The sequence below is a fragment of the Tyto alba genome, unplaced genomic scaffold (genome assembly GCF_018691265.1).
Source record: "Tyto alba isolate M040663 unplaced genomic scaffold, T.alba_DEE_v4.0 Super-Scaffold_6, whole genome shotgun sequence".
Taxonomy (NCBI): Eukaryota; Metazoa; Chordata; class Aves; order Strigiformes; family Tytonidae; genus Tyto; species Tyto alba.
The window spans coordinates 17098814-17169081 of NW_024881327.1; the positions used below are offsets into that span (position 1 = coordinate 17098814).

The 70268-nt window shown below is 36.7% G+C and overlaps 1 protein-coding gene across 3 annotated transcripts; it reads left to right on the forward strand.

The window, feature by feature from the left end:
- The first annotated feature begins 29478 nt into the window (after positions 1-29478).
- NEIL3 (nei like DNA glycosylase 3) lies at positions 29479-56418 on the forward strand. 3 transcript variants are annotated; one of them, XM_042808449.1, is made up of 10 exons: positions 29479-29542; positions 36930-37045; positions 41385-41519; positions 42585-42798; positions 44007-44081; positions 46645-46811; positions 49801-49970; positions 52625-53027; positions 54881-55055; positions 55877-56418. In XM_042808449.1, exons 2-10 carry the CDS (start codon positions 37020-37022, stop codon positions 56051-56053), a joined length of 1542 nt encoding a protein of 513 aa, XP_042664383.1. In that variant the 5' UTR covers positions 29479-29542; positions 36930-37019; the 3' UTR covers positions 56054-56418. The 3 variants fall into 3 exon arrangements, with proteins under 3 accessions (XP_042664383.1, XP_042664381.1, XP_042664382.1); XM_042808447.1 differs by lacking the exon at positions 29479-29542 and adding an exon at positions 33468-33711; XM_042808448.1 differs by lacking the exon at positions 29479-29542 and adding an exon at positions 33468-33645.
- Positions 56419-70268: the final 13850 nt, after the last annotated feature.

The window sequence follows — 70268 nt, forward strand, 5'->3', positions numbered from 1 at the left end:
GCAGTTTCACAACTCCTCTGTGTTCACAGACTGAAACATGAAGGGTTCATGAGTCTCAGAGCCAGCATGAAATCACTGTTGTACTCTGACATCTTTTGTATTGAAAATGTTAGTATGCAGCTCATAATACTAAATCATTTTATCTCTGTGTCAGAGTAAATAAAAGTATCTATAACTTCTGAATGTGTGAATGTTCATTTTCTTAAATTATTTCACCTAATAAAATACATTTCTTTTGTACCAGTTTTGAATTCTGCAGTACACTCTCTCCTAGATTTCATGCACAGAAAAACATCCTGTTTAGCAATATAATTCATATTATTTTATATAATAGAAAAATTAAGTTAAAACACGATAAAGTTCTTACCAGTCAAATATGATGTAATATTTTTCAACCATATTTTCCTACATATATATAAATCTGAAAAAGGCATGATGTTTTTATACTGGTTAACACTTCTCCCATTATTCCTTTGTTTGACTGAATTTTACACTTTATATTCAGTCTATTTACTTTATATTACATGAAATAAAATTATCAGGCAGTATATTAGAAACCTAGGTATGAATCTGCCATGTAAACAAAGGAACATCTAGGAATTTAAAGTCCTATCAAGTTTCTTACCAAGTGAGATGGTTGAAGCTATTTTATTTGGAAAATATTTCTACTGTGACCTTCTGACTAGTTGTTTTCCCATTAGTATCTTGTGTTTTGGATGAATTTTAGTCAGTTACAATAATTTACTTTTTTGTGTTCACTTTCAGAGAAGATTTGCATAAACAATCTCTTAGGTAGAAAGCAGTTTCATGGAGCTATCACCACTATTTCTATCAGAAAATATTAAATGAATATGCACAGCATCAAGGGTGACAATACCCGAGCATTTATCAAGTAAGGAAACCAAGCTAGCTCCAATAGTTTAATAATATTCAATATTTGCAAAGCTTCATGATCTTTAAGTAAATGGAATAAATCAATAGAAAAGTACCATAAATTGTTTTTAAATATAATATGATAAATAAGAGTTTACATTTCTATATATTTAATTACAGTTAGATCTACATATAAATTTACTATCTTGTTTTTAAAAAACTGTTTCTCTATTTTTTTAAAGAAAGGTAAGTTTCAAATTAAAATAGAGATATATATGAATACAAGGAACAGAATTAACCTTATTTGGGACATGACTCAACGCCTCTGTTTGCTAGGAAATGAGCAAGAGAACCTGAAGATTTATTACTCTATTGTCCAAATGAAGGTGCCTGTGCACTATTAACAATCTCTGCCATTCAGTCTCCAAACACTTTGGGGACATATGCTTTTATGTGTAGCATGTATATGAGCATGCATATGAGAACTTAGTACAAACTTGCTGTTAAAAAAGTGAATGTACAAAGCTATTTCTGGCTAAAACTAGTCTATCATGATGAGAAAGTAACAATCCTACAAAAAATATTTTTCTTCTGATGTTTCAGAACACCATACTTCATTGTTGATAAAATGTATGCAACAGCAAAATATTTTTTGGTTTATCACAATTTTTAAAATGGAAAGATAAATACTTATATTACTACCAACTCCTTCTCTCCAGTCATTCTTTCACCCTTAGTTTAATGTATGTTTTTCCTTCTAGCATGGATTTCAATCACTCTTAGAAATAATCCAGAGGTATCCTCTGAATGAAAATTCTGCCTCAGACTACATAACCAGTCAGTATATGTGTATACAAATGAGTCTCAGACATGAAAGCTATGGAGAGGGCTGTTACATTATTAATTTAATTTTTCAACTACAAAGATGATGCTTTGAAGAAAACTATGTGGATGCTGAGAGTGTGCAAACTACTATGCACAGTAACATGCTGTCCTGAGTCCAATAAAACGTTATTGGTCAAGTTAAGATGGACTGTTAGTTTAAGTGCTTTTTATAGTGTAAAGTCTATTTTTCACAATATAAAAAATGCTTCTTGGAATAAACCTTCCAGGAGAAAGGGAGTTTTTATAAGCAAATGTTTACATCAGGAATATGCATACTGTCAAAGAGGAATAGTGAGATGCAAGCCTCCATGCAGGGAGTCTTGTTTGCCTATGAGTTCTCTGAAGAGCTGCAACAGAATCTGTTGTCTCTTCTGAGAGCTTCTCCCACCCTGAAGAATGCAAAGAAAAAACAAAACTACTGACCCTTCTGTGGGAGCAGCTGCTCAGAAGTCCAGTTATGCTCTCATCACCTACAACAATCAAGCTCACAGGAACACTGGCAATCACACACTTCTCTGTATTTAATATTGGCCTCCCTTTGTTCGGTTAATTCAGTTCTCTTCTTCCATCTGAGCTTCAAACAAAGGTTTGGGAAACAAGAGCAAAAGCCAAAACCAAACAGTCCAAAGAGATAATAATCTCTCTTTCTTCATGTTAACTCTGATGGATGTGACAAAGTTCATTTCTCAGCCCTCTCAAAGTCAATAAAAGATTCCACTGACTAGAACTAATCAAGCTTTACTAAAAATCAGCAGTTAATTAGACGCTGAGTTTTTCTTCTAGTTCAGACTGGTTTTGCATTTTATTACAAAAAAGTCAGAAGATACAAGGCCAATTGTGCTTAATCGCTGAAAGAAGGAAGAGGCTGATGTATCACTTCATGTCAATATGTTTCTTTGCTACTGAGTGATTAAAACCCCTGAAATGTGGTATTATGACACTTTCTACTCAGTTTATCAGCTCTTACACATACAATGGGTAATCAGCTCTGAATTAGTACTTCCTTGTAATTCTCAAAAATTTATCTGGCATTGGATATGCAGACTGCATCTCTGAATGCATGCACACTGCATAAGTAGTGATCTTGACCTCTTGATTTGGGGTAATACTAGTCATATAAAGCTGAGACTGCTTACATATTTTTTCTGTAAAGGGGAAAAAATGGCATTTTCCTTCCATGGAAATCAATCAGATTGCTTTCTGTTGCAAAGTAGCACATGTAGGCCAGGATCTGAATACAGATAAACAAACGTGTGTAAATCTATGCCTAGACTTCTATAGCATGCACAATATTTCCTAGAAGAAAAATTCTGTGTATCCAGAAAAAACATATTTTACTATTGACCTTCTATTTTATATTGTTTTGTGTTTAGGAAGGCCCAACTGTGCCTATAAAATAATGTAACTCATACAGACCTTAGCTGTAGTTGCAGCACATTTATTGGTAGAATGGAAAGTTTTCTACCTGCTTCAATGTATATTTTGCTAAATCTTTAGAGGTCACCTTTAGGATAATCTTTTAACAAAGTCCAGCAGCTGAAAATCAGCTGTTCCCTTTTAAGATGCTTATTTTTCTGGATCAAGCATGATTTTCATGTCAAGTACAATGTGACCATTCACCAAGGAAGAAGGCTGAAGGTATTCACATTGGCTTAATGCTTTCCAACATGTAACAAAGCAAAAAAAGGACTATCTAATTTCACTTAATTTTGAAATATGGCCTTTGAATACAGAGATTAATCTGGATTTTTTTTTAACCTGTTGCCCAGCCTAGGTTGGCAGCAGTAACTGTCAAAAAATGAAGGTTGCCTTCTACAGAATGTACTCTTTTGCTACTTTGGTTCTGGAATGTTTTTTCCTTGTACTATTGGAGAAATGCATGCATTGCTATGACTTTTTATTGGCTGCGCTTATGGAGATAAGGAGAATCTTAAGGTAAGGAGATATGCTTATAGAGATAAGTTGAATGCTTAAGGAGATGTATGAAATTGTTAGTTCTCACATTTAATTTTATTACGAAGAAAGTAATGTATTGTTCAGAACCAAAACTGACATGACATGTTAGATAGTAAGATACTGTATCCAGTAAATTTAGCTCCTAGACATGAAGAAATAATTTCAAGAGAAATGTTTTTCATGTTTGAGCTGCAGTCTTTGAAAATAAAGAATACCTTGATTGGAATATTCTATCACTGCAATGACAGTATGGAATATCAGATCAAAGGCAGGCTCTGTTACTATCAGTAAGTAACCATACTTTTCAGATAATCTTAATGCCTCCACAAACAAAATACTACTCTGCATGAATAAATTTATTAGCATTATGATCTTTCATCAAGTTGAATATTCATTATGCTTCTTCCTCTGTCTGCCCATATACATGCTTGAGGGTGAAGTTTTGATACTTCCTAGCCAAAGTACTTGTCCATTTAAACAACAGAGAGTAATCCGCTCCATACAAACCAGTGGGGTAGTCCCACAGTCCCACACAACAGGAAGGGAAAAGCACAAGAGAAATTGTGATTCTGAGTCATGATTCATTTCCTGGTGTGCTCATGGACTACACAGCTTCTTATTACCCCCTTGAACAGAGTGGATCAGAGAAATACAATTTATACAACAAATATGAGATCTTAAAATGTGATCAAACGAGTACAGTGGGAGTCAGCTCTAACTGAAACAAATACAGCCTTCTGCATACAAATTTAAAGTGCAGTCTTTGAACTTGACAGAAGAAAATCCTACTAACATTTGCTTTAGATTTTTCTAAATCATCAAATTAAAAACACCTGGTGGCAGCACTTGACAAGCTTCTGACAGAACCATGCTTTTTCAGACACCTCTGGTTCCTAATCAAAGTCATACAACTTGTCTGTTAGCCCTCAGCACAAAAATCCCTAGGTTTCCTAAATCCATGGATTCAGAGAAGTCCATTGGTGGACTATATAGGAGGACAAAATTGAGGTCTTTCAGGGTCCTGAAGAATTTGCAGAAGCACACAATTTGAATTAATTGTCAGAACATTCGGGATTTTTGGTCCTGTATTTCTTAAATTTGACTCTTGGAACTCTAACAGGACTGATTTTTTTGTCTCAGAGGCAAGGTCTGAGTTTTTTCACTAATAATTTAGATAGTATCATCTAGGACTAGAAGGATATAAAATTTTGAAAACTCAAGCAAGTGGAATTACCTTTCTCTAAACAAAACAAAAAAAAATCCTATTTTAGAAAGACTTTTTATATTAGTTGGTAGTGAGTAGTTATGAATCTGCATACCCTGCTGATGTGTTTCTAATAAGGGATTATGTACTTCAGTTTAAAGCAGATAATTGCTAGATTGAAAGTGGCTTACAAGGATGAGACATACTAGCTGGTATTAAATCTGTTCCAAACTATTATTAATTTTTTAAAAAGGAAAATTTTCAGTAAGTAGTCTTAAAGGTTTCATAATAAATTAATCTATCAAGTGTCTTTCATTTTACCTAGTGTTCTGTCACAGATGATTGTATCTGGAAGGTATTATGACCTATTAAGTTGTGAATGAGACTTTACTACAAAATTCTGAGCAAGGAGGAAGTACAGGTGTTAATTAAAGAGAACCAGCATGTGTTTTTTTACAATTATTAAGTGAAGGCCAAATTAAAATAGTTTGGTTGTTAGAGAACAGTATGTAAGATAAAATAATCAAAGCAGAATTCTACTCAAAATTCAGCATTATTAGGATATAATAAAAATTAACTCATCTGGATTTTTTATGTCATCACTGTATCCTAATGTAGAAAGGATCCCAGAAGACAGTTGTCATAGTAAAATAGTACATATGAAAAGACAAGATCTGGCCAGACAAGAAAACTCATCAGACAAACAAAGGTGTAAAGTCATGTTGGACATGGTACATTTTTAACTCTACAAGTTCTAGGAAACTGCTATGGGATTCCAGATAGTAGAGGCCAGACTGCCAATCTTCCCAAAGGACACAGGATATCTTATTTTTGCACTGAGTGAGATTCTAAAAAACTTGCAGCGTTAAATGCAAGATACCATATTCTAATGCAGGAACAGGCAAAAAAGAGAAGACTTATGCAGCATATTCTTACATAGGATTAGCATCACTTATGTAAAGGAGCAAGGCCGCATCAGCTCTATCTTCGGAGTTCTCCCCTGTTTGTTGCTCCAGTTCTTCATGTCAGTTGATGCTGTAGTTCCTCGCCAGATACTGTCACATGAAATAGATGACAAACTAAGACAGCTTGGATTGAAAACTCTATTTGCCATACAATAGTGAAATGCTTGTCATCTTGTGAAAGATTTTCCTATATTCGACTCATGTTTATATGTGTTTAGGTTTGAGGATGCTTTAAAGGCTATGTTACTTTTTGACTAGAATCTTGATTTAATTTATGCTCTTGATGAGTAAAATCCAGGTCTTTGTGAACTGCATTAGAAGTTCCATTTCAGTCCTGGATATCTCTACAATACACATAGTATTTATACTCTAAAAAGAGAAGTCTCAAAACAAAGGAATGCTGTCAGGTAGAAGATTAATGAAATACTTCTTTCCTGGCAATAGAATTCTTTGTTTTGCTAAAAATATTTTAAATTATTAATGCATTTTCTATGCATTCATATAATTTTCTATAGAGAAGAGAAAACAGAAAAGTCAATGAACAGGAATTAGTCATACTGAATAAATATATCATAAAAAAAAATACAGAAATCAAATGGACATACACATGTGATTCAGATCAGTCCACAAAATGTGTTTTCAAATATGTTAGTCCTAAACCTCATGTAATAAATCTGTTTAAATGTATTTTTTAAATAACAATTTAACAAAAAAAGCCAGCATTTCTCATTTTTAAAGAGATTTACAAAATTTGTAGGAAGCATTTGAAAGAGAAACAAAAAAAGTAATTAAAAAAAAAAAAGTCTAAAGAAAAAATTATCCTGATATGATAAAATAATAGGTTCTGCTTCCAGTTAGAGTCACTAGAGCAATATTGAATTTGGTGATCTATGAATGATACGGCACTCAGGAACAAAGTTGTTATGCTCAGTAATAAGTCAATTTTTGCCTTACACATGGTTTTTGGAAAAAAGATTTACATGTTCTCATTATCTCTGAACACTCATGAGAAAGTAGAGAGCAAACAGACTGTCCCCACAGTTTATATGAGGAAAAGTTTTCTGTTTATTATAATGATCTCTTGAATCTTTTTAATCCTCTGTTAAAAAGAGCAAGACAGCTGCATTTGAAGCCCTTCTTCCAGCTGTGTATTGCTCAGTTGTTGCTTTTTCACAGAATTTGGGGATTGGTGTAATTAGACCGAAGGGAGTTGGGTCATGCTTAACAATTAACTCTGCTAATATAGCTGATGTGTCCAAATGTTCCTTTTGGGTATCTGTGTAAACATTTTCTCTTGATAATTCTCTACTCTCCACTTCTTACAATAATGAATTGGCAGCTCCTTCCACCACCTACAGTCCATACTTATCAACTTTAAATATACGAAAAAATAATTTCTTTATTAATAACACAGCAAATAATGATATTACAAGAGATGGATAAGGCGACCTCAGAAAGCAGATTATGAATTCACATTAGAGCAGACTGGACATCATCATTTATAATAACTAATCAAAAAATATAAGGAATTCTACACTGCTGAATACTTCTACAATTGCAACTTGTTTGACTTGTCAGTGAAATGTAATTCAACCATTTACAGTCTTTAATTTGGATCATTTATGTTGCAGTTAGAAAAGGTTTGATCCTGGGAGGGGCTAAGGCTTGAGTTAGTAGAGTTAACAGAACTCACTACTTTACAGAATCAGGCCAGAGACAGCAAATTTTGTAGTTGCCAAACAGGTAAGCACAAGAAAAAAAAAAAAAAAAAAAAAAAAAAACAAAAAACCAAGGCACCAGTAAAATGCTCTTGCTCTGCTAAAACAAAATCTTACAATTCATCTCTATCAATGAATGCAGTTGTACTTATTAAGGACAAAAAATCCTTTCCCGCTATTAGCTCATAATGAAGGAGGCCTTGCCCATCCACAGTGTTCTCACAGTGCATGGGATTTTATTCAACTCCTGAATCTTTCTAGACATGCTGTGAATAGCTCTTTGTCTTCATGAACTAGAGGACAGAACTGTGACATGGAAGAGTAAGATAAGGCTCCTCTGGAATAGCTCAGATTCTGTCTGTCTGGCCCATAAAAGTATAGGAACATTTGTACTTCCTTTCCCATGGTCATAAACTCTGGAGAGAATGTGGAACTTGTGTCAAAGGGGAAGACTACTTATTTAATGAGTTATGTTGCTTATCCTTGTCCTTATTTAAGAATTTGTCTGAATCAGACGATTGCTATCAGAAACATCCTCCTCAGCAAAGAACCGTGGGGGTATTTTTGTCTTGTAGGCCTTGCTTGAGATGGGGAAAATCCTAATTTAAGACTTCCTGGACTCTTTTTCTTCTTTGTCTCCTATATACGATCTTGGCTCTTGGACAGTTGTGGTAAGGGCTCATATTTTAGTGCTCAAAAGAACCAAATTCAAACTGAGCTGTGTAATGATATTCTAAATAAGTTGCTAAAGAGTTGTAAGTTACAGCAAAATCAAATGAACAATGAGAAACTCACTGCTGGATGTAAAGGACAATAAAAAAGCAAACTAGAAAATAAGGTAGCGTAACAGATGAGTAGAGAGTTAACACTTCCTCTGACTGATTCTTCTGCCTCTGCCTCTGAAATGTCAATTAGCAAGACAGTCCTCTCTCCGGGTCCATTGATTGCCACTAAACCACAATAAAATATGAAGAAAAAGCAATCCAACTTACCAAAGTTGGTTGTACAAACATTCTCTTCCCTTCTGTTCCTGGGAAAGCAGCTATTATGGATGGCAATGTACGGGTCACTACTCCCTTAGGGACACTGAATACTAGCAAGAGAGACTGGTTTTATACTGGCAGTATACTGGCAGTATTCAGCATTTGTCTGCATTTGGATAGATTCCAGTCATTGTTCAGTTTTGAATAAATAAGTGATAGGGCATGGGATATGTGACAGATTATTTTTATAATCTCTTTTATGAATATGAGCCTACTTTTTTTGGATTGATATATATTTTAATTTTTTACTGACTGTAAAAGTTGCACCAATTTACAAAATGTACATAAATGAAAATTAAATTCATAATGTAAAACAAGATTATACAAAGTATTACAATTAGGTTTACTAAATCCAAGCATAGTGACAATATTTTCATGTGACTTTGTAAACTTGTCGTTATCAGCTATACAAAAGTAGCTCAAACTATCACTCTTTTTAATCTGCAACAAGTTTGCATGACATAATTCATTGGCTATTCTGAATGAATGTCATAAGAAATGCCTGCTTCATGCCAAGAACTCTCATGAAAGTGTGATTTGACATCAGCTATTTCTGATCTTTTCAAGACCCAATGTTGCAGTGCAAGTTGATCAACAGTGATTAAAAGTTATGCTTCAAAAGCGGCATTTCTCTAGCATGATCCTTTCTAGCCCTTTTCTAGACCCAGGAACATTCCTTTTTAATTTGCAACTCCCAGAATTAATTTCTGTTTCAAATCTTTTGGCCTTTGATACTCTGAGGAGTACATATGCACCAAATAAGACAGCATTTACCAAAATATTCTGTATACATAACTGGAATTTTAAACAAAGGAAAGCAATACCTTGGAATAATCAGAAATATCTCAATCCAGCCTTTTGTACTATATTCTTTATGCAAACTAGTAAATTCAAGAGAGAACACTAAAAAGCTGAAACAAAAACCAAGTCAAGTTGGAGTTAAGACTCATGGTATACACAATGACTATTGTAATTATCTCCAAAACAGACACTGTAACTACAATCATTTAAAAGGTTACACTGTTAATGCAGAAACATTGTAGCACATACATATATATGTGTATATTCAAGACACAATTATCAGTAAGCATATGTAGAAAAACATGAGTTTTCTCTCATCTGGGATCAAATACTGTGGATTGCATGATTATAAAATATCATTACTATAGGACAGATCTGCAGTTTTTTTGGGTTGCTTAGACAGAAAAATCAGTGACAATTGGTCAAGGAATATAAACTCTTAGATTTTGAAGCTCAAGAAAACATCTCTTTTTTCATCCAGGAATAATGTCATTGTTATTACTAGCCTCTACAAACTATTATTATTTTCCTACAGTAATAGATAAAGGCTGCACTCAGGGAAACTTGATTTACAGTTTACAGTAACAAAAATGAAGGACAGACTGTAATATTAATAATAATTACTAGATAATAAATATGAAAAACAAATCAAAAGACAACCTTGTACTTTTTTCAGAAGTAAAAGAATTTTAGTACTGACACTCCAGAAATTTACCCATGTTGATGACAAGTATCTATGCATATCATCTTATGGCTGTAAAATATATTGGCTACAGTTATTTAATTTTTCTTTTAGTGGTATTTTGATACAGGTGTTTTTTGGTTTTGGGTTTTTTTTTGACAGATCACTCAGCCCACAATAATAAAAAAGCTTAGTGCAAGCTCACTGCAAAATGTAAAGACCGTTTGGAGAACAGCAAATTTGGACTCAGCTAAACCCAGAAATTTTGTAGCATTTGTTGAAATGTTGCTAAACTTTTTACCAACTGGAAATCTCTTTGTCACAAAAAAGAAAAATTACAAGAAAGCATTCATTTTTTATTACTGTTTTTGCCTTCCATTTTTGCAATTTACCAAAAAAGAAATCTCATATTTTCAAATACCATTTAACAGATTTCTTACAATATTTTGCAGAGATAATACAATATAGAAAAAATACTATAATTTTATCCCCAGTATTCTTCCTTTTAGTTTGTGATAAAGATTATGTCCACACCATTCCTGAGGGTCATTCTAGTACAGGCATCCCTATAAGCACCTCTCCATAAAGTATCCTTCCTGCATTCACACAGCAGACCTTCTAGGATTTGTTCCAGCTCCAGCCTTTCTACATCACAGCTGTTCTACAACCTCACTGTGCAGCACTACATAAGGAGCTCTACTTTACCCGACCAGTGTCTCGTAGGAACAGTGGTGGAAATCTTGGGCCAGGGCAGTACTTCTGCATTAGCAGCCACCTGTATTGTCCTCCCAGGGCCCTTCTACATTCTGCAATCTAACAGCCTCCATTAGATAGAGTGCCCTGTATATGTCTTCATAGGGCTGGCTTGCTGAAATATCTACATCTAACAGGACAGCGTTACCTGTCTCCATCCCAAGCTGACCTGTGTCCTGCAGAGGTCAGGCATGCCAGAATGCCTCACATGCAGGCTCTCTTCATCACCTGGCAGGTTGTATGAGCCTGTGCCTTAAAGAGAATCTACAGCCCTAAGCTGGACTCCACAGAGCTTAAGACCACAGGAGTACAGAGCAGGCCACCTGCAAGTAACAAGTAGGAAGAAATCTTTATTTAGTTTATGAGGGGAAGAGCAGTAGAATTTGGGGAGTGAGTCAGGAGACACACGTTTTATTCCTGCTAAAAGCCAGAAATATGCTTTACTGTCTCCCAGGCCAAATCATTCTTCCTCAGAGCTTACAAAGAACAGGACCTTATAACCAGCCTCCAAAGAATTGCTTTCCAAGGGCCACATTATACTACAGTCCTCAAAAAAAAAAAAAAAAAAAAAAAAACAAAAAAAAAACAAACAAGGAACTGGACAAGGTGGCTCTGTCTCCCTGTCCTGGGACACTCTGATATTAGGTGGCCCAGGAGTATTGGGCTCTTTCCAAAAGATGATGACACTTTCTCACAAAGCAACATCAAAACATCAAAGCAACGTCAACAGGACTCTCTTTGGCACTTGGCTATCGGTGAACAGTATTTGACCTTCAACAATATTTATTTCTACCACTGATTCCACTTAACTGATGCTGCTGGAACAGTTAAAGCTTCAGATTGTGTCTATTACAGTAAATAATACCTACATGCAGACCCATAAGATATTTTAAAGAGATATGCAAGTGCAGACACCTTTACGGTAAACTTCTGTAAAGTAGTGAATATGCTTCCTAGGAGTTCTAAAACCATTAACATGACAAAAAATTCTGCTCTCTAAGGTATTTCAAAAGATTTTGCAACAGACTTCCCCATCTATATACAAGAGCTTCACTGACCTTACTGAAATGATATTCATTTATTCCAGATGTGTGTTATATCCTTCACGCTCTACAGATTTATTGGAATAACTCAGACAGGGAGAATGGCGATGTGAGAGAACTTTATGCACCTGCACCTCGAAACACAGCTAGCAGAACTTACTAGAGCATCCTGTCTCAGCAGCCAGCTGATTTAGCCCTTCATGATAGACAGTCAGCCAGTTCATATAGCTATTCTAGTTTATCAAACATAAAAACCAGCACACTGAAATGTAAAGAATGTCAAAGCTTGTAGATATTACACAACATTATTTCATAAGCTATGATGTATTTGGCAGGTGTCATTTTCTTAAAAAACTGCTGTGTAACTAACCACTTTTAAAAATACTTCTTTGTCTAGCTTGTAGATTGTAAACAACTATAAGATGAATACAATGTCAGGTAGAAAATTGGTGCATAGTGAGGTCAGTCACTTTCAGAAAATCACACTCATAAGACTATTTGTTTTGTTAGTACATGCAATCTAAGATTCTGGTTCAAGTTTATCTTTTTCCTTGCACAGAACTCTGTCTGCTACCCTAAGGGCCTACAAAGCATGTTCTCCCCTCTGATTTCCTACAAAAGAAAATGCTTTCACATATCTGTGATAAAAAATTAATTTTAAAGTTCCCATATAAGTAACGGGGAAGGAAACCTCATTCTTACTAGTGTTTGTTTAGCAGCTAGACTTCAAACATTCTCTGAAAAGCAAACAACTCCAGGAAAAGGAAAATTGAAACACAACGAGCACACTGAACAGATGAAAGGTTTTGAACTGCATCTGCAGATTAAATAACAGGTTAACAATGATGGGAACCAAATACAGAGTTAGAAATCCAAGATAAAGGGAGGAACCAACCTACACAGGGTTAATGACAAGTATTAATTCTTCTACAGATAATTTTGTAGGGTTACTGTTCTTATTCTATACACCCTAGAATAAGAAATTTCTTCTTTGAGCAATGGGGGATCATGAAGGTTCAATGTCACACAGAGTTTATTCTTTTAACTTCTGTATATGAAACAAATAGCAGCTGAAAACATCTGCATTTTAAGGAAAACAAATTATTCTGTATCAGATAAATGAGAGTCAGCAAATGCCACGATATTGTTGGGTGCTGTTCCTTTAGCCTATGGCAAATAGTCTTCATCCTGACTCAACATGTGTCATTGCCCAGAAATATTTATTGCATTACTGCATTGGAAAAACGAAGCAAGAGCTCCCTCTATGTAACTCTGGACACATTACTTTTTTGACTGTGTTATAGATATATTCACTTTATATTTTACTAATCTTACTGCAAATGTGAATGTTGCATATAACAAATCGACCAAATCATTCAAGAAATCAGAGTTCTCAGCACTAGACTGCAATAGTTTCTTTCAGTAATGTTATAAAGCATAATTACAGGCTAAAAAATATAAGATTTTTATACTAAATGAGTTGGTAGTAAAGGCCTATTGAAGGTACAGGGCAAGAATTTCAGATGAAGCATGCCTAGTTTCTGACACACAAATACTTTTGCTTGAAATTAAATTAAACCAAACTAATATGAAACATCTGAGGAGGCTCATTATTATTGCTACAGTCAGATGACAGTAGAATTTACCATTCTCAGCTGTCTTCCCTGCCTCTCTGTTGAAAGCTTCTGCTCCCACAGCAGGAAAATCTCCTGAACCATCACAGATGGTTCACCATCTCACCCAGATCACCATATCAAATTATACTGATGCTACTTAGGGTTACTTTAGTATCCTGGGTAGTAAATGGCAGTTGTTCAGAACTTGTTTCATGTGTGGTTGCTCCTGCTGCAGAAGCAATAATCTCCAAGAGAATGCCAGGCAGACAAACAGTAATTGCTTCAGCCAAATGAAGTGTAATCATTTGTGTTTGTAAATTAAAATTCTGAACACAAAGATGATTCTTTAGTGATGCATTGTAGAAATGGGAACGGTTACATTTCCAGCCTATCTCTGCAAGGATACTCCTGCCTTATGTAAACAATTCCTAGAGCTATTTGTAATTTTTCACAGAATGTTGGCAGACATCTCTACAACGAAGGGAGAAAAAAATTGTTTTCTTCATGAAAAAGAATCAATAATGCATGATGGTAGTGAGCACTGTTAACATGCAGTTACTTACTGCCTTGAAGCTGTATAAAATGATTGCGAATTTCATTGCTCTTTCTAAAGAAGACAAAGCCATCCCTTACTCATCCTTTCCTTTTGGAAATAAACTTTTGACAGCACAACTCAAAGTTAAGGTGGAAAATTACCTTTTATTTTGAAGTTTGTGTCAGTTCTATTTTAAATTGTACAGGCCCTGGGACTGATGTGATTAACGTTATAGGTACCTAACATGTTAACAGTATGAAATTCTTATGGTTTATTTTGAGGTTTACTCCCCTTTTCCTCAGTGGCTAGGCTGACAAGCATTTTCCACAGAGAAAGGAGAACAATGAATGCTAGTAGCACACTGACTTCACCAATTCCTTCTTCATATCCTGAGGAAAGAACAGGTTTTCCTTAACTTCAGAATCACCAGTTATCTAGCAGAAATACTTTATTGCCACTACATCAAAACTTCCATCCAAATGCATCGCTTTGACCAGGGTACTGTTTTCTTGTCAACCTGTGCTGTTGAGATAATTGCAACCTAATTGCTGAAGAGATCCTCCAATACTACTCTAAGGACTTTCAGACGTGGGGCATCCTAAGAAGGCTGCTTCAGGAGTCTTAGGATTTAATCATAAGAATTATGGTAACCATCTTGGATCATTTGATTACAGACTTTTGCCATGCATTTTGTACAGAATATTCCTCTCCCAAATAACAGACTGTGAGAGGCTTGGTGCTTTTAGAATTAACAAACATCCCATCCAGATCTTCAGAGCAGCAGCTATTGCTGGGGTATTAATATGTCTCTGGTTTATACTCTAGCTTTGTGGAGCTCTTGTATTGACATATCCCCGGCACTGAATGTTGGTTCAATATCTGCTCATCTGAATAACCCACTGTAAACCACCGATGTAGTGGGTAGGTTTTCTGGACAGCTAGACATTATGGCATGGAAGATACTTCTCTAGACAGTGCTGTTGACTCTCGAGTTGTAACACTAATAAATTAGATTACAAATATAGAGTCGTAAGGCATGATCCAGCTATGATTACAAGACAGGTGGGCATGCTTCTGATAACCATAATCTTCCCAGTTTTAGTAATTTGCTGGCAAACACAATATCAGACCTCTGGCAATTCTGTGCATGTTTTCTGACTGCTTGAGCCTGTGCAGTACTATCTTCACCACGTTTGTGAGACTTACTAATTACACTAAATTTACCTGTGATGTGATCACACAGTTATTTGGGCTGACAGGCCTAACAAAATGATATCAATCTTCCCAACCAATGGCAGAAGCAGTGTGGGGAGGGACAGCCAACATAGTTGAATCTTCCTTGGCTGCCAGAATGGTGGGAGGTAGACCACTGGCACCTGCTGCCTGTTAGAGGAAGTAGCCTTTCATTTTGGGTAAAAGATTAAGTAGTTAATCCAGGATCTAAAAGTGTATACTGAGAAATTCTATTCAGTAATGAAACTTTTAGAAGAAGTATATTAAGTTGATTTGTCTCTACTGAAATAGGACATCTTAATACTGAATTGTACCTTTTGTTAATATTTAATTATGGGCCAGGCAACACCAGTGTGAATTTGCATTCATAATTCCTTTCTGAAAAGATAATTTGACATGCTCTCCTTTTTCACTTTGCTGTGTATTCAGCTTCAGTTGCAAAGATCATTTACTGTGCTAATGCCTTTCCCCTTCAAAAATGCCTGTGCATGCCATGTCTCATGATGAATACCCATTTGTAAACAAAGTAGTGATTCATTATTATAGCTGAAGGGCATCGTTTTACCTGGATGTAAATTCATCATTTTTTAATGCCTCACAGCTTGATGCTTGAAATCTCATCAAGCGCTCTGAAAGCTTCGTTGACACAGATTGATGAACCAAACAATTAACTTAATAATGGCATCAGCAACTGGAGGTTAGTATCAACCAGAGAAAGAGTGAGCCAAGTTCATCCCTAGTGTATGCCTAATAAAGTCAAAGGAGGTACGCTTGGGATCTATTTATTGCAAACAGTATATTTGACCCCTTTTTTCCTTTTCTGAACTAATTTTATGAGTCTAACTATAGTTCATTAAGTACTCTGTGGACAACAAATTGAAGAATTCTTTTTTAATAGGTTAGGTACTGTTAAACACTATAAACAACACTCCTTTCTCAGAATGGTTTGTGAAAAGCTAATAATCTGTGAACATTCTGTTAGAGCTCAGCTGGAGATAGTTACTTCTCAGCTGTTAATTACTACACTTCACCTGAGATATGGAGATGTGATAACTGCCCATGTACCTACTTCTGGTCTGCTCTAATGCATAGTAAAATACCATTCAGTAAAACCCCCACTCTGTTGTTTTCCTATCTTGTCTAGCAAGAAAAGCTTTCCTGTTTTTCTAACATTGTCTATCTCAATGCATCTCTACATGATCCAGGAATCCACTGATGAACGTATGGCATCATTTGAATTCAAGCTGAACAAATCATAATTGCCTTGAGGAAGATCTGCTATGGGCTTTGATGGATTCTAGAAGATTGCAGCCATTACAAACACCTCATTATTATATCCTTTGCTATCAATCTTTCTGCAATATTAACCTCAGAATTTAAAGAAAACCAAAGTACTAACTTAAAACTAGGGAACTTAGTTCTTCCCTAGAACTCTGTGATGGCTTAACAGTGAGCCTAATGTCTTGTGCCAACTGACGTAATTGCACCTGGCAAACAGTGCCTGGGAACTGCCAGTTGCAAGCTGAAGACTGCCAGATGAATAGCTTTTCTTTCTGAGGAGAGCCAGGTGCTTGGAGTTAGATGTAAAGGGCTTAGGTATTGCCTTGAAGCTAAGCTATTTCATCCTCTCTTTGACAGTAATAAATGGAAGAAATTCACGAGTCAGATGACTATAATACTACTCCAGATCCAAAGATGACACCTGCCACTGTCTGTCTGCCTCTTTTTTCTTTTTTTTTGAAGTTTTTGTCATTTTTATAATATTGATAATTTCTACAGTCTTGTCATTCCCTTCCTCTACCAGAGTTATTTTAACTCATATTTGAAACAAATTATTCAGATATTTCACAGCAGTTGATATGTCTTTAATAGTACAGTTAGGGTTCCCATGTTAATACTAAGCTTCTTCCACTTGTATGTCTGGCACTACAGAAAAAGCATGAGTGCTTAGATAAGTAATTTTCCTACCTGTAAGAATTTAGGCACAACTACACACAGACTGCTACTTGTATTTGCCAGGTCCATTGCATGCATCAATGACCTGGCAGTTGCAATTTAATTGCAGGAACAACACTTATCTGTTAGATATGAAGATACTATTCACTACTTTAGGAATACTGATTTTAGTACAGTTATTAACAAAGACAAGCACTGTGTAACTGTACTGAACTTTCTTGTATTAAGATGCTGGATTTTTTCAATGTGGTTTGTGTTTTGTTTTTTGGGGGTTTTTTTGGTTTTTTTTTTTTTTTTTTTTGAGAGAGGCAAAAGTTAGATTAAAGTCATTCTGAAAAAACAGACTATTACAGACAACACAGCATACCAGTAAAGGTCATGATACTCTATACATTGACAAAAGTAAGTATTTGTTTGCTAAAGTCTAATGCATAAAAAAGAATTACTGAGAATGGAGGATGGTGACTGGTAGAAAGCAGGGACACAAAGAAGAAGAAGTATCAGGGAGTTATGTACAGCCAGGTCAACTGGAGGTCTAATCATGCTCCAAAAGTACAGTAAGCTGTAGGGAACACAAGAATGTATACATATGCATATATTTTAAATTAATTTCTCAAAAAATCTTTCAGTTTTATATTAAATTCTTTGCTAATTTCTAAAAAGCAATGACTCTAAGTTGAATCTGAACAAGTAAATGTGAACATCTACTTATCCTCTTCCATAATGTAAGAGCAAGGAGCCATTCAAGAAAATTGAAAGACAGGCTTGAAGTTAAAAGCGAATATTATTGTAAAGCACATAATGGAGGTGTTGAACTCTCCACCACAAGATAACAATAATGTGATAGCAGCAGACAGAAAAAGCATACATTTAATGAAAATACTGTTACACCAGACAGAATATTAAAATACACTTTCATAGATGTAAAGCAATTAGAGTATTGCTAGATGTACCAGATGTTACGACAAACCAATAAAAGCATGGAAATGAAAACAAAATAATACTATATATCCCTTTATTCAAACTTCACTGTTATCACAACTGTTACACAAAACAGACCATGCACCATGACTCAAATTCTGATGACTTTAACTTTTATCACGCATCTGTTAGTCAAGATCTCCCCTGCCTCTCAACCCTATTCATTTTATAAGAAAAATGTATACCTTTGGGGTTTTTTTCATTCAGTTCTGCTGTGTATATTAGTCTGGTGAAGATTTGTAAATAGAGAATGGATAAGAAAGTGGTGACAGGCAAGATTAATGTTGTGGTGCATGGTCTGTAGTGTATGTTCTAAATGTTCTAAACATAAAGTATTTTCTTCAAGCACTGCTTAAATTGGATGAAATAGAAGCATAGTGGCTAAATATTTTGTCCACCAGCATCTGCACACAAATCTTTCCCTTTTGTCTGATGAAATTACATAGTTCTTTATAAAGACTAAGTGTGTATGTACGTGTGCTCAGCCCTCATTCAGCAGATTGGCACAGCCCAAGCACCACCAGTTAGGAGGGTATGCTTACAGGCTTTACTGTAGCATTCTCTTCTAAGATTAGTGTACATGTGATTACCAGGTTCTTAATAGACGGACATTAGGCAACCTGTTTTTTCTGTGTACAGAATAAAGACAAGTGAGTACATGTGATGTTTAGATGAAGACAGTAAAGGACATAGCTACTTTTCATTTCCAAAGTAACTAAATCTTAATTTTAAAACAGAGCTAGACGTGTAGCTCATGGATTAGATATAGGTTATTTTCATACTCAGTGATTTACATTAGCACAGAAATTGAAATTTCCAGTATAGGACTATGTAGATGAAAAGCACTAAATTATTTTATTTTATATATTGTTCCAACTTCTTGTTAGAAGTTAGAATTAAAATACCTGCTATTAGTTTGCACTGAGAATACAGAAAAGACCAGTAGTACAAAACATATTATGCCATTTTATAGACACAGCAATAATGAAAACATTGCTAAAGCAATGAGACTTGCCAACTACTGATGAGACTCGGGAGAAATTCTTTAACAGATGTTTCCTATATCAAATAGATACTTAGCTCTCTCTGGTTACCATGATCTTGAGAATTCATGACTTGATTCAATGATCAACACCTCTTCAGTAGTCCCATAAAAAACAAATTCTTGCAGAAGGTTTTCCTTCCACACAGCAGAGGGTAAAATATATTTATGGCCTTGAGTCCCTTATGGAAGTTGTATTACAGCATTCTTGTGTTCATGACATAATTAGGGTTCTGTCAGCACATCAGTCATACACTGATGAATGCACATCCTGTTTTCTTTGCCATTTTAAAAGCTACTATCCTCACAGTGACCAGTGAGTACTGTACTACAAGCTGACCTGACCACTTGGTTACTTATCGAAAATTTCAACTGCTGTGCTCCAAGATCATTTATTATTATTTACTGCAAATTTACTTCAACAAGCTTCCTTTGACAGCTGTCATTTATTATTTTTAAATGCCCCCTAATCTACAAGGCACTGAATACTATTCCCTCTGGATAACTTCTTTCTTTAGCTTCACGTTTCATCATTGAACATTGTTTAGGCACCTTTCAAGAAGAGATACAAAACTCATTCTAGAGTAAGACGTCAGCACCTAAAGTGAGAACCTTAGCAGTTTATACCTAGGATTGTGATTAGCAAGAAAATAATTGTTTGAGATACTAGATAAGCGTGGAAATATGAATGGTCAAATGAGTATTGTTTTAACACAATACCTAGATCTATTTGGCTTATATTCTTTAATTTATTTTTAGAAGTCTTCAAATCTAGGTCATGCTAATAATATTTTGTACCTATAAAATACACTTAATCTCAACAACACTTGCTCAGCTCACAAAATATACATTGCAGATATAACAGCAATGAAGTACACTAATTTTTGCAAAAAAAAACTACTTGAAACAAAGTGTAGCAAACAGACACTGAAAAGAAATTGTTGCCAAGGAAATGTGAGAAGCCCCCTGATTTTTCACATTAAAAGATTTTTAGACTTATATTGTAGCTTTTTGTCAGAGTTTATACATCTTCGATTTTCATAAAGAAAATACCACAGCTTAATATAAGTTTTCTGCTGTTTTTCATTTCCTTTAGTATTTTTCCTGTTAGTATAAATAATAAGTCAGGTACCTGGAATGGCATGATTTAGTTTCTTATGAGTGGGATGAAAACAACAGCCATCTTGGGCAAGGAGAAATTACTTATTTTTAAAATATATAATAAGTATTTTTACTTCAGTTAAACTTTTTTACTTTTAATAGGGTAAGTCAGGAGTAATAATTCAATTGAAATGAATGGACCTTTTTTAGCATATAACTGGCATAAGAAAAACAAAACCTTTGATTCTCATTATTTCTTAACAGCAAGTTATCTCATTTGGACTGGAACACAAGACAGCAAGTCACTGAATAACCGTTTTTTATAACTGAATAACACAGTTTTTATAACTATATCCTGAAAAACAGTGAAATTGAACATCTGAACTTAGCCTAGCAGCTTAAAACATACACTTCAAAAAATATCACCTTGCCTACTTCTTTCACATAAATCATAGAGTGCCACCTTGCCTTTGCAGCCCTTAGTTTCTCAACTGCTAAAAATTGCTGGCATCATTAACTCACTTCATATTATGCTATTTCTCTTTCTGCCCAACCTGTCACCACCTCATTTTCTCCTGCATCCCCTGGTTTGACAGATGTACTTGCAGTAATACTTTTCTAGTTTTTTACTTACTCGGATTCTGCTATCTTGCCAGCTTCCTCCTGAGAGCGCTGCTGTATCAGGAGCCTGCTTCCTGTGCTTGCAAGTAGAATTAAAGTAGATTTCCAAGCACAAGAGCTGCAATAGTGTGTCCTACAGATATGCTGCTTAATTCCAACTTAACCCATGCTGTGCAGATTTATCCACAATTTACAGAAATAACTGGCTTTTCCAAGGGAAATGCATGCAGCCCACATTACTGTGGCCAAGACAGCTCTGTCTCACTGACACTGGTAGGGAACACATTCTATCTGTACACAGTCTATACAGAACATTACACATGAAATACTTTCATAACTTCTGAAAAATCAAGCAGATTTGTATTCTGTATTGTTTGATTGTATGTGCCTGATTTTTAGAGCTGCTAATCACAGCTATTCTTTTGTGTACTTTACAAGGCCTTGTATAAAATTGCCATATAACAAATAACGAGTTTCATTTTTCTTTTAAATTTTCCAAGGGAAGCTAGGTTATAGTGGTGATTGCAGCATGGATAGATAGATATGGAAGCCTATCAAAATCATGAAACTGCTGGTACAACATGAATTCAGTAAGGAATTAAAGGAAAATTAATTCCCCAGAAACATTATTTTTAAAAAATCTTATAATCAAACAAGTTTGGTGACATTATTAGACCACATGCAGTTCTGATTACAAGCTACTTGTACAAATATAAAGTAAATCAAACCACCCAAAAGATCCAAAAAAGTAGTTACAAGTATCAAGTTGGGGCAACTGTAGAGGGGTACCTCTCAAGTGTTACTTTTAGCCCTGTTCACTTCAATGTTTTAGGAATGGACAAAAATTAATATATTGTTAAAAGGTATACTTATATTGACAGGTAAACATGCAGTGTAGACAGGATGACTTAAACTTTGTCTAAAGATATGCTGTAGTGGACTCTTCTGATCAAGCAAGAAACTAAAACATACTGTTTCTACTACCTTACCCCCTTATCCCTGCTAAAAACAAGGAAACCCTTTATCTTATGCAGCTGTTATTTCTGCCAAGTGTTTAATTGTAAAATAAATAGAGTTTAAATGGGTAGATTATACAAATGTACACGCAACCATAATCGGTAAAATGACCCTGATATGGCTGCAGGCAAAGAGAATGTGTATTCCCAAATTACTCTTATTTTCTTAATACCTGTCTTTAGTCTGCCTTTGCTGCTAGTATAGCTAGGATCTTAGAATTATTTCTGTGTAATATGTGCCAATTTAATTTATGGTCTGCTTACTCCCTCTTCCAGATCATTAATGAAGATGTTAAATAAGACCAGTTCTAACAGTAATCCCATGGTGCCTTGGCAGACACCTCTCCTCACAACATAATTCATCATACCCTTTGTTTGGAGATTGTTTGGATGATACAGCTGATGTAAAAGGAGGCTGCCCACCTGCTTGGCTATGTTAACCACAGGGAACATATTACATCAATTACTGAAAAACTTCACTGACTTTATTTGCTTCTTGCTTCAAGTCAGAAAATTAAGTGTGTTGGCAAGGTTCTAGCGTAGAGCTCTAAACCTTTTGGTTCCTGACATCTAAGAGACAGTTCACAACCAGATCACTGTAAATGCTCTAGACAGACAATTCATAGAATCAAATCCTTACTTTTTGAAAAGAAGCCCTACTGAAGTAACTGAGATAGAGAGATATAAACTCTCAGGGTTTGTTTGTTTTTTGTTTTTTGTTTGTTTTTTTTTTTGTTTTTTTTTTTTAAAAAAAAAAAAGAAAATTACTCAAAAACTTCAACTCCTAGAGGAAAGTAACCTATTTTTCTTAAAGTGCTCCCAAGCTAGAGCATATTAGGCTGAAAATGACTTATGAGAAGTCAGCTTCCTCTGTATCTTTGAGGGCAAAATCTATTTATCAGTAGAACTGTATTTAACTTACTTTGGACAGAGACTTCTACAGATGGAGGATTCTCAAGATAATTTTTCCCCAGACTATGATCTAGGTAATGCTGTTCTCACCTGCATCGTGTCACTGACTCTTTTTCAGTGGTTTGCATCCCTTCTTCTGTCATAGCTTGTTGGTATAGATTTCCTTTCTGGTAAATCAGCCTACAGATGGTCGAAGCAAGGCCTTTCCCCCTTTGAAAAAAACAAATATAAAATAAGACATTTAGCAGTCACTGTGAGTCTCAACAGTTTTTATTCTATTTGTGTAAATATTTTATATAATCTCTTGTAAGCCATAGTGGAATCTTGCCACTGTTACAAAAAGAGTCCAGGGGCCCTTCTTTTCAAGACAGCAGTCTGCTCAAATGCAAGACTACTGTAGTTAGTTATGTCTTTGGACAGCTTCTTACTGTGTACTGTCATGATTCAGATATTATTCATGTTGTTTGTAGATATAAATCCTATAAAACCTCATCCAGTGTGCTTCTGAAGTCCAGTTAAAGGCCATCTGGTTTATTTGATGCAGTTCTTTCAGGTTCTTATTTTCTTCACCAGATTGTACTTAGTGGTAACCAGCATTAATTTTCCCCTAGTTACTCCAGTGTCTAAAACTTTTTACACTGCCGACATTTTTATTCACTGTTTTACATAGCTTCTCTTTTCCTCAGCTCTGATTTAAGATGGGTAGTAGAACAGGCATGGTTCACAACTACTTTCTCAACAACCCTCCTTAGCCTGTGATGGGCCATACTCTATTAATACAAAATTCTCACCATTTATGAAGTCTGCATGAGGGAACTGAAGGCAAAGGTTGAAATACAGTAAAGAGAGTTCAGAATATCCAAAGGCAAAAGGAATAAATCATTCCTAGTACTGCAGTGTTTCCAATCCTTAAATTGAAAAAGTGCATCCAAAAGCAAGGTTTTGACCTTTTTGAACTTTCCAGTACTCCTGGCAAACATCTTCCTCATCAGCTTCTTTCAGGTAATAGCCTGCCAAATAACCTTGCTGACAAATCAACATTCTCCTCACTTCACAAGTCATGAGAAACTTTATTGCACAGAAGCCCACCTCTTACTTCTATAGCAGTTTAATCAGCAACCTTTTATTGACAGACCTCTGCCAATACATCTTAGATACAGTACTTCATTATCAGAAGGGAAAAAATATAAAATACAATGAGAAATTTGTTTAAGTAATATGAAGAATTTCACACAGAATTCAAAAACTTAGTGAGAAAAATCTGGCTGATGAACAGTATGAATCCTAGACTCACTGAAACATGCAGATTGGAAGAGACCTCTGCTGTTCATGTAGTCCCACACAAAGCAAGGCAATATTCAAAGTGAGACCAGGTTGCCCAGGGTTTTCCCCAGGAGTATTCTCCAAGGATGGAGATTTCACAGGTACCCTGGACAACCTACTCCTGTGCGTAACCTCTCTTAATGAATTTTTGTTTTTCTTACATAGTAAAAATTGCTTTTCCTGAATGTGTTGCATTGCCTCTTGTCATTTTGTTGTGTGCCTCTGAGAAGAGCCTCTGCATCCTTAACAATTTCCCCTTTCCTTAAGCAAGACAGCTCTCAGAAGTGTAGAAAGCTTTGCCCTTCCCTGATAAGCAAACACCGCTCTGTCAGCTTCTTGCTGTTCATCAGGCGCTCCAGCCCCCTAAGCATATTGGCGGAGCTCAACCGGACAATATCTTCCTGTGCTGAGGAATCCAAAACTACACCTAGGACTCTGGATGTGGCTTCACATGTGCTAACTGAACAGAAATAATCGCTTCCCTGGGCAAGCGGGCTAGGTACCCTCTGCAGGAGCACTGAATGCGGTTAGCCGTCGTTGCCACAAGGGGGCACTGCTGGCCCATTTTCCATTTGCCCAACGTGCCGCCAGCAGATCGCCCCGCAGCGCGGCTCCTCCGCCACTCAGTCCCCAGGCCGGCAGGGGTTGCGTGGGGTTATTCAACCCCAGTAGCCGGACTCGGCGAAAAAAGCATCTTCTTGCTTCTGTACAAGGCCAGGCTTCTTTGTTTCCGTGTTCCTTCACATCTACAAAATACACTACATCTATACACTCTGAAACCTAGCAAGTCATTTGCCAATTCCAGTCTTTGAGGCACACATTTGGTTTCTTTTTTGCTTCCTTCTGCTCCCTAGTACTTCTTACCCCTTGAGGGAAAAAAAAAAAAAAAAAAAAAAAAAAAAAAAAAAAAAATGTATATATATCTTGGCTAGTCCTTCTCCCCTTTCCAAAGCTCTCCCTGGCTCGAAAACCAGGAATGAAATGAAAACCTGAGCTGCAGTAAAGTTACGCTGCTTCCTTTCAGCCAGGAGGAAAAATCTTTCCACAAGGAAAGGCAGAAATTCATAAAGAGCTGAAGCTTTTTATCCTACTTCAAAATGGTCTCTAGCCTTTACCAGACTCAGCAAGGTCTATCCTTTCCTTCCAATCTGTTACCCTTGACTGACGTTCAAGAATAAAGTAGCGACTGTAAGCTCTTTGGGCCAGTGCTTGTATGGCTTCATCAGGAAGCTGGACAGCACTTTTGGGCAAAATTAGTATTTTAGAAAACGAGAATAGAAATAAAGTTCATAAAAAGGAACACTCACACAAACTTCACCAGCCGATTTGGGTTCTGTTATTGCTTTCTTATATGACTTGCTGATAGGGGTGCAAGTAATAAATATATGTATGGAAGGCATCCAGATTTGTTTAATTTACTGGCATTGTTTGAAGAGCTATGAATCATGTCAGAGATTTAAAGGGATTACTGATAGAGAAGAGTGTAACCTTTCTTCCAGTACAACAGCTGTTCTGAAAAATTTCCATAACAGTTGCTTTTAATTATATAAAGAATTGCAAAGCCTTTTTAGCTTCATATCAATAATGCAGCTTTGATTCAAAAGTTGCTAAAGAGATAATCCTCAGCCTTTTTTTGTCAAGGCCAGTTTGTGAATAGAAATGATTTAAATCCCAATGTCATAAGTTTTTTCAAGGGAACGAAAGAATAGACTTTATCTTCCTGGAACTTGGACTGAAAAATTATAAACAATGCCTGGAAAATATTATTCTCCTAAGAGTCCTTCAAGAAATGCTACTGAAGTCTAAACAAATACATTTAAAATAAAAATATCAGAAATATGGCACAGACACAAGAAAAAAATTATCCTAAAATATCTAGTCCAACACTACTGATAAGAATAAAACAAAAATCTCTATGTCTAGAATTGGTGTGTTTTACTAAAGAAGGATTATTTTTAGTAATTTTCAAAGCCCAGACAAGTCAGTGAAAATTGCATTTCTTTATCTTCCACTCTTCCTGCTTCTCTCTGTGACTGAATACTGGCCTCTGACTGCTTAATGCTTATTCATTCTTCATTTTCTGGGCAGATCACTAGTTTCTGAAGATAATTAGAGACCCCTGCTATTCCTTCTAAGCCTTGAATCTTTAGGCTAATTAAAATGGAGTGCCACATATACATGTGCAGCTGATAAAGGTTTTCAGCAAGGTACTTGGAATCATACTATTTGTGTTACAGAGAAGTAAAAACTGGTTGCATCTGTTAGGGCGGTTTTTGCTATGGCCCTCATTGTATTTTGCCCAGCAAATCTCACTTATTTCTGTCTATTATTAGAGCTTCGTGGATCTTATAATATTATCTATGCTTTTAAACAAACTTTATTATAATATTTTTCAGGAGAGCATTAAAGTACAACATCTAAACCTGAAGGAAAGGAAGTTCTTCATCCCAAGATCATCTTCTAAATCCTCTTATTTTTCCTGGAGGTGTTAATCCTAAATGTAAAACATCTGGGGTAAGAGAACACACCTCAGAGCACCATACGTCTAAATGCAATGTTGGCAAGAAGGTGACAAAGAATGTTTCTGCCTCTCTCCAGGTACCAATTTTCTCCTTTTCCTTTAATCTATTTTAGTGTGCAGATAGCCTAGAGGCACTGCTGGACACTTTTTTGTAAATTTCTTCAAGGCTTTACCCTTTGAATAAACTACTGCAAGTTTTAAATGTTTTCTTTTCTCCTCCAGACAAATGTAGTAACTTTTACTTAGTTTGGGAGGAGTCAATACCCATCAACAAAACAAGGCAAACTACTGGAACAGAACTGTGTCAAGTTATGAGTGCTGTTCATCAGTTTCTAGGAAAGTTGTCTGTACTTATCCATGAATACTCAGCTTCAGTAAGATCTGCTGTTCCCACCCTGAGGCAGTTGCACATCGCTGTCAAACTTGTTTCTCCAAATGAAGTTGAACTATGACTATAAATTAGATTATGCTATTATGAATGGGCAGAGGTATCAATGTTGATGGATCCAAGTATCTAAAAGCAAGCAGAGGATTTAACCAAGAAGGGAATAAGAGCCTTGGAGTCTATAATTTTCATTATTTCTAAAATACCTTTGTTTTTTCAATTATTTTCCAAAAATTTTGTTTCTAAACTTAGACTGGGTCTTACAGAATTCTTCTCAAATACTACTCTACAGTTTAAGAACTGCAAACGATGTTTTCTTCTTTGGGCATAATATTTTGGAAAGAAACATTCAGGAATGAAACTTGATATTGCTTACTATGGTTATAGAACTTTGAAATGTCATCATTTGTGTGCTACGTTGAAAATTTCTGAAGGAATTCATGTATTTTCAGATCTTTGTTTTCTCCAGTTTTGCTTTCTAAAACAGTAAAAATAGTCTGTAATAGTTTGATCTCAAAGGTCTGATACCGAGACATAAGTAGTCAAAAAATACAGCTTCCCACATTTAAATTCAGTGCTACCAAGCCTTGAAGATACCTATGTTCCCAGGAAGCTACGTTTCTGCTGTGGCCAATTTTTGTCCCCTAGGATGTGTACAAGCATCAAGACTTGAAGATACCATTTTCTTTATACCTCATATGTAGATGGAATTGACACACTATCCCTACATGTATTGCTTTCAGAGTCTGCTCCAAGAGATGTAGTTTCTTGTAATGTTTACCAGGCCAACCCTTGAACAGAAAATATGGTGAGGAGAATACTGCAGTGATCTCTGCAACTCTCTGGCCTGCTGGCTTAGAACAGTCACACAAGGAACAATGTATCTAGGTCCAAAGCACTTGATCTGATTTGGAGCTGCAAATGGACTGCTGATCTCCTGCCACCAAAGGCACTGCCATTATCACTGGGTTATTAGGTACTCTGGTGGAGAAAGGAAGAGGAATCTCTTCAGTAGTAAAATTTTCCTTCAATTAAAAAAAAAAAAATATTTGGTATAGATGGATACTGAATATTTAATAATATAACTTAATAACTACACCATTAAGATGCAGATTGACTCCCAACAAGCCAAAATTAAATTCATACTCTCAAAATCTCATGTTACAATTAATGGCAAGATCACAGCCTAAGATTAGAATATCCTTCCAGAGATAGTTATATTACAAAATATGAAGTCTGAGGTGGCTACGTTCAGCAGTCAGATGCTGAAAATTAGATTTGATAATTCCAGACTAATCTAAACGACATTGGTGCCAGTCATTGCTCTAGTTAAAAACAAAGTACATTATACAAAGTAAAAGCACTCCGGTAAGACAGACGGAGTTAGCCTCAGATCAGAACAATGTCTATTCTAGTCTCCTGCTTACTTTTTCAGGAGCTAGAAACTCTAGGATCAATTCCTCTCCACTTCCCAGGGGGAGAGTGCACCACTGATTATTCAGGTATCAATGGATTGCTATAGCAGCTTAAAGAAGCTGCCACGCTCTCTTTTTTTCTGAAAAAAATTGCTTTGCTTGGATATCTAACCAAAGGAGGTGGTTCACTGCTATGAATCCAGACTGCAGAGAGGCATCTAGGCAGCTCCATGGCACTTCCAGACAGTACCTGGCTCAGCATACAAGTGAATCATGTTCTTAGACATAACTCTCCCCTTACACCACATAAGGAAAATAGGTGACTGCTTGAAGTTACGCAGCGGGGTATCCGATAGCAGGAACTGGCATTGTTCCCTGTGTGGCTAATGGAGAGAAAGACCTAATGAGGCCTCTGCTCTAAATCACTGTCTGGTGAGGTGCCTACCTTTTGCCATTGATTAGATAGGGAGTTCAGAGTTTCCAGTACCTTACAAATATAGTATAGTCGATGGACCTCAATTATTACTGCATTTTAGGGAGTGTGAATAGTTTGCCTCTCTCCTCTCAAGACTAATTCCCTCTTGTGGATTTAACCCCTTGGTCAGAACAGAAGAAAAATTCAGATTTAAGATAGATTAGTTCTGCTTTTTTTCTCTCTCTCTCTCTCTCTCTTTTTTTTTTTTTTTTTCCCCTCAAGAAAGGCCAAGAGATTAATACAGTACAAAGGTCTGTTAGGAAAGCAGTATGATTTTCAGTGTTTGAAAGCAAACCACATCTAATGCCTGATTGAAAATTGTAAAATTACTCTGTTGAAAACTAACATGTCAAAACAGCCAAGATTTTAAAAGATTATATATTTTTTTTTTTGCTGTCTCTAGGGAAATCAAGAATTGCTAGAGAGATAAGAAGCTATTTTGTCTAAAAGAATAGTGACTTGTTTACAACCGAACAGTCATCGACAGGTAAATCTGTCATATTATTAATCACTACTCAGGAAAATCCTGATAATAATGTAACTATATCAAAATATCAGTCATTTTAAAAATATAACTGCATACATAATTAAGTGGTTTGGTTTTTTTTTTTTACATCCTCTATCTGTCATACTGTAACTCATGTCCTGCTTTGTCAACTTAAGTTACAATGTATCAAACTTGTAAGTAAGAAATTTACTTTCTTGTTTAGTATATGAATTGGAACCATAGGAATAGGCTTATCTGTGACCAGTTTTCCACTGGTAAAAATTAAGATGGTACTACTAAGTTTCAACTATCACTTTTACTTCCAATCCATTAATCCATTAATTTACAGGTATTTTCAACACATACTCCATGTTCAGTGAGAACAGTATGTGAATTGTAGCATTTTATTGTGGCTGCAATAATTAAATAAATGCAAGAAACTCCCATACTGAAACTGTTATTCACAAGTTAGTTCATAATTTTATATTGATACTTTACCATAATTTCCAAAGAGCCACTTTGGTCTCTATCTTTACAATAAATGCAGGTCTAAAAACCAAAGTTACAATAGTGTGTTTACTGTAATGGAAAGTAAGAACTTTCCACCAATAAAAGGATCCCAGCACTCAAGGCATTACTTATTTTGAGATAACTGACAAAAATAATTTAACTATGCATCCATATCAACCATGCATGACCTTTAAAAATCACTGGCAGACCAGGAATTCATAACCAGCACACATTCCCTGAACAGTGCAACTATTTGGATTAATTGTATTAACAGAGCTAATTTAGAAGGATTTGGGAATGTTTTTACAGGGTTTAGGAAGGATTTCATTAGGATTAGATGATGAGCAATTTTGAGTGTGTCTACCTGTTCATGTTAACTCTCTAGGCAACCAAACAGATCAGTCATTCACTGCTTATTAATTCTTATCCAAGATTTTGTCACCATAAAGGGAATGTCTTTGTAGTTCACTGTACATTTCAACCTGCCAGAAAAAAAAACAAAACAAAAAACTATGCCTTAGTGAGAATCTCAGTGATGATATTGTTCTTCATATTGTTGCATGAGAACAGGGTGTGCTTGTATTCTGCATATTTCTGCTCTCTCATGTTGCTTCCAAAGAAATGAAACTTTAATATTTGGTCTAAAACAATATTCCATTTTAGTCTATATTTGCCATATGATAATATTACTTGCCAACATATTTTTTCAAAGCTTTGTTAATTGCAAATTTAACTTATGTATTTAAACTGTACACCAATGTCCTAAGACTAACACATTAATCCAAGAGAGAAAATGCATATAAAACTGAGAGTCTGAGCAATTGGCTGTTGGTAGCTCTGCTCTTGCAAATTAACCACATCAGTTTTATGCCAAATGTCCTGTGACATGAACTGGTACAACAAGGCAGGGAATTGGGGCTTCTTTATACGTTCTGGAAAATGGAATAAATAAAAAAAAAAAAGGATTGTATACTTTTCATAATTATGGGAAACCAAAAATTTTTTGAAAGAAATGTACTTTTTTTTTTTTTTCTAATGAGATTACAACTGCAATAACATATCAGCTATGTCAGCAAAAATACGAGTGTCCAGTTCTGAGCACACCATTCAATTGTATGCTATTAGCTGAATGTAAATATTGCAAATGCACAAACAAATCAAGAAGTGGTGCCTGAGAACACCACTGGGAAAAATAACAGAGGCATCTGTGAACACAGCTACAATAACAGCGGACAAATTTATGAGCATATGTAGATTTACTCAATTTCTATTTTAAAAATAATTTTACCTTTCACTGCAGGTGACTTGCCATTATTTGCTACATTAATTATCATAGTACAGTAGAATGCTATGATTTTGTTGATGTAACAGCAGACAGGAAGTAAAAAACAGTCAAATGATAAACTTACACTCAAGTGAGATTTATTTGCTTGTTTGTTCTTGAAATTTGCACATTTAATTACCTGTGGGAGAGATTATTTCTTGTCGACATTGGATTTTTCAAAGTCAAAACAAGGTGTGAACAACCTGCCAAGAAATGTTATATTCTAATAACCCTGAAATAGTTTTAATGAAAGTTTTTATTTTGTAAGCAATCCATCAGCCTCCTTTAAAAACTTGCATCTTACAACATATGTTCCCTTGAAGCCTGGGAACTGCAGTGTTGAAACTGGCAGCAACTGAGATTCCCTGACCCAAAGAATTAGAAAAGCAGCTAAGAGTTTCTACTCAGAATGATGTAAAACACAAACAGTTATATTTCTGTCTTGGCTGCACTACCATGTCATTAAAAAACTGTATCAGCAGTAATTTTGCCCAACAACTGTTCTTCATTCAGCTGCTGTCATTTAGGTACTTCTACCTAAAAACTACCCTGGAGTTCAGCATCAGGCATCTGTTTCAAACTATAAAAGTGTCAGACTAGTATCTCATACAGTGCTATTACCTCTCTTCTCTTTCTTGTAAATGTATCCTTAAGCACTTTTCTTAAAGTGAAGAAACTCCCAAATGTTTCTCAACCACCACCAAACACTTTAAGATAAAGCTCACCAACAATAGTTTGTGCGTACCTGGTATTCAGCTTTTTGTGGAATAAACGCACATGGAAAAGGTGAGTTACTGCAGAATTTCTAGTTAAAATTCATTGTTTACATGAGTGGAAAAAGGGGTAGTGAACCTTAATAATGGCTGGTATTGCAGTTTCTGATGCCCTTGCAGAATTAGATATGGGATTGAAAACCCAATCTGCTGTAACACACTGCACAAACCATCTGCTGAAAAATATCATTATAAAATCTCTTATAATGAAAAACATTATATTGATAGCCAAGTAACAGGAATTGTTATTATCTGTACTTTTAAGGTGCTTACAGATGAATATAGAAACCTGAGTTATGTATCAACTTCTAACTGCCTTGGAAGAACAGTAAGGCAGGACTCAAAGGCAGTGGAAAAATTTGAGTTTCACCAGTACATTGGCAGTTTCTGCTCTCTGACTAGTGAGCTTAATTCTCTGGCTAATGATTGCCTTACTGTTTTAATCTCGATTGATCACAGCAAAAACGTCACCGAGAAAAAGGAACACATTTGCAACAAAGGGTGGCATACCCTAACCTTAGTAGCACAGCTAAATCCACAGTTGTATTTCAGCAAACATAATGTCTTTAACCTGATTTAGCTACTTCCTTTTAGGGAGAAAAAAAAAAAAAAAAAAGTTAATTATAGTTAATTCTTTAAGGAATAAGATGTATTTTGAGTGAACCCAGATAGAAGACTAGATATGGACGCTTTATATAAGCAATAATATTGAGAGTTTTCAATCGGTGTGAGTACCCTCATGAGGTGGACATTAGGAAACGGTGTTTTATGTTCTACCTTCAAATGCAAGTTCCCTCAATTTTCTTAAAGGTCGTGGAGATTATTATACCCCTTCTTACTTCAAAAGCAACACAGAGAGGCGCATTTTCCTTGTGTAAACTTGGAGTGACTGCTAAAAACCTACTGACTTTTTTAAATACTGAAATTAACTTCCAATTTTGCCTTAAAAGAAGACGTACTTGAAGGGTGTTTTAGACAATACCAGGAAGCTTGAGACAGCTAATGAGGTATTTGAGGACACCAAAAGGTCACACTTAAGAGCAAAATAAATAGGATATACCGTGTTTTCCCTGAAGGGTCGCACAAAACAAAGCTTTTCGATTAACGTTCCGGTCCATGCAAAAGGTAAACTCAACCAGCAGCTGGCCAGGACCGGAGAAGCAGCCCACGGGGCGGGTTAGGCCGGGCCCGCCCGCTCCGGCCTCTTCCAGGTGCGGGTCTCCCGCCCCCGGCCAGCCCTCACCCAGCCCCGCGCGCGGGCCGCGCCTGCCCGCGCAGGCGTTACGGGCCGACCCAGGGCGCCCCGGGGGTTTCTCTCCCTCAGTCTCCGCCTCAGCTCCCGCAGCGGCCCCACAGTAACGGCCGGGCGGAGCCGCACCGCCCCTCGGCCGGCGGCAGATTCGAAGGGAAGAGGCGGGCGGCGCGGCGCGGCGCGCTCGGCGGCCATGGTGGAGGGCCCGGGCTGCGCGCTCTACGGGGAGAGCCTGCGGGCGCGGGTGCGGCGGGGCCAGGCGGTGCGGGCAGCCCGGGGCTGCGCCCCGCCAGCCGCAGGCGGCAGCGCGGTGAGGGCCGGGGCTGGCGGGGGGGGAGGGCAGGGGCAGCCGCTTCTGCTCAGGGGCAGCGCCGGGCCGGGCTGCGGGGCGCGGAGCTCGAGCTGTCGGGGGTGCGCGGCGGTAGGCGCCGCCAGGTTTTGGGGGAGAGGAACGCGAATTTGGGAGCCGGTGGGAGCGGCGGGGCTGGCGGGTCTAAGCACAGAGCAGGCTGGTTGGCGCGGCCATGGCCTCCCCTGCCGCGCCCCGGCTGCCCTCGTCTGGCGGGGGCCGGGGGGGGGGTGGGGGTGGTGTCCGCGGCTGCTGTTCTTCCTTTAAATTTTAAGATATTCTTGTCGTCAGCGTAATAAATAAGCCTTAGTAGGTCGAATGTGTCAGGAGGTGCTGAAGCTGTAGAAACATCGGGGCTTTTGCAAATAATGATGGAAAGCTTTTAGAATCGCTCTTATTCGCTTAAGGTAAATTTAAAAGCTATCGTTTAACTTCAGGTAAACCTACAATACTAGGAAAATTGTAGTAGCAGTTCCTAATTTTAATGTTACCATAATCTCATAAGTCTTCACAAGACTGAATGAAACATGATGAGAGAAAGGCACATGTTGGCCTGCAGAAAAGGAGCTTTTAATTTTGTAACTTTCTTGAAAAATAATTTTAAATAGACCACCTATTTAAATAAATAAAGCGTGTGGCATCTGCTCTCAGTGTGTGCAGTATATAGTTTCTCAACTAGTTTTTATCCTTTCTGTTGCCAGCATAAAATAATTCACCTGTGTAAAACTCCCCAGGGGCTCGTGAGACCTTCTGGTAGGAGAAGTTGGAATGTCGTGAGCAGCCCTAGCTGATGAGCTGTGAATATTCGGTCCTCTGGTTTTGATTACAGAGGTGGCCAGGGCTTTCTTTTCATGCCTGGTTTTGCTCAGCTGTACGAAATTGTGTGTTGCTTGTGTTCCAAGAAAGTATTAGATGCCTGCAGACAGGAAATTGGGGAATTTTCCCTCACGTCATTGTAGGAGAGTATGGTATTACGGCTCAGTAAGATAGTACTTCAGTGAAAGAATTATTTAAGAAAGAACATGGTTCAAGATATGTCTAAGACATGCCATCAGCAGATCAGCGTCTGTAGGTTTGTATCTTTCAGGACTAAGCTTTTGGAATTAAGGAGTTATTGCTCCTGTGTTTTCAAAAATAAATTCTCTCAAATAGATTCATGTTCATAACTTTGTACAGTAAAAGTAATATCAGGTCAGACTAGTCATTAGCAAATGACCATCATAAGACTTTTGGGCTTTTTAGATCCCACAGTGGCTGCTAACCATGGCCAAGCCTTGGCTGCTGCTGAAGACTACACTGTTTAAGAGAATCCATTCTATGATGACTGTAAAGGCTCACCTGATGCTAAATTGGTATGAATTAAAATATTTTGACAAAATGAGTTTGTTTTCCATCTTGGTCACTTCTTCCTCTGGTTTAGTTTAAACAAACCTGAGTGGCTTAGAACTAAAATAAACCTTGTTGCACACTGACTTTAATACTTTTACTGCAAGGGATGAGCAGTTTACGTGAGAGCAAAATTTTGCTTCTTATTTTGATAATAGGCAAAGTAAATTATGTTGGTGTTATGCAAAAATATTTTTATTTTTCTACTTGACAGAATAATAACCATAAACCCCTCAAAATGTATATAATTTCAAGGTCATAATACAGTGGGAGATTTTATGGAGGGTAGCACTGACATTTCACTAGCTGAAGCCTTGCTCATTTGCCAGTCACTTTCATATATATTTGCATTGCAATTGAATGTTGTGATTGAAGCACTGATACACTGGTGACAGGCTTGGAGGTTTTCAGCAGGTTCTGGGGACCTTGGGGTGGTAGTCAGGGGGACTTGACAGGCTGAGAAAAAAGGGCTGGCAGAAACTTAACTTCAGCATTTGCAGGACTTGCAGAGTCCTGCACTTGGAACAGAACGTCATACAATGGCACAGGCCTGGCTGCTGGTCAGATGGGAAATGGCTCCACTGAAAAAAGGGAAAGGGACCTAGGGTCATATACCAGATGAGTCCAAGTCACTAGTGTGTCCTCCCAGGGAAAAGGGCCAGCCCCAAACTGGGCTGTGCTAAAGACAGTGTAGCCAGGAGGCTGAGGAGAGTGATTCTGTTCAGCACTTGCAAAGCTGCATCTGGATTACTGTACCCAGTTTTCGACTTCCCAGTAGGAAAAAGATAGTAACATACTGGATTGAGTCCCCTGGTATGATTAGCAGGCTAAAGCACATGATGCACAAGGAGAAGCTGATAGAACTGGGTCTTTATTGCTCTCTTCAGCGACCTAAAAAGACGGTATGGAGGAGCAGAGCTAGACTCTTCTCAGAGGTGTATGATAGGATGAGAGGCAGGTGACAATAGGAGAAATTTTGATTAGGTGTTAGGAAAAATTTTCCACCAAAATAGCGAAGCCCTGGAACGGAGACCAGAGTCTCCATTCCTGGAGCTACTCTGAAGCTGACTGGTCAAGGCCCTGGGCTGCCTGAGCCTAAGTCAGTCCTGCTTTAAGCAAGTGTTTGGGCCAGATAACCTGTAGAGGTCGCTTCTTATAATTTCAGTGGAGTTTCATGTGCTAAGCAAGAAAAGATTACTGCTTCAATCTCACAGTTACCTTTTTCCTGTCCTCTAGTAGTGTCCCACCTGCTGTTCGACATCATCTGAGATTAGACTTTCAGTTAGTAGGAAGAGTGCAATATCTCTGTGGGCTCAGTGAAAGCCTTTCAGTAATGCACAATGCCCTATGTGAAACACTGAAAGCATATTATTAGCATGGGTAGAAACTCCAGCAAGAGGCATTTGGAGAAGGATAAAGGTCTGCAAATGGCAGAATTGGCACTCTGACAAGTATTTAGTATTCAGACCATACCTGTTAGTTTACATCAGTCTGAAACTATTTGTGAATTCATGACTTGAAGGAAAAGGCATAAAATACACTGATAAAAAAAGATGTATTGTTTCAGTTTGGAAAAGAATGAGCTAAGTTATGATAGCATTAGCAATAGTGACTGTCTGCTTCCTGGGTTAATAGTCTCATTGGTTTTAATAGAGCTGCTTAAGAAGAAAAGGTTTAATACTGTCCAAGTTGGAGAATTAGTTCATATGGATACTTGCTGAATGTGTACCAATGCTAGAATCAAAATAATATCAATTCTGTTTTAATCTTAGTGTGTGTGTACTCATTTTCAGACTGCTGCAAGTGAGAAGAGAACCTCTGGCCATGATTTCCTTATTGGATGTGTTTACAGGGGTGTGGAGACTCTGGGAAAGGAGCTTTTTATGTATTTTGATCAGAAGGCTTTGAGGTAAGAGGTGAGAAAAAGGCTTCCTATGTGTTCAGAGTGTGTATTCGGGGAGTTGTCTTGTTCTTGCTAAGATCAGTTTCAGAGATCTGAAAGTGTCATGGAGAAACTTCTCAGCAGCCTCTCTGCAGTGCTGGAAATACTGGATATAGTCACTTATATTTTCAGCTAATTTACTGCTTTATTCTTAGTCTACAAATCCATGTAAAGATGTTTGAAAAGAACAGTTATTCCTTGAAAAGTTTTGTTACAAACAGGAAATTTCATTTTCTAGGAACAAAACTCAGAGAAATGCATGCAGTTACAGTTAATGTCTTCCACTACAATCTGTACTTGCAATTTCTTTTAGCTTTCCTTAAGAAATTTAGACTGAAATTCTGTATTTAATTTTTAATTATTTGACTGCTCTGATAATAAACGCATGTGAGAAAGTTGCCAAGTTTAAAATATTCTGTGTGTATATGTTTATGCTGCCTTTCTTTCTTTAAACAATATTAACAACTCCTTGATTTGAAACTGGGGTTTGAAATCTGGCAGGTGAATGGTTTGGGTATCTTACATGTTTGGCTGCGAGTACAACAGGTTGCAGTAGTTGCGTGCTGGATAAATAAAGGCAGTGATCTATTAGTAATTACCTGGGATGATGTGCAGACTGATCTTTGGTAGCAGGGGCCTGCTGGTTACCAGATAGTGCGTTACATGCCTATTTCTCCTAGTGTTAGAGAAATGCAACTAGTCTTAAAAGCACATACCAATCTTTACATGACAATCATACAGGTAACTAGGAGGACAGGACTGTATGTGTGTTTAAAGCTACCCATATTTGTGAAGGAAAGGATTATGGTCCTAATCAGATTCTATTGCTTTGTATTGTGCTTTATTAAATGGAAACAGGGAAGAAAAAGCTGCTTTAAAAAATAAAAAGATAAGTCAATTATAAAGGAAGATGAAAAAAGGCAGGGGAGGTAACTGATACAGATGTTAGCCTTTTTAAAATTACTATTGCATATATTACAATTTGATTGAATAAGCAAAGGAATAAATTACACAATAAGAAAACACTGTTTAAACAGACTGAATTACCTTATCAGAAGAAAGAAGCTATTACTAAGGAATATAAGTAAGCATTTTGCAAAAGTTCTCTTCTGAAAGAAAGAAAATGTGACCAAATTCTAGTATGGAAAATATAATCATTTGACCCTGACAGATCTTAAATAATTCTTAAGTTTTCTAGCCAATGCAGTAACTTATTGTACTTAATGAAAACAACCTTCAGTTATTGTTTGATAATAAGGTTAGAAGTTTCATTAATTAGTTATTACATATGCATCTAGAAACTGTATTTAAGATGTTCCTTTAGTCATGTCACTTCTCTGATTGGAAACGTAGAAGTTATGTACAGGAAAGATTTCCTCTACACAGGAGGCAAAAATTACTTATCTGATAATGAAGATCTTAATTCTCTTGTTTTAAAAATGTATGTTGTGCATCTTAAAGATGTTGAGGGGAGGTAGAGGAAGGCTTCAGAAAATGCATCTTACAGCAGTCTGAGACTGGCTGCCAGAATTTTTATTGGGAGAGGAAATAAGGAATACGCCTTCAGAAGATGTATTATTTCTTTATTGAAGTTAACTCTCAAAATATAGGATTTTCTTGTAATGAGGAGTGTTACTGATATACAGATTCTGTATCTGTACATAGTTTCACAACATAACAAACCCAGCTTTTCTTGTCTACTAAGATTACCTGTAAAAAGCTGGTAATCATGCTAGAATAATGTTAGTCAGAAACGTCTTGTGAAAGACTGGGCCATGAAGGGCAGTTAACTTATTTTATGCTCCTGGATTTTTTCAAGTGAGGAATGACTGCCTGGTGGGGAAAGATAACCTGGCCATGAAATTGTTTTATACAGTTTGACTACTGCTTGCCTGACTTGCACATGAGGAAGATACTTCTGAAATGTTGCCATGTTGTGGACAGCAATTAGCAACAAAGTTCAGTATATTTGCAATCCATGGTGGGCAGTAGAAGCTTTTTTTTTTTTTTAGGAGTACAAATGAGCAATGACACCTCCTGATGAAATTAGTACTTCTACTTTTTGATGTCCATTTAAACAAGCACATTAAAGTCACTAAAGAAAGTCAAGGTTTTTTGGAAAATTTGAGGTTTGTTTTGGTGTTTTTTTTTTTTTTCAATTTTGCCTTGAAAGTAACTAAATAATCAATAACAGTTGAAAAAAAATTCTCTGATATTTGTGAGTTCTGCAGGAAAAACTTGAATGAACTGTATATTTTACCATAGAAATGATACAGTTATGTGAAAGAGGTTGTCCTGGGTTTAGTTTCTGTAGTGTGCTATTAATGTAAATTTGGAGTGATAAATGGTTTAGAAAAGTTTTTGAAAATTGATAATGCACATGTTTTTGCATAACTGAAAATGGACAAAAATATTCTTAGGGAAGAGACAATTGTTGACTCTAAATCTCTTAAAGGAAAGGCATCCACTGTCTTGACTGGAAACTACCTCTTGGCCCTTAAAACTTGATAATGTGAATCGTCACTGTTTTCTACATCTCTATACTGTGCTGCTATTAATATTTTATTTTTATGGGGAAAAATGTTTTAAATAAAAGCAGATCCTTACAATATTGTGTAATGCTAGATAATTTTAAAACCTCGTGTTTTTACTTTAAACCAGCAACAAAATTATTAACTCCTTACCACTAGCTATCATTGAATAAGAGATCCTAGGTTTAATTAGCATGGCTTTTCTATTAAAATGAAAAGATTTCTGTTTTGCCCTGTTTCAGGACATCAAAGGTAATGAAACACATTGGAGTGAAATTTCGTAAATTTCATAAGGCTTTTGAATGTCAGTGTGTAGTGATGACTCAGTAATTTTTTCTAGTCATGAAACACCAGTTCACTGCGGTAGCTAATAGTTGTGATTCTTAATGCTCCTTTTAAACAGTATACTGGAACTGGTAAATGAAACCATCATCTATTAATGTGAATGCTATTTCTTCAAAAATAACTTTCTGGAAGCATTTAGTGCACTACCATTTGTTAACAAGATGAAAGAGTTTGGTTTAAAAAGAAATTTAGCTAGATTTAAAAAGACATTTGACTAGATAAGCCTGCGTAGTACTATTCATGGCACTTGAGCAATGGAAATGGCTTTTGAAAATAAAAGTGGCTGAAATAACTGTATCAACTGAGCTGACATGTAAGAAGAGAGTATTGAAAAGACAGTTTTTTAAAAATTGAAAAAAATTGGTGAGTACATGCTGTGAGGAAGTTAGAGTTGACTTTAAGACTATGCTTAATGGAATGTTGTCTTAACCTCTCTGTAAATATTTAAAAAGCCTATCTTTCCTGAAATGTAACAGAGAGGGGTTAAAAGGAAATATATACCTGATGTTGTGTTTCTTTGGTCATTTGAGTAGTTTGATCTCTGAAATGTTTTTGTAGCTACAATATAATCCACCTTTTCTGATATAAAATGTGTAGAAGTAGGGAACTCCTTCTGTCTTATGTTTTTTTTAGGTCTTGAATGTAGCAGGTGAATTTGTAATAAATAAAATGAGTGAGACCATAGACAAACTTGTCCTTTGCTCAAGTATGCTAGCTCCCAGTAGAATATATTATAAAATGTAAAACCTCTTAAAGCATTAGTGATCTGTAAAAGCAATGCTTGAAAGAGTCTGTTCCACTCCTTTGCCATCTGTGCATTTTTCAGTTTATTTCTTTTATTAATTTTTAATTGACATGCAGGTTTTGCTTTGGTTGTAGTCAAAGAAAAGTGGAAAACAACATATGGAAGATGTTAATTACTTTGTTTATGGTGTTACTGGAAGTAGCTTTGATATGATAACAGTGTTGGCAATATGGGGACCGAAATATTTCGTTTCATACTAGGTGACTTCTGCCTGATTTAACAGAAAATTGTCTGGTAAAGTAGCCTCATTTCTTTTAGTCTCCTGAGGATTTAAGAACCTACATTGAAAGACCAATATGTCAAGTGGAAAAAAAAAAAAAAATCTAAGTGCGATACACCACAAATATGTGTTACTTAATGGTCAAGTTTTACTTCGGTATAATGAGTTATGAAGACCACTGGAAAATTGCTGTTTTGGAGTGGTTTTGACTTGGGGAGGGTTCTCCTCTGGGAACTGAGCACTGTGTAAGCAAGAAGTTTGTTGCTATGTTACTCTTAATGACTAGAATTCATGTATGTATGTACTGACTTGGTTAGATAAGAACAGTTTAACTTCAGAAAATAGACTAGTGTTTGGAAACATTGTTAAGATAAAATACCCATAAGAACTGCCTTTCTCTCTAAGGGTTCACTTCGGCATGAACGGTTCCATGCGTATTAATCCTGATGGGAGCAAAGACAGAAATGGAGCACTACCGGTTTTGGAGATACAGCTCACAGAGGATACTGTTTGTTTTTTTGAAGTGACAGTAGAGTATAGGTAAAGTATAAACTAAACGAATTATACACAGCTCAGTTTATTTCTTTTTGTAACATTCTTTTAAGAACATAGTGAAAAATCACACACAAATGGTGAAGTGCTTTGATGCCATAATAGACACGATGAAATAAAAGAAAACTTTCTACACATATAATATTTATTAGTATGGTAATTTAATTTTGTTACTTTTGTAGCAGAGTTTACATACACTTAAAGTAGTTCTATGCCATAGTCTCATTAGATAGTGTCAAGACTGGGAATGAAAGTTGGATTTAATTCTGTCCTTAGATCTGAATGCTGAACCCTGTTGCTTCTTTAATTTCCATGCAAGTCTCACTTCCTTAACAAGAATAAGGACCTGTGGTTATTACTGACTTCAAATTTTTATGCCCCCAAGGTTGTGGGGATTTTTTTGTTTTCTTTTTGGAAACAAATTGGTATAATTGTTCCAGTTTACATTAAGTGGGTGTACTTTTCCATCAGCATTGTACTTCTCACTGCTAATAAAAACAATGTAGCAAGCTTGATTTTAAAGCATTTGATGTTCTTGGGTGAAAAGGAGCATGTAAATTCAAGTAACGTATATATGTATATTTAGTATTACAAACCATAAAAGCTTATGTGAGCCTGAGACTTCATGTACTGTATTATTTTCAAATGATTATGATTAACCTAATAAAATCTAGGTTTAAGAAAATACAGTTTTTATTGTCATGTAACTACTGTGCCATGTAACCATACAGTTGTGTTCAGTGGTCCAAACACATGGTCTTTCCATGTTGGAAATAGTTTTAAAGCAAGGACCTGGCAATTATTTTTCAAACTTATATGAACAAAATGAGGATGCTTTCTTGTATGTTGGACCAGCTGCATGTTCCATGCATGTATCATTGACCTGTTTTTTTGAGGGGTGGCTAATGTAATTTCTATGCCTCTTACTGCCACTGGTATTTTCATGGTTTCTGTTATCTGCATGCAGTGTTCATGTGTTGTTTTTAAAACCATACTGCTATATTAGCATATATTTGAAATAAAAATAAATCTTAATGTGTTTTTCTCTTCCAGAAATGCAGCTGAGAGCAAGCAGAAAGTGAGAATGATGGAAAGCTTGGATGTCTGTTCTCCGAAGTTTAGCTTCTTAAGAGCAGAGAATGAGATTAAGCAGCAGAAAACCCGCATGTTATGTGATGTGTTACTGGATCAAGCAGTATTACCTGGAGTAGGAAATATCATAAAAAATGAAGCACTGTTTGATAGTGGTCTTCATCCAGCCATTAAGGTCGGTGAAATGTCTCAAGATTGCTTTTAATGACACCGAAGTATTAAGAATGTAAATACGTATTTATGTTTTTTTTATCATCTTACCTTTGTTTTATCACCTGTTTTTTCTTAAATTATTCTAAGATGCTAAATCAATGTTTTGTCATTATAACTGGAGATCTCCTTCATGGCATTCCTTGGAACCTGTTGCTGCTATTCCTGCCTCTCAGGGTGGACAAATTTTGTGAGGCTAAACTCTCTTACAACTTGAAACCTCTCCTTAGTAGGGAATTTGTCTAACTTGCAAATCCTGACTTTGGCATCCTGTTGTGCTACCATTAAATTGTCAGCCTATAAATAAAGGAAAGTGAAGAGTCCTCTGGCTTTTTTTGTTCAATTGCTACTCAAAATAGTTTGTGTGGTAGAGCTGATTATTTTTGCAGCTGCTTCTTCTTTTGTCCTGCTAGCTGGCATCATTTGCTTTTCCACCATTGTTTACCATACTTTTTTTGGTTAAGATCCTCAAGTATGCATCTCCAAACTTTGGTTGAAAGGAAGTCTGATGTTTGCAAAACAGGTTGGGATTACATAGATTGTAAAGGAAAGCTAGTAAAGTCAATAACTTCAAGGTTTTTTAAATATAGTATTTCTGAAAGTTCTTCATAGGATCAGTGTGGATTTTAATTGTATCTGCAGTGAGAGCTGGCAGAGGAAAGAAAAAAGTGACTTAAAATTTTGGGTTCTTAACAAAAATGTATTTGCTGATACATCTCTCTAATTGTGATGCCATTGGCTCAAGTATTCTTCCTGATGATCTCTCAGAGGAAAGAGCCTCTGATGATAGGTTGTATCATAATCCGTGAGAACATTAAGAGCAAACTAAGAGTTGTTAACTCTACATGATTCCTGTGATCAGGAACTCTTAGGTCAGTATAGAGCAAGACAACTGAAATTTTTACCTCATGTTTTATTCAGATGAGGCAAAGTACGTTGTTTGGTATTCACACACTGAGATTGTGTAGTGTAGAATGTGAAAACGTTCTGTTTTACTGAGATGATACATAGAATGTGAAGTCGTAGAATTATCATAACAGGAAGCAATGCAACTCCACATCAGCTGATGTTCAAAGTGTTAAAGGTGTTCAAAGTGCCTCTTCATTCTAGATCTTTCTGCTGTTATCCCTTAGCATCGTAATATTCTAAAAATCATTCTTATCTTTCTTACAGGTTTGCCAACTGACAGATGAGCATATAAGTCACTTGGTGAAAATGACACGTGATTTTACCCTGCTTTTTTATAAGGTATTGGCACATGTTTCTGAGAAGCCTCCAAAACTTGTCTCCAACATGTTAGCAGTACATGATCATCTAGTGAAAACAATAAAAACGGGCAACAGGACAGGTGTTTCCATGAATAGGAATGTTGGTTTGTATACTCTTTATTAATTGTGAATTGTCAAATGATGGAAAGGTGGGACAGTCTAGACTGTAAGAATGTGCACAGCTTGGCCCAGTTGCAGCAGAAGAGTTTGACAGATGCTGCCTGAGGGCTGGTACAGTGTTTCTGTGCATGCTCTGTTAATGTCACTCTGAACGTGTCAGAATTGATGTAGGTTAAGCACACACTTACAGGTAAGATAACATAAAGGTCACTCTTCAAATTGGGAACTTGAGGTTGCCCCAAGGAAGTATGAAGGTAATTCATGTCGCTTCCTTTATGAAATTTTAAATAGCAAGTATATTTATTTGATTAAATAGATTCTAACTTTTAAATTTTTTTTTTCTATTTGAAACAACTTTTTTGGTTGCTAAAGTGAAATAAATTCCAGCTTCTCCCTACTGCCACAACTTCAGTAGGATTTAATTTTCTTCCCTTGTGAACTCTAATTCCTGGTTGCTCTTTAACTTTCCAAAATAGAAAAAGAGAGAATTGGATCTAATTCTTGTGTGTTTTTATTCTTTAAGCTGCGTGCAGGGAAATGAACAGCAGTAGTGAAATGTTTGTCTGTTTTCCATGGTATTCATGAAAGGTGAGGTGCTAGTGCTGCTAAAAATTCTTTTTTGGTAGGCTGGGAGGAAGGTACCTAACTCTTCTAATACTGTCTTTCTATCATAAAGGCCAAAAATGTAATTTGTTTGATAGTCTGCTTAAATGTCTGCTTTCCCTCAACTTACTGGAGTAGTTTAGTCTGTTGGCCAGGGAAATCTTTTAACTCTTCAAACTTCATAGTGAAGTCAACCAGTTAAGAGATAGTGTCCAGTTCTGCAACAACTATAATACTAGGAGTTTTAAATGTGTCATGGGCTTTTAGACTGGCAATAAACAAACAAGCTAAACTTTTGGTAGCTCAGTTTAGCAATTTCTAAAACTTTTATAATCTGTACTTAGCAAGTATTCACCAGTCAAGTGCTTTTAAAGGAGAGCTAGCCCTGTGCCCTGTCCTGCCATGTCTCTAAGATCGAAACATAACAAAAATAGATTAATAAGAGGGGCAGTACTTGATCATATTTTATAGACTGTTACAGAGTATTTGTAGTAATCATAGTATATACTTTGTATTAACACCTTACAGATGCAAAGATGAGGAATTTTATTTGTGTAAAAAGCTGTTGCTTTTGTTTGTTTTTTAAATAACTGGATGGAAGGAAACTAATAATAAGAAACTAACTGTAAACCTTGAGAAATCTAGAGAAAGCAAACTGCTTGTGAATATTCATGCAAATATGTATTTGTGATTCCTTCTGATTGAATTACTATGCTGTACTGGCAAAAGCATTATTATTCAGCAAGGCTCATGAGTAAAAGCACAGCAGAAGCAAATACGCCGTGCTCAGACACCTGTGTTTTGGGAGAACTCCAAGTGTCTTCATGCATTATAGAGCTGGAGCTATCGAACCCTGCCAGAGCTGGGCTGGTATTGCTGGGCCAGCTGTGGTATTGTTTGATCTGTGCCCAAGGAACTGCGATGTAGTGCAGAAATTCGTGTGGCTCTGCAGAATTGGCTGCATCTCTACTGGGCTTTTCTTGTTTGGGTGGTTTTTTTGAGGTTTTCTGGTTTTCTGCCAGTTTTAGCTGGGTTATGTCTACGCTGACTCTGTGTGAATTGTCTCATGAGGCGTGCCTGCTTATCAGCCCTCTGAGGCTTTTTAGGTCACTGTGCCCTTTGGGCTTCTACTCAATTTAATATGACTTTCTGCTGGGATCCGGGGAGCTCACCTTAGTGCCAAATGGCTTTTCATAAGCCAACTTGTCTGGCATGGTCACTGCTAAGATGAAGCTGAGCAACTTTACTGGGCACTACTTGACTCCTACAGAATCTCTGGAATATTTCTGTATTGCTCAGTTCTTTAGGTTTTGGGAAGGTTGATTAACCCAGATTGTAGTGTCAGGTCTGAGCTGGCTCTGCGGTGCATTTTTGGTTCATTTTGAGGTTGAGTGAAGGGGGTGTTTTGTGTTTTCTGTTTGCTTTATTTTTGTTTTCTGTTCTGCATTGATTTGAGCTTATCAGCTCTTTATGAACACTCCTGCAGGTGCCAGGTCAAAGGTGACTGGTGCTGAATCAGAGCTAGCTGAACTCAGAGTCCCTAGCATATATTTGCTTACACCATGCTAGTATGCTTTTTTTGTCTTTGGTCTTTTATTCCATTATGTGGAGAATTCCAGACACTGTTATACCAGATTTTTTCATAAAAGAATATGAAATACAGATGATAGCCCTTATGAGTGTGCCTTAAATATCTTTGTAGTCATTGAACTGTCAGCTTACATAGGGTTTTTTATTTTAGCTTCAGTTGAATGGTAGGAGGACTGACATAAAACTTATACTTGGTCTCTGACTTGGGTTTTAAACATGTTCTGTTTTAGTGCCGCAAAACTGGGTCTCCTCTCTACAAACACTACAAAGTATACAAGCGTCCAGCCTGTGGCCAGTGCAATGGGAAGATCACTGTGTGTTATTTAGGAGAGACTAACAGGATGACTTACTTCTGCTCTCGATGTCAGAAGACAGATCCCCAGTTTGTCAACGTAAGGTATGATGGTAACTTTGTAATACTTTTAAGCATCAAAGTGCTATTCCAGTAAGAGGACATCGGTTCTCAAATGGAATGGATCCTTGTGCATTTTATATCTAAATTCACTTGACTTTGCAAAATAAAAATGTTTTGGCCTTTGGTATTTAAAAATGGTTAAAAGCTTTAATTTTTTTGATGCTATTTCTTTCAAAGGCCTCATCTGTTATGAAATAGCTATTACTCTAATCAAATGTAGGAATTATAAACCAATTGAGAGTATTCAGAGTTATTCACTGCTTCTGGAAAATTTGCCCCTTGTTCTTGGTGTTATCAGTATAATAGTGTTGGATGTTTACACGCAACTGAGTTGAATGGCATAAGGAAGGAAGGTCGGAATTTATGTCTCTTCATAGGATAGCTCCTTCAGTTCTGGAATGTTTAGATAACTGTGCACCTATGCAGTTTTATTCTGGCTGTAGAGTTACACTGAGGATAACTAAAACTTCAGTAAATTCAGAGTGCAGCATGTAGGGCTTAGGACTTTTTTTTTTTTTTTTTTCTTCCTCATTGGATTGCATTTTACTGGAGGTAGGCCACAGAGTCACTTTTGGTTCCACATTGTGCTAGCAGCAACTTTCCTCCTTCTATTTTAGAAAAGAACAAAATGCGTTTGATATCACAAAGGGGCAAAAGGTAAAAGTTCCAAAAGCACCTTATTCAGACTCTTACATACCGAAGTTGTCACTGAAAATTTTCATCTGGTGTTTCAGAATCTTGCATTTTTACACTGAGCTCTGTCAGTCTAATAAAAGATACTGCTTTGCAAACTTTGCCTTCATTTGTGTGTGTATATATATTTTTTTTTTTCATAAGATTTACAGAACACACAAATCCTTCTCACCTCCAACTTTATTTCAAGATTCAGCTGGCTGAAGGGATTTTGGTTAAAGCTTAAAAATCACCCTTGAGTACAAATCAAATACAGAAAATTCCAGCATGGAGGATAAATATTTCACATGCTTATAACCCCAATCTGCTGTATTTTCAGAAAGTAATAGTAAGAAATGTTTTGCAGAAGGGTAGGAAAACAGCAGTGTTCCATTGAGTCAGATAACTATTAAGTGATGCAAGGGAAAAAAAGAACTCTTTCAGTCTGTTCTAGAACAAGTAGTGGTTTGGGGTTTTGTTGTTTGTTGGTTTTAGACAGTGGTATATTTCAGTGAAAAACATGGTAATAGTAGCTATAAAATAAAAAGGTTGTTTCTTGTGATGCCTTCATCCTAATGGTCAGGTCTCTTTGTTCTACTGCTCTGTTTTCTATTATGCAGTGACTGTTACTAAATAAAAGTATGTGTAGCTAAAGTGGTTTATCTGCCATTCCAAGCTTTTCACATTTGAAGACAGAAAGGAGCCCATGTGATCAGACTGACTTACTACAGATCCTAAGCTGTAGAATTTAACCCAGTGGTTCTTGCGTCAAGTAGTTTATGATTTTGCTCAACTGAAAAAATGAAGAAAAATACCCATTATAAGCTTATCTTATCAAATTAAAATGTATCTTGAATCTTAAAAATACACTTTTCCCCCATTTTTCATGTGCCAAAATGGGGAGGGAAACGACACGACAGGTAGACGACATGGAATTAGATTCTAGAACATGACATCCTGAATATATTCAGACTATTAACACATCTTTGATAGCTGAGGAGAACAACTGATCTAGTAATGTGAAAATATCCATTTTTAACTCTTCCAATTTGACTGTTTTGTTATCTAGCTGCAATATTTTGATGAATGCTACTGTAATGTCTGTTCTACCTCTTGACAGCACAGGATCTTTGGTATGTCAGCAGTTCTCATTGTCCGCCTTAGTTTCCCTGTTGTGAGGAGATGTGGTAGGTAGTGGATATCCCTGCCATTATCTTAAAAATCTAGCCTCTTAAGGAGAGTGATAATTATGGAATAAGTGATAGGTCTAAGGAGTGTCACAATAATTCCCAAGTACAGCATTTGCATTATTAATTGAAGTGCTTAAATTCTTAGGATTAAAAAGTCATCTCCAAAAAGTGCATAATTCCACAGAAACTATGGAGAAAAATGCTCGACAACTTATGAAACATAGTACTTATACATATATATCTTGCTGAACAGGTAAGTTCAAGTTACATTTAACATGCTGACAATGTTCGGATACTGTGACAAAAATAGTCTTTGGTAACATATAGTGACTAAAATAAAAACTACAATTCTAAATCAGTTTATCAACATAGGAGGTATTATAATTTACAGGAAAATAAATGAAATTTAATCTGTAGAGCTGTCTGGAGTACATCTTTGGCTCCCCAGTCATGGCTAGGACATTCCTGAATTCTTTCTGATGAGGAAGAAAAACATCAAAAAAAAAAAAAAAGAAGAAAATCCTTAATTCTGAACAGGATCCTAAACGTTAAAAGGTTTTCCAGCAATTGGTGACACAGAAGACTTTCTAACTTTTTTCAGTTCTGTTGGCTGTTACAATAACAAAGTAGTCTAATGGGTACCATTTAAATGAGAGAAAAAAGAATTTGTTTGCTGGATTGTGTGACTTTCTGTAGTTTGGCCTTTGCACAGTTCTTCATCCAGTAATAGATTTATTAGTAAGCTTCCTGTTCAAGGGGTGGGAGAAAAGTACTGAAAGTGTGCCTTTCTTGCCAAGTTTCTTGCTGCAGTACTTGAAAATAGGAGGGAATTTGGGAGAGGATAGGGCATTGTGTTGGAGGGTACATCAGTTAAATATTAATTTTGTCCATTTTCATTTAAATGTTTTTATTTGTATTGCTTCTGCATCATCAGTAAAGAAAAAAAAAAATCAAGCTCAAACCATGACTTGCTGTCCAAGCTGTGATAGGCAGGCGTAACACTGTGTACGGCTTGTTCTCTAGCCCTGTGACTCCCTGCACATAGTGGTGTAAGGCAATTTGTAGAAGAAATGTCACAAAAGACTAACCATCATTCTCTTGTTTCACAGCAAACTGCCAACTAGAAATAGCCTAATTGGCTGGGCATATGGCAGGGGGTCATGTTCTAATGATCATGTAGCTCAGAAGTCTGAAGAGGAGTGGACGTGTACGCGCTGTACCCTAATAAATAAGCCCTCTGCTGAGATTTGTGATGCCTGTTTGACTTCAAGGCCTGAAGGTATTGAAAGGTTGTCTGGTACCTCTACTGGGAAAGGGGGGAGGATTGTAGTTTTGATGCAGTTAGTAGAACTACAGAAGTGTAGAAGTGTCTCACTGTGAATTGTATTTATACTGCTTTAGTTAACTTAAAGTCAGGTTTTGGGGAAATCTTCCATAGACAATCATGGTAACTGTCTTGACTTAAACCCTGAAAGTGTCTTGTCCTCCAGCTTTATGTGCAAGTGGGGTTCTATAGACAAGCAGTGACCCTGTGTTTTTATTGCGGCAAGCAGTGAGACAAAATGCCATTCCTTCAACAATCTTTAAGATTATTAGAAGCTTGCAGCATATGTCTGATAGAGAAATCACCAGGGGGTAGAAAAGTAACTATCATTCTTTCACGTGAACAAAAGCAGTATATTTTGGTACTGTTTCCAAAAGGATGTTGGGTTTCTCAGGGGCTAGGTTTTTTCCTCCAAGTTCAGAGTAAGGATGATTCAGGACTTCTTACTAAATTTGTTGTTTGTCTCTTATTTGGAGGTTTTAATGCTGCTGTCTAGATCTGGTGGGCAGAAGCAGCTGTGAATGAGACACAGAAAGGAACAGGAAAATGGAATAAGATGCTAGCTTCTCTCCAGATTTCTGTATAGAAATGTAGACATTAAGAAGGGATGAGTGAGGTAATGAACAGACTTTCCACTGACGGGACTTGTTTTCTATGTGAAGAGAAGCTTTGTATTTTTCACTTTCTGTAGTAAAAGTGAGTAAATTACTCTGTGGAGGGATTTCCAGGAAGTTACTTGGATCAGGACACTTGCTCTGAAACATTTCAAATTGCTACATATATATATTCCAAGAAACAAAGTCTAGAGGTGTTCATGTCTGTGGCTTTTTAGGAATAAAACTAATTCTACAATTATTCCATACTGAAACTTTTCGACCTCAAAACCCAGTACTCATTTCACATTGTGTAGTGAATTATTCAATGAAATGGTTGAAATCTGCATACTACAACTTACTTATTTTTCTAGCTCCAGTGCTGCAAAACTGAAAGAAAAGATACTTGTAAACACTATACAGGCTTTTTGTGTCTGAGAAGAATTAATATTTTTACATAGGCTCCAGGACCTATTGTTAAAAGTGCACTGAATCTAACTATGACTGAAAGTATATATGCTGAAATTGGAATTATAGATCACATTCCCATAGCTTTTGATTGTACTTTGAACTATACTTTCCAACGTGCCCCCAAATTTCCCTGACTGTGAAGAAGTGACTTTATGGTACTGATCTCGGTTCTTATAAGTTCCAATGCTTTTTTAAGATATTGTTTCATTCTAACTAGTCCTTTTATGAATGGAGTGATGTGTGTGAAACTTTTATCTTACACTAGCTAAAGTCCATTTCTTCAGGCCAGTAAGTAAGAAGTATACCCTGTGTATACCAAATGATACCCTATTTTTTGTCTTTTATGATGTTCTTAAAACTAACTACGGTCAGCAGAAGCATTTGAATTTTTGAGGACCGAATACTTGGTGTATAAAGTTATCAGCTGGCCATACAGCTGAAATAATTCAGCCTGTAGACAGAGATAACTATTTACCGTGTTATCTCAATTTCCTTGCTTCTTTGCTAAGTACAAGGCCAAGCTCCTATTCTTTCTTAAACAAATCTGAATGCACTGGAACCAGTATGTTTCATTGTGTAGTAGTAGCAAAATGGAAGGAGCCTAGAAATAAGTATTGTTCAGTGTAAACTAGGGATTCTTATTTTGTTTCTGAGAGAGAATGCCTTTGGAGAGAGTGTGCCCTCGTGTATGCCTTATCTACCTATTCTGCTTAATTCCTTCTTCCTTGTATGGAGGAAAGGTGTATGAGGGAGACACTACGGTCTTACAGCAAGATTGCACACAGAGACCCCATAAAGTTTGGGTTTTTTCACCCTTTTCTCAGAAAGATTACCTAGAAGACTCTCCTTATTTATTAATCTGGCATTAATAAATTATGTCTACTCTTTTGGAATGATTATTGCCCGCTAGGTAGGCCTCTAATTCTGTGGAGAAACATACTGTTGTTCATGTCAGGAAATAAATGCAAAGTAAATGTTTGAACTGCTTGCTTCTGAAACCTGTTACAGTAAGGAATTAATACATTTGGAAGTGTTCAATGTTTGGAAAGGAAAGGAACCCTGAGAGTACTAGAAAACCCAACAAATTAATATTCCTTTTTGTGACAATAGTAAAACAAAACTTTGAAAATGGATAATGTGTGACTGCTGGAGGTACCGTACCCTGCAGTCTCCCAGTGCTGAGGTTATAAAAGGTTATTTCAAAAAATTTAAATATTTGAATCCCTGGTTTTGGGCCAATTTCAATTTTATATGGTTAATTGTCTAATAGCTTTCATTTACAGAGCACTATTCACATCTGGTCCTATTCAAGCAATAGTAATGTTATCTTGAAACACCTGTTGTACGTGACTAAAAGTGCACGAGCTTTTCTATTGTAAGAAATTTGGTGCTGTATCTAATCTGTGACAGGTTTTTGAGGTCTTTCAAGATGATATGGTAAATTTATTCTTGCATTCCATGTGTAATAACTTATTCATACAGATCAGAAATATGATGTATCACTCTACACAGATGGATTATAACCAATAACTTATTTTTCTTTAGTTCCAAAGACAAAGAATGCTGAAGATTCTGGAGAGTTTAACATAAACTTAATGAAGTACCCTTGTAATGATTTCAGAAAACCAAGCACAGAAATGAAGATCAATAGAAAAGCTGCGTTTGGAACTACAACTCTTGTCTTAACAGATCTTGGTAACAAAGCTGTTTTGACAAATGATACCCAAATATCTGATGGACACTCTCGGTGTATTTCTCCAAAAAGCAATTGTGATCAAACCCCGAACATTGTCTACCAGTCAGAGGGAAGCACAGGCAAGGATTGCTCAACACACATAACTGCTATGGGTTTGTCCTCCTGTCAGCAACCTCTCTTTTTCAAACACGTACAGAAGAAACAGAAAACTGACCATATACCCTCAGTTTGCCAATATAATATAGCAATCAGGTACGTATTCTAAAATGTAAACAAGTCTCTTTATATTCCCATAAACCAACTTTATCCCTGAAGATTAATACAATACTGTGCTGTGGGGTCCAGACACTGTTGTCTTTGGATTTCTGCCAGAGGTAGTTTATGCTTGTGTAACTAAAATTACACTTGGATTTCAAAAGCACTGAATGACCCAGTCTGTCACTGGAAAAGTCCTGATTTTGACATCTGGCCAGTACTGCTGTTAACTAAACAGCTGTTCATTGTTTACCCTTTCCCATGGAATAAGACATCACAGCTCTAATAGGTCAACAACCACAGTTCGGCTTAAGGAGTTGTCTGATCCTAGCACTGTGGTTGCTACCTGCTTAGAGGGATCTTGAAGTCATTGTGAAAGATGACAAAAGGAAGATAGCTGAATGAATATTCTAATCAAAGTTACTTGTCAACTAGCAGTTTTCAACATTCTTCCATGATACAAAGTTCTGTACATGTACCATCCCTGTTTTCTCTTAACTTTCCTCCCCGTCCTATGTGTAACTACTTCAATGCCCTATCCATCCTGGATTTTTATTTACACAGCCCTATTCAGACACATCCATTGCCTAGTTATGAGAAAAGTGAGAAACTATTAGGGTTGTCAAGGAAAAGTTGGGCAGACATACACAACAGGAATGGGGAGTGCAAGTAAAGGTAAAGTGCAAAATGTCACAGTGGTAAATTATGTAGGGAGAATGTGAAATGTTAATGATATGCTACAAAATTCTTGGTCATTTGTCTGTTTTGAAATGCAGAAATTATTTCTTACATTGTTGAAGTACCAGTTTTGAAACAGGCTCTCACAGGTTAGCCAGGTTAGGCTGCATGAATGTGCTTTCTCCTTGCTGTCTCAGTAGAGGACTACAGAGAACTGAGGATATAGGCAGGATAATTAAGTATACAGAGGAATGTGAAGTGAGACTATCAGTGATGGTAACAGGTAGTTATAGCAAGGTATCAACTTAAACATTTTTAAAAACCCCAAATAACCAACCAAAACCAGTTCGTTTTGTTTTTTTGTTTTAATGAGGTGTTGGAAGAAAACTGCCAATGTCTGCAGGACTGCAATTTTCCAGACATAAAAGAGAATATAAAAATCCTAAACTGATAATGAGAATGAGTTAATATTTTAATTTTTTTTCACTAAAAATCACTTCATCACTGCTTTTCTGCTCTATAAATATCTTGGAAAGATACATTCTAGAGTATTAATCTTTTTCATATTACCATTTTACAATAAAGCCTTGTAAATTGCATTCAGATAATCTCTGAATATCTGAATCACGAGGAAGAAAAACACAAACTTTATCCCATTCAGAGAACACTGTACCCCAACCCCAGCTGGATTACTTCTTAGCTGAATATGATTTGGAGCATTACTGTAACATTTTAGTAAAGAGGGTGGGAGTCTTTTCTGTAAATCATATAAATACTTTCAGCCTAGAGTAGTTGCCTGGTATTGGTCTTTTTCCCACTGAGAGCAGAATCCTCTTTTAGAATATGTTGGAATTTGGGGTGGGCAGTGTAATGGCAGTGGTAATATTTGTTTTGTAGATTGAGTACTTTGAAATAATTTAAAGCATGGGGTAATGCTGGGGGAAACTGATATAATACCTGCAAGAAAAGCAGAGTCTTGCCTATTCACCACCAGCAATCATTCAGCTTTAAAGGCACAATAGGGTGCGTTAGAGAAGTTATTTCTCTGGCTGTCATCGTGTGCGGAAGCACGCCGAGTGAGCTACTGTAATGGTAGCAGAGAGTTCTCTGGCAGTGGTACGGGCAGCCCCTTTAACATTATGCAGGAGTCATTTTGTAACTTGTCATTACAGAACACCTCAAGCTAATATGACAGATGATATTCATACGTTAAGCGTGGGCCACCCTCGCTGCAGCACACACGGCCGTCTCTGCAGCCGCAGAGTTGTGAGAAAGGATGGAGAAAACAAGGGCAGGCAGTTTTATACCTGTCCTCTACCCAGAGAAACTCGGTGTGACTACTTTCAAGTATGTATAAGACTTCAGGGACTGTTTTCTCTTAAGCACTTGCTCCTGCAGCCTCCTTGCCCCAGTAATCTGTATTTGTGGACAGATAAAATCCATTTAAAGTTTGAGATAATTTGAAATACTTTTGCACACTGAACTGAAATTTAAGAACATAATAGTAGTTATAAACTTGCAGTTTTAGTTACCTCTCTTACTGCTAAGAGGGTACGTTCTTGTGGAGGTGCTCTTAATCTGCTTCTGTGTGATGTGAAACATATAGAAGAAATGTTGGTTTGAAAGGACTTGTACAAGTTGTTTAGTTCAGCCTCTTGCTTGAAGAACTATGGCAAACTCTAGGTCTAGACATCAGCTATATTTCTATCTAGCCAAAATCTTAGAAACCTCCAAGGATGAAGATTCTGTAATCTGCCTGGGCACCTGCTCCCACTGCTGCACTAATAGCTAACCCAACTTTCCTAACTGCAAGTTGTGGCCATTGCTTCTTGATTACAAATGTGTGTGACTGAGAAGAGCTTGACTCAGTCACCTACCACCAGGTAGCTAATAGGTGAACTCAAGACAGTAATGACAACAATGCCTTAATTTGAAGAAAATTCTGTGTTAACGTCAGTTAAAGTTACACCAGTTATAATGCCTGTGGTTGCGATTAATGTTAAAAATCTAAAATGAGTGATCACAAAACAGATAAAACTATCTTAACTACTAGGAAATTTCTTCTAGGGTGTCCCCTGTAGATCTGTTTCTGTTGCCAATTTTAAAATAGGGAATTCATAGCCTTCACATATGCTAAAACTGTACCTAAAACCTGTTTCTTTTGGCAGTGGGCTGACTTGAATTTTCCATTTTGTAACCATGGCAAGCGATGTGTTATGAAGACTGTGTTGAAGATTGGTCCCAATAATGGAAGGAACTTCTTTGTGTGCCCTCTTGGGAAGGAAAAACAGTGCGGCTTTTTCCAATGGGCAGAAAATAGGCCAGGTATGCAGGTTATTCCTTAATGTCAGTGTTGCAGTTACCTGTTCCTAAGAAGGTCTTAAGTACGTGTAATTTTCCTAGTAATTTCTGTTTTGTTTTTGTCTTTTTCCCTGTTCACTAGTTAATTGATAAAATAGCTCCAACAACATAAAGAACTGCTGATTTGCAAACAGTAATTTTACATAGGCCTATAAAAATTAAACACTGCTTGTATGTTGCATGTTATTTTGAAATAAACATCTAGTTTGCAATATGTTGTGACATACTGTTATATTTATAATAAAAAAATTACACTGTGTTCTTTTTTATGTACTTGTCACTGAAGTTCATCAGCACTGCGTACTTTCAAATGTGATTTATAGAACAGATAAATATTTTAAATTGTAGATTTTTTCATAAGTATAAATGTGTATTTAATAAAATGAATAAAAAGTCAATACACTTTTTTTTAATACCATCTCATGTTTTATTTCCTCAGAGCTTAAAATGAAACAGCAATGGACTGTACGCTTTAAATGTTAACACTGTTGAATGTGTGACCTTGTTTAGCTTTGGAAAACAAAGACAAACTGCCCTAAAATACATGACTGCAGTTTTCTTACAAATTTTAAATCCAGGTTTTAACATTTTATTGTAGTTGCTACTCAACTTTTTTTCCCCAATCCATATGTAATGCATAATAAAATCGTACCTCTTAGGTGGTTAAAACTCAGTTTAATTTGCTTGTCTTACCACTACCTGATGAAGCAAGGAGAGAGGTAGAATATGCTAAGCTATCGAATGTGAACTAAAGCAGAAACAGAATTCTTCAAAACTTTGGAGTGTGTACTGTAGATAACAAGGAGAATAAAACTAATGAAGATATGGCCATAGCTTCATAAATTATTGAATCACAATCATTTAAGAAAGTAATAGGAAGTAGTGCTGTTGCCCACCAAATGTGAGATGAAACAAGTTTAAAAGCTGCTTGCAAATGGCTCTTCAGTCTATGTAAATACTTCAGAATTAATTGTGACATTTCTGAGACTTAACTCCTTCCCCCCACACTTTTTTTTTTTTTTTTTTTTTTTTATTGAGGGGGAAGGACTTTCATTTTCCCAAGGAAGCTGTGAAACTTCAGTCCAATTTAAATCTCTCATGCCATGGTGCAACTGAAACTGATTAATTCTCATTCTAACCAACACAAATTCAGAAGCTTTTTTTCCTTCCTCTTTTCAGTAGGCTTTGATACCTTTGAAATCTTTTAACGCTTTCCTTGTATGAAGGAAATCTTTTCTAATCAGATTGTATAATCTTTATGTTGCTCAATGGACTCTTTCTAATTAATATATATCTTTCATGAAGCCTCTTATTTAAAGTGGGGTGCAGAACTCCACCTGAGAACAAAACAAGCTACTTCATGTGATGGTAACTGACTTTGCATTGCCATCTTTTTAGATGATGCTTGTTACAATGATATGTCACTTGTAGCTTCTGCTTATACATCTAAATCTTTCAAATTACTAACCAGTTCCTCACTTGTATTTGTACAATTGATTACTCTGATAAAGTGTCTGATTATTTTGAAATTGTACATGGTTTTGGATGTCTTGCACAGGGATAAATCTTCAGTAGTTCAGCTAAATGTGAAAAATCAAAAAGAAATACAACAATTTTTGATCACTTACCTTCAATAAATGTTAAGATCTCACTGAAGCTGGAAGTTAAATGACTTTTTCAAACTTCGAAGATAACAGTTGGGCTGTTACGTCGTTTTATCTTAACAGCCAGACAGAAGTGAGTATCTGTTTACAATTAACGCACATACGTTTTATAGATTAACTGCTTTTATTAGCTACTGCAATCACTCTACTTTTTCTGGTTTTATACTTCTAGAATGTGCTCTAATTTTTTTTTTTAAAAAAGTGCATAAGCAATATGGAAAGTTAAACTGGACAGCAGAAGAGTCATGTATAAAGTGCATTTACCCTCTGAGGATGCAAAATCTGAATAATTTGTTGAAATTAGTAGTATGTGCTGCTTAAACGAAGGACTAAACTAAGGAAAAGCGTTTAAAATATTTTGTCCTGATAATTGGTTAGTCTCTTCAACAAGTCATTTCTCCCAAAATTTGTATAATTTAAAAGCATGAGAAATAACCTACTTTAAAATCTTACTATTACAATAGTAGAAGTTTCATCTTGAATAAAACACAACTTTTAAGAAGTGACTTTCTGTATTGCCTCTTTTCTTCTACTTTTAGCCTAACCACAAAGGTTAGCAAGCAATAACTTATATTTATCATCTCAAACATAATGTAATAGGCTAGCCACTTGAAGTAACCAAAGCTGGCTGTGGAGAAGTAGCTTGAACAGCTGTACTTCACTATTTGTCAGTGAGACTGCAAATTAGAGATTTTATGAAGTCTCTGATTGTGCATGAAGTTGCAGTAAAATAGGCTAAGAATTCTAAGCCTCTGAGCCTCTAAAGATATTTCAGAATGGTTGTATCACTGATTGATATCACTGTTTGGACAAACAGTTGTTTCAGAAAATGGATATTTAACTCATAAATTCAGGCAAGAGGTGTCATCTAGCAGATAAAAAGTTAAATGTTTAAGAGGAATTGTAAAATGTATAAGAATAAGAAGTTTAAGCAGGAAATAAGGCAGGAGCTACAGGGCAAGGTACGGCTATTAAGTACAACATGGAAGTTTTGCTTATGGAGAAATTATTTCATAAACAACTTTAGAAATTAGATTACCGCCTAACACAAACAACTTTGGGACTGGTACCTCTTCCCTAAACCTCATGAAAGTATAGCATGCTCATATCAATGGGGAATTTAACTGCTCTTTTACATTGCTAAGGCTATTATGCTATACATATTCAATAACAAGTTTATAAATTACTTAATTCTAGTCTCAAGTCTCCCCTATAACTACCACCCATTTAAGATCTAACCTTAAAAAGTTTGTAGAGTATGTTCCCTCAGGCATCTGTTTGAAGGGGTATATTTGTATTAGCCTAAATTTTCTTGTGTTATATCCTGGTTTACAATATCACAAGGTGAGGAAAGCCATAAATGGAAAGAACGAAGAGCAGGATAGCTTTGATGCTACTCATCACTGTGAGCTCATCGTGTTGAACTAGCATGTGGAAGAACCTGACACTTACACACCAGTGAAGTAGGAGACTAAGCAAGAGACAATGAATTCTAATTCATCAGCTGCCTCTGCATAACTTACTGCTTTCACCTTTTTTTTTTAACTCTTTTTTTTTTTTTTCCCCCTTCTTCCTCTTGGAGATGACAGCACTATGTAACTTGCTTAACAAGTTCTGGCCGATAGCTGGTTATGAAAGGTTTTAATAAAAAAAAAGAAAAAAAAGCTGGCAAGAAAGCTTATCTTGGAATAGATCCCTCTCAAACTTTCAGAAAGAATCTTCAACCAGGGGTGCAAAACAGTAGACAGTTCTTGAAAGGATTTCCTGTGTTTGCTCGAGAGAAGAGCCCTGATTTTCAGCTTTTGTCTTAATAGTTTACAAATGTGCTTATTTTTTCACATTGATTAACCTATTACAGTGCAAGTGATGGAACACACTTGTTTCAGATTTGTATTTGGCTTACACACTTTAAGGGCTTGTGTTGCGTACAATAAGCTGTGAAGGCTAAAAAGAATAACAAAGCCTAAGTTAAAAGAGAGAACTGTTTTTCCTAAACATTTTGTCATTTATATTCCTTATAAAAGCCAATGTAAATAGCTTTTAAAAAATACAGCCCTTTTTTAAAGACTTTGGGGTTCTGACAGAGAGTTCTTACTTCAACCTATGCTCATACAGAGCTAGGAGAAATGGGAGGTGGTGCCAGTGCTTACAGGAGGCTGCTAGATCTGAGAGGCTCACAGAAGCTCCTTTCACTAGATGCATTCTGAAGGAGGTGGTGAGGGCAGTTCTGTAATAAAAAGGAGTCTTCCAGTACAGCTGACTTCTAAGTAAGTACTCTTACTTACAATGTTTAGAGAGCTTTTTCAGACATTAACATTACAAAGTGATAGCATGACTCATAACAGAAAACTGTCTTTAACCTTATGCAGAAAATACTTCTGGTTTTATATACCACAAAGCTAACCTCATAAAGCTCTCTAAACTCGGCTGAGATGCTATGCAAAACAGCTTTTATAGGATCAAGTCAAGGTCACACAAGTTGTGAGGTAAAGATTTTAAACCTAGAAAATGTTAGTGCCATACCCAGTTTCTGCTTTACGGTAGCATTTTAGTTTAAGTAAGCTTAGGCAGAGTGTATTTTTCACTTTGGAATTAACATTTATTTTCCAATTTGTGACATTCAGGTTAGAGTCAACAGATTTTATGCCTGGTTTCATGCCTTTATACCCTTTCTTAAAGTACCTTCATAACCAGCTATTTGTTAGACAGACGTGCATGTTTCTTAATCTATACATGCACAACTACCATTCGATGGCAATGCGAATTCTGCAAATAGACTGAGGGCTGAAGCCATGGTCTTATATTGGTGAATTACTAAGGGAAAAATAAACTTGCATGGAAAATATGCACTCAGATTTTGAGACGTGACTATGTCACAGCTGTGACTACAGACCTTCACAACTATACACAGACAACTATTTCTTCATTTACCTTCCTGTCTAAAATAGTGCTAGTTCTCACTTGGTTTTCTGCAATGGAAAACCTAAATAAGAGTGTTTTAGCTTGATGGTGGAAGGGGACTTTCAAAGAAGTGGAAAATGCTATCCTTACTATCTGAGTGAATGTTCATCACTAGCAGCTAAGTATCTTTCCCATGGAATCAAAAGGTATTGCAAAGTCTCCCATGGACTTCACAGCTACTGTAGGCCCCCATTCTCTCTGAACAAAATCTCTAGAAGATTTAAAACTTTTTTCAACATCTTTCTTGTACCTTTCTGCACTGTGCAATTTAACATGCTGTCAGCTACACTTGTATTGGCATTTGATGATGACAGCCAGAGTTCAGCAACTAGTGCAACATAATATGCTGCATGTCTGTGTTTTTATTCCTCTAATGCCTGAAAGATTGTTTATAATGTCCAATTTTTACTTGCATATTCAAACCATACATTCAAAATCCATTAAGAAGTGTGGAAGTGTGCTATACTTAATCTAAGGAGAGAACCCAATGATAAAACTATTTTTGAGTTAAAAGTTTATTAAAAATGCAACAAGCACACTTACATGTGAGTAGAATTAAGAGTGTACACAGTATTGTATAAACACAGTTGGTGCTTGAGTTAACTAACTTCTTGAGTTGTGATTCCTATACAAAGTGCAGGTCCCTGCAGAGTTTGTATGCTGTACGGTTTTTATTATAAAATCAAACAATATAACTGTCTTCTAGTTATTATTCATGTGGTACGATCATACTGTGAAAAGATCCTAACACTAGTCTTAATACTAAGGTTTCAGGTGAGACCTTCATGGGGAGCTGGCAGAGTAGAGAGACCCCTCTCAGAAGGCATTGACAAGCAGCAGAGTCCAATTTAAAGCCAGGATGAAATTGTGTAGTTAGGAACACTGAAGGGAAAAGCAAAGCAAGAGTTCCTCTGTTTTGGCAGAAGGCCAAATTGAGTGGTTGGTTCCACAGATGGAGCAGAAACATGAATCCTTTCTTCAGGAATTGTATGTATATGAGGTCTTTCACACCAACCTATATTACCTTCATCAGTATTTTAGATCAACTAAACAAATTAACTGCAATCCAAATGCCCTCTGCTCAGATTAAGCACACTTTAATCTCAGATTATGAGTAAATGCAACTGCACATTCCACTGGATCAAAAATTGGCCTATGCATAGATTTTGCTGATAGGTCTGTGTTCCGGGCTGATTCCAGCCAGCTCCAAAAATACAGGACTCAGAGTGGGCCTTACCACAGCAGCTTGAGCATCACATTTTTGGATAAGGATTTGCCAGTATTCCACTAGTTTGTAGTTTATACAGAGCAAATGCAGATTTTTGAAGAAATCAGCATATATATCCTGCACTAGGCAGCAACTTGATTAGGAGTTGCCCTCACATTTTGATCATAGGATCCAGGAAGACAGATGGGGTAGAAGTTTATCTTCTATAAAAAAAAAACCAAAACAATTTATTTCTATATATTGCAATTTTGTCAGAATCATATTCCTCAGAGTGATCTATTCACATATCTTTAAATCTAGAAAGGATTACAGTAATCCTCTAGCCTTCCCTTCTGCAGAGACCAGGTGGATTTATTATGCTCCTTTAATCAGTTTAAGTGTATTAATGTCCACTCATCTTCCTCCAGATGCACTTAATCTAGAAATTCTTCTGTGGCTATTTCCTTCAAACATAACTTCTCTCTCGGCCCAGGAAATACTTGATCATAATGACAGTGACAGTAATGATTTGACATGCAAAATAACCCTCATAATTTGTTAGAGGCCAGGATGCTGTAATATGGAAAAAACAAAACAAAACAAAAAACAAAAAAACAAACAAAAAAAACCCCAAAACAAACAAAAAAAACCAAACAACCAGGAAAAACAGTAGACCAGAACAAAAATACTTACTATTATAGTAGCACAACTTCTCAAGGTTGTGTTTTAATAAAATGGAATTCTCCAATTAAAAAAAGTGACTTTTTTTTTTTTTCCCCATAAATTACTCAGGATAACTGTAAGTAGGTTAATCCACTATCAGATGCTAAGAGTAGCAGCAACAAAGTACAGGAAGTTCACAATAAGGACAGAAGGTTTCAGAAAGTTACCTTAGAAACATTTTTATCTTTGTCAGAGATATGCAACCACCGGAAAAAAATTGTAAGTCCAAAAAAAAGGTGCACAATCACACTGGAAAAAGGTTTTCGTTTTTTAGTGGAAATGTATTAAACAGAGTTCTGACACTGGCTACTAAAAGTTCTTGGATTCCCACAGAGACCAATACTGACAAAGATCAGGTGATAAAACACAAGGTGTAACTGCTCAAAGCCTATAGCCTGATTTTGCTTGTTTGTACACAGCAATGCAGAATGAGCCATAAGCATAAAAGAAATTCTATACTCTTGCCATAAAACTATTCATGTATGTACATACTATAGTAACTACAGGAATTATATAGCTGTGGGTTAAAATAGAAGGAGGAAAGCAGTTACAGGACAAAGCAGAAGGTGGAATTCAGGCAGGGGGAAATAAAACCCTGAAACTGTAGCACGCACAAAGGGAGGCAAGAAAGAAGTGGTATTAACCTAATAACAAATCCCAGCTAAGTGATGCTAGTTTGAATGTAATAAATTAAGAACTGCAGTGCTGTACACAGCCCCTGATACCAATAATCAACTGCAATTCAAACAACATTCCTGCCCCCCCAACACCTCCCCCAGCTCTACATAATCTAGGTTTGGGTGTTACGTAGTAGACATTAATTTCAAATTCAGTTTAAAGTCTCTGGTTCATTACACAAGATGGGTAAACTTTAATTTATTGTTATATCAATACATGAAGCACATGAAAAAATTCAAGTACCTGAACCTTTACTTAAATCTCCAGAAGCCAGACAAAGGCTATCTTACCTATATCCATTTACCTGTATCTGTTGTAAAGTCTCTTCAAAGTAACACAGTAAGCAGCACTGACAGCTTTGATGGTAATAAATACTGGAAAAGGCCATTCCTGAGATAGCACTGTTAATCAAGCCACACGGCTATTTTGTCAAAAATACCAGTCATTGTGTTAATTGCAAGGTTTCAGGTGACAATCAGCTAGCAGGCTCTGCTGATTGAGATGAAGCTTTTAATGATAGCTTAGGTGATTATATTCAATCTATGTTTACAGATTGCTTAGGCTGCTTGATTGAAGAAATTACTGATGAAAGACTTGTAACTGAGGTTGGGATTGTCTCCGAGGAGTAAGAATGACACTGGGCAGAAAACGAAATCTGCAGCTCTCGGCTTCGACTCCTGCTACGGCAGCGCTGCGGGCTCGGGCACCAGCCGGCAGCAGGCTGCGAGCCTGCTCAGGACCGAGGAGTCAAGAATCACACACACGACCTCTTAAGTGCTAAAAGAGCACAACTCTATCAACTCTGAAAATGAAAAGTACACCAGACTAACTCCCACTGTACTTAAACCCAAGTTAGTTAGAATTTCCATCTTGCTTTATTGAAGGCAGCTAAATTAGGGAATACTGTTCACATCCACTAAAAATACTGCTTCCTAGATACTGCAAATAGTCAAAACCGTTTGCATTGGAAGTAGACAGTAAGGTCAACAGGAATGACCCGCCCTTTATGTCCATTCACACCTGTTTTTTACCATATTATAAATATATTGTAATAATGAGAATTTATTCAATGATAATTTCTTCATGGACCTGCCAACTGTCCTTAATTGTCTGCTCTGGTACCTGAACAATTAAAGCAAAATTTTTTTTTTTTTTATCAATAGTTTCTTTTTGAACTGATCACAGATAAAACTATACTTTTGCTAGAACTTTTGGAAGACTCCCTAAATATGGCCTGAGTTTAAGGCAGTCAAGATTGAGGAAAATTTCTGATTGCAGAAGAAAATTCCCTGCAACAAGAAGTAATGCATTTAGCTCTTACAGTTAAAAAATATCAAGAAACATACACATGTCATGTGCTTGGCCATATGATTAACATACATGGCAGTTAAAGTCTCTCACCTAAACCAGTGCACAGTACATCCTCTTTTCTCTTCAGGCTGTTAACACTGCTTTACCGGGTAGCTTACTCTGAAGCATCACATCTGAACAAGGTCTTGGTAACCCCTTTAGGCAAGGCTAAAGTAAACATTCTTGGGTGTAAGAAAGATTTACTGTTCACCAGTTACTCAGATTGCAATGATATCTGTTAAATTATTCTCCCATGGATAGACTGTTGAGAGAAGGTCATTAAAAACACTGAAATTTGTCAACAGTGTAAAAGGGAGATATTTGTATTGTTCTCCACACACGGGATGATAAACCTGAAACTGTGTTTGCATAAAGGGAAGGGTTGTGTGTATGTATTTATGTATTTGGTCTGAGAATAAAATCTACTCAACCGCATTTCCTATGTATGAGAGAAGAATGCCTAGCTTGTGCCTCTGTGGTGCTTCAGCATGAGATGTGCTGAAGCATATGCTTCAGTATGTTGTTAGTTATTTACTATTAAGTCACGTGCCTTTATAACATCCTTTGGAACATTCACTTACCACTAAGGAAATTCAACAGATGGGAACTTAAGGAACTTCACCAATAGAAGATTCTTGATGTCAGAAATCTACGTTTATTCTTTACTCACCAGAAAGTTGCCCTTGATGTCATTTTGTCAGTTAACTGCTCAGGAGCTTGGCCCATTTTCTGACCTCTGCTGGTATTCAAGGAATGCTTACCAGATGCTTGGTACCACGTACTACCTAACCAATACTGGCATAGGAACAGACATATGTCAGAATGTGTTTCCTCATGGAATCTTACTTCCATCTTCCCAGAGAAGCAGATCTTCATGTCCTATCTTCCTCACCATCTCATGTTTCTTAGTGAAACTGTTTCACCCTGTATAAATGAATTGCTACTTTTTATAGGAGCATAAGGAGGAAAAGCTTCTTCAGCCTCAGTGTGACAGGATAATCAGGCAGGTTACTGTTTGAACACAGATTTTCATGTTTCACATATAATAGCACAGTCATTAGAGCAAGCAAGTGCAACAAGCCACAGACACAGGAACTTACTCTAGCCATCTGCTGAGCAGTGTTCAGTGTGTCAGCATCCTCATCGGATCAGGCCTTGGGGTTAGAAGGAGAATGACAAGAGCTTGAGGGCCTATTAGCTTCCTAGCATTAGGAGTTACTGGTTTTATGCATATGCCCGTTAACAGAAGCATGTACAGGAGATTTGGGACACCTATAAAGTTAGGAAGCAGCACCTGAGATGAAGTACCAAGGTCCCCATAAAGCTTAAAACATTGGACTCCTAAGTCCCTTTTGGATCTACACAAGAAAGGGCAACTTTTCCCTTTCTAAGGATGTAGCACTCTAATCTTTGCATACTGAGACTAAAGGCTTCAATAGTTATGTATTGTTCAGTGATTTTGCTTTTCACTGTGAGAAATGCTTTAGAGGCACTTATATGAGATGGTCTATTGTATGACCAGATTGCCTCAACTCCTAGTATGCATTTGAAGTTCTTCCCAAATGTCAAGTCTGGAAAAATCACAGCTATAAAATAGAACATAATGGTTAAGTAGGCCACTGATTGGCATACTGTGACTAGCTAAGACTGACCAAAGGTACATAAATGACAATTATAAATGACAGTTGGAATATTTATCTGCCATTAGCACTTACATTTGTCATAGCGAGGCACTACATTATTGTTATACAAGTACAACTTTATGCAAGATCAAACTTCTATTCTCAACTCTGAAAGAGACTTGATTTTTCAAATTAAGTTACAGGGTTGTAGTTCTATTCTTGAATGTGATTGAGGGATGTTAACTTAGTTCTGCTAAGCATATTGGCGCTCGTCTCTTGTCCAAACCTGTGATTCAGCAACCAGACATCCCTGTGACAGAAACCCCTGAGAGCCCAATAGTCTGTCCAAAACACAGTGGTGTTAACATAAAGCACATCTCACAGCCAGTTTCAATTAAATACCCAGTCAAGGAGACTGAATTAATGGAGCTCACATTTTCATAAAGCACTGTAGTAACAGCAGTTGCTCTGAAGTATGAGATCTAAGTTGTAAAGCCTCCTCAGTCAGAAGAAATTCAAATTCACATGTTAACAAACAGAAGGCCATCAGAAAAAGGTGTTATGGAGATTCTGTGCTTTCCCATCCTGAAGATGGGAAACCTATGGTAAAAAACTAAGTATTTACATGACAGAAGAGAAAATACGGGGAACGTGACAGTAGCCTGTTGATGAGAAAGCTCCCTGACACAGTGAGAGTCCTGGATTCAAATCCTGATTTCTCACGTCTCTTACTGAATTTTATTGGGCAGAAATAGTAGGATAGCCATCTAGCTTGATGGTTGACTTGTGAAACCTGCCAAGAGAGAGGCACCTTGTTTCTGTCTACAGGAGAATTTTGAAGTTTTCTCTTGCCAATCCAAGTATGGGCTGTCACCAGCTGGATAATTTCCTGTGCTCCTCAGTGCCCTACTGTGTGTTCCTACAGTCTACCTTGTGTTGCTATTAGCAGCTGGGTGGGTGTATGGTAAAACAGAACAGCTTGCTTACACTCTGAAAAAAGGCAAAAAGGATTAGTTTTTACCCAGACCAGCAAGCTAATCCATTTTGTGCAGCTGCTCAATCACCAAACCCAATTGCGTAAGTGAAGAAAGAATGCATACTGGAAGATGTGGGTAGTAGCACCCCTTTCAGGGCAGCAAAATCTTAATCCATCTGAAATCATACTCCAGGCATGGACAAAGTTAAAACATAACCTTGTCTTTAGCACTTCACTATTAGCTAATTGTTCTCTGTTCAGTATAGTTGATTTTTGTGGATTTTATTACCACTACTGTAACTATGAGCCTAGGAGCTCAACTCAGAGGAATGAGGATGGTAATATATACATACCTGAGGGCTTTTTGCAGCAAGCAGCCACAGCCAAATTGCCCTGGGGCTGTTTGATCAGAAGTTATGAACCTCACAGCAGAGCCAGCGGAAGGGGGTGCAGGCATCTGCTGTTCTCAGTGCGAAGTGCAGAAGGAGGTCCGAGAGGTTAAACTGCTGGATCCGGCACGGAGCTGTTTGGGTGAGCCCATGCGCTCCAGTCCGCTGTCCTGGCACAGGAACAGCAACCTCCAGCTAAGAGATACAGCGGGCAGGGACAAGTAGCACTGCTGAGATCAGTCAAAAGCTGTTAACATCCTTAAGCCCGTGCAGCAAAGGGATGTTTGCCCCTAAAGACCCATTTTTGTGGGGCTAACACTTTCATTAAGAGGCAACAAAAATTGTCATAACGCTTGCTGAGAAGTGAGACTGCAGGACTTTTCATGTTGATGGATTCATAAGAATGGGTACAGATTGAATTTAAATAGTTACAGTTCATTAGCACTGCAGCTACTCCAATGTAATTTATTTTCTACGCACTTGACTGCATATAAATTAGACTTGTTTGTAATACTTTTTACATTCACTCTTTTCATCTAGAGTGTTTTACTTCATCTACTACTGTAAATCCTTCAGAAAAAAACAAACTTACATAGATAAAGAATTGATTACACAACAAAAGTAGGAAACTGTCAGTTCTACGTTGCTCTTCAATGCTCAGGGAAAGTGCTGCAGATAAAAATATTAATTTATGGGAAGTTTCAGTTCCTTTATACTTCTCGATGTATTAGCCTGCCAACCCAACCTTCATCCTCACAGATGATCTATGGTAATTTGCCTTGGAATTTTTCTTGTAACAACGAATATCCAGGAGAAGTATTAAGCTAGCAGCACAACCATTTTTATTTTCAAATATCCTGCCACACTGTATTTAATAAACAAACACATATACCATCAAGCATCTACTTATGAACAATAAGCATTCATGACCTAGCTAAATATAATCCTAAATCTGTAGTACCATGATACTGCTTCTCAGTCTGAGTAACTACTCCCTCAACCCTCAGAAATGCAACTTCTGTAGCCAGCATTTAAATCACTACTAGTTAATTCAGGACAATCGATTATTATTTGTATTTACAAAAACAAAAACCCGCTTAAGTAACCCCCCCCTCAGAAAAGTAGACAGTAGGCTTCCTAGACATCAAGAAAAATTACTAGCTACTTGAGGAATTATGGTACCTTTAAGGAGTCTTAACATCCAGAACTTGGATCCTCCCTGCCAAATACTACTTGGCAAAATAGTAACAGAAGACAGTCTACATCACACACAACGTAAACTTCAGAAAGAAAATTAACCAAGTTGAATCTGGATGGGCATAGTCAGAATGTGTCAAGAAAGCTGTTATGATGACACAGGTCTGATGATAACAAGAAAAAAACAAATTAATATGGAAAAAACATATATAAACCAACAAACTGCACATTTCAAGAAAGTATAAGCTACCACTAATGGCAGGAGAACAGGAAAACCCCACTAGTATTCTTTTCATTTGATGTGGGAGGTAGGAAAAGGAACATGCCTATACATGGGAGAAGGCTCTAGACAGACCAGAGAATACTTTTAAAACTGATGCAGTTTGTAGTGATAGCAATGTATCTATTTGGTTTGGAGGTGATTTTGTGAAATGTGTGGGATACTAGCCCTTAGCAAAAGTAATCCTAAGATCTACTTTAAGCCTCAGATGAAATTACTTTTGCATGGGGCAGAAGTGATGGGCAGGAAGGGGTTCAGGGGAATTTGGGTGACAAGTGAAAACAACTTGCCTTAAAACCTTGTTTATCCTGCAGAGCTGAAGATAATCTAATTTGTCAAGGTCCTGTGCAAAACCAGAGAACCTATACAGCAATTTAAGTGAAGGCTATGAGTAAAAAAAGAATGCGGTAACATAGCCTGTGGAAATTAACTTGAAGGCAAACATTTTTCAGACTTTCACAATAAGACATCCAGATCCTAAAATTCTATAGGAGAGAAATTATTTCGTTTATATTTCCCATTTCAGTTTTGCAATTACAGGCTGATCTAATATTATCACTGCTTAATATAATATTGTGTACTAATATTTACTATGTATCAATATAATATTATGTTACTACTGTAGCATGTAAATGTCTATATGTAAACAGGTAATTTCATTTATTTTATAAGAATTTAATCAGTAGGGAAAGAATTTACAAAAATCTGTCAAAGAATCACAGAATGGTGTGGGTTGGAAGGAACCTCAAAGACCATCTAGTTCCAACCCTCCTGCCATGGGCAGGGACACCTTCCACCAGACCAGGGTGCTCCCAGCCCCGTCCAACCTGGCCTTGAACCCTTCCAGGGAACACTGCCAGTGTTTGACAAAAAGCTCATCTGTAACTGAGACCATATACATTTGTGAATTCCAAGTTACTAAACCTTCAACAGAGAAGTATCTTAAACATTTTGATCTTGCAACAATGTAAACAAGAAATTAAAGTGTCAAATTCAGAGTATCACAGTGCATTTTCCCTGTTCAGTTACCCTGACATTCTACAAAGACTAAATAAATCTGAAAATGCAGTCAGAAGATCACTTAAGTGGACACATTTTCACAAAAAGCCTTTCTTCTGTTGGGAGGGTTAGGTTCTGTAACGATCTCTGTAT

Excerpts from the sequence above, each read along its gene's own strand:
- NEIL3 (XM_042808447.1), top strand. The coding sequence starts at position 33,595 with ATGGTGGAGGGCCCGGGCTGCGCGCTCTACGGGGAGAGCCTGCGGGCG. Across the intron at positions 37,046-41,384 it reads TTTGATCAGAAGGCTTTGAG|GGTTCACTTCGGCATGAACG; the intron begins GTAAGAGGTGAG and ends TTTCTCTCTAAG. Across the intron at positions 46,812-49,800 it reads CCCCAGTTTGTCAACGTAAG|CAAACTGCCAACTAGAAATA; the intron begins GTATGATGGTAA and ends CTTGTTTCACAG.